Here is a 69,363-nt window from a genome sequence, read left to right as displayed (position 1 = left end):
TGGTTGCACCATTCCTAGCATGCATGTTTCTAGATGAGCTTTAACATCTATATCGAGAATGCATGAAAAATGCGTTTAGCAGGATTTCTCTGGGTGTAATTGTTGATGTCAACAAAAAAATTTAAAGTTTAAAAATGTGTTTTTTCCTGTCAAAAATGGTGGCCAAAGTGACAAAAAAGTACAACTCCTTTAGTTATTTTAAAGTAAATAACTAATAATGCAAATAAGAAAAAAAGCCAATCTGAATATTATACCAGTATTATTTCCCTGAACCACAAAAAAATAAGGAAGATAAAGTAAGTACATTTTGGTTTGTACAACACCTTTCGAGACAAACATTACAAAGTCCCTCAAGGCAAAAGTTAACCAAAAACAAGTCTAAAATGCTTTTGGCCTGTGTGAAACTTAAAAGGTATGGATAACATACGAATCGATAACATATTCATTTTCATGACATACCTTTGAATCTTAAAAAAAAACCAAATGCTGAGTTCTGTAGCTTTTTTCTACATTTGTTAACTTTTCTTCTTTTCTTTTGAAGTTGTGGAACACATTTCATCCACCCGAGCTAGTACGACCTACTTTAGAGAAAACCCTGACGACATTACAGCTGGATTATGTTGACCTCTATATTATAGGAATGCCCATGGCTTTCAAGGTATGCACACATGTGAAAACTTAATAACAAGTTTTTAATTTTTACATTTGAATTTCATGAGGTTTTACTGCACCAAATGAAATACTATACTATACTGAAACACTATAATTTTCTGAAGCCAGGAGATGAATTTTACCCCAACGATGAGAGTGGGAAGTGGCTTTATCATGAAACGGACCTCTGTGCCACATGGGAGGTGAGACTTGGTGGCCTGCTTATTCAAGAAAATTTAGTTTCAGTTATTTCCTAACATATGTGAAGACAACATAACTGCTACAGAACAACAGTATTGGGTACACGCGTCCTTTAACTTATAGTTAAATACAAAAAGATATGTGGTAAAAATCAATGACAGCTTAAACAGTGTCTCAGTTTTACTGTTTCTGTGAGCTTTTAAATTGTTTCAAAGTTCAACGTTGACTATATTGTTTTATTATTGTGCTTTCCTATGTCTCTCACAGGCTTTAGAAGCTTGTAAAGACGCTGGCCTTGTAAAATCTCTTGGGGTTTCAAACTTCAACAAGCGACAACTAGAGCTAATCCTTAACAAGCCGGGGCTGAAACACAAACCTGTGTCAAACCAGGTTAGTGGTACATTATTGAGCAAGCAGTTGTCTGGAAATAAGTTACTAAGTACTTGTTTTCAGAATACTAAGGTCAAAAAGCTTTGCTCTTTGAACTAACTAACTGAAAACGCTCGGTAAGTTTTTAACTGAGATTTAAATGAATAGATGGAATCAGAGGCGCGAATAGCAGCAGGAAGATTGTTCCAGGGGCTAGGGGCTGCCAGGGCAAAAGCACGGTCACCTCTGGTCTTTAGCCAGGATCTAGGCTGCACTAGGAGTAATTGTCTTGATTATCTTAGGGCTTTCCCAGGGGTATATGAACTAAGGAGTTCAGTGAGGTAGCACGGCGCAGTATTGACACAGTTCTTGTGTAATTTGGCACTATTCAGCCTTTTCTTCTTGCTTCTTTTCCTTAAGAGTGGCTTCTTGACAGCCACCCTTCCACAAAGACCATTTATGGTGAGTCTCAACAAACTGTTGATGGGTTAGTTGAAGGATGAGATACACCACTCAGGTCCCATATCAGATCTTTGATACAGTTTTTCTGTTTTCTTAAGGACATAGCTTTTAGATGCTGTTCATCTGCTCTGTTTTTTTTTCTTGTCCAGTTTCCTCACACCATACTGAAATATGCCAAGTTTCCAGCTAAAAGCTCTTTGCTCATCAAATCGTGTTATTCATGGCAGAGATTTAGATAAAAGACATGGGAAGAAATTTTCTTTTACTACAGGATGCTAATAAGTCCCTAAAGAAACTGGTTCTTTCCTAACTTTTCTGTAATGTGTAGACTCAATGAGTCATTCTTTGAATTAGCTGCCTTTTTGTGACACTGATAACACTGATTTCATAGATCAGTGTTAGGTGTTTTAATAATCATGATAAAAGAGTGAAAAAATAGCTAGTGCCCAAAGTAAAACTTTGTCTTCAGAAAGCCTGGAGAACTATTGCTCAGCACCACTTACAAGAAACTGTCCTATTAGAAATATAAATACTCGAGACTTGGGAAATGTACAGTACTATATTTACCGTAAGATCAGCAGATAAATGTGCAAACCATTCTTCATTTTAAAAAGTAGTGTTTCAAGAGTCAATGCTTTTGTTACTTTATTGTGCAGTGGCAATTTATTAAAGTCAGAAGAAAGAATCTGAGGCACAACCAGCTGAAGGCTTTAGTTTCAGTCTTTGAATATTTGCGCATACAGCTAATGAACAATACAACAGAAAGACTCAGATTTTAGACATATGCCCAATATGTTTTAACTAAATCACACACACAGCTGTGTTTTGATAGATATGTGAACATTGTGTGGATAGGACATGGATATGTTGCAGAGGTATAGGAACAAAATGCAGGCAATGTATACCGCCCAGAAATGTGGGGAAAACTTCAAATTTATTTAAAAAGTAAGTTTACTGCCTGAAATATTATCAGTATGAAAGGACTGAACTTTGAATCAATGAAAGCATAACAGAGATAGGAAGTTATTATTTAAGTAACATGAACAATCAAGATGCACTTGGAAGTGTTGGTTCATAACACTCGCAAGGAATAAGCCAAGCTGTCTTCATCAGAAACATGTGTGTATGTATACATATGTGCTCTATTACAGGTTGAATGCCACCCCTATTTCACCCAGCCAAAATTGCTTGAATACTGCCGGCAGAATGGTATCGTCATTGTTGGTTACAGCCCGCTGGGAACATCCAGAGATCCATCTTGGTATGGGTCACACTCATTTTATGAGTAGCTAGTCAAGTTCTCAGCCTCTTGATTGAAATTAAAATATCACTGTTTCAATAAAGGGTAAACCTAAAATGCCCCCCAATGCTGGAAGATGACCTGCTGGTATCGATTGCCAAAAAGTACAACAAGACCACGGCTCAGGTGTGTCTGCGGTTCAATGTACAGAGAGGCGTGGTGGTCATCCCAAAGAGCTTCAGCCCTGCTCGCATAAAGGAAAACTTTGAGGTTTGTTTATAATTTTAGGTATGTAGGTAGCAAAAAGTGCCTTCTGAAAACCAGACGCATGGAATATAATCAGACTTATTTGCCAACTTTCCAGATATTTGATTTCTCTCTCTCTGACGCTGATATGAAGGCAGTTGAAGGGTTGAACAAAAACATCCGCTTTGTGGAGCTTCTCAGGTGAGTATAGTGCAGCTTGTGTGAAGTTTTGCTCCTTGAACAAACGGCTCCAATTAATATTTCTCTTTTCTGGCTCAACAGGTGGTCTGACCATCCAGAGTATCCATTTCATGATGACTTCTAAACACCACAAACAGCAACACATTGTTCGAGAGTGATTAAATTTGGCATCTTCACTTTGCTAAAATAATATTTAATTGCTATTAGCTAATTAAAAAAAAAAAAAAAAAACAACTTAATTTTACAGCACACAATATAATACACTTCCTCGGGTAAAGGGTTTCACTGCTGAGCCGTGCTGTGGGAAGAATAATGAAGGTCTGCTCTCACAGATGTCTTTAGTTTTGTAAAAGTCTTACAGATAAGTTTTGAGTGACAAAACAAACAAACTTGGGATAGTAAATGTTTGCAAACTACAAAATAAAGATAAGGTGTGGCTAAATCAAAACAAGACTGTTAAGTATAGAAAGCTTAAACTCTGGACAGATGGTGTTCTCATCCTGCCAACACTTTCATTGCTCAGACCAAATCTGAATTGCTCAACCTGAATAACAGCTTTTAAAACTGAATTTGAATTAAATTTAGCTCTTGAATGCTTTCAGTTTCACTTCTCACCATTCAGTTTTAGTTCTTAAATTCAGTTTTTGGGGTCATACATCCGGGTCCTTCGAGAAAACTGCACAATAATCCAGCACAAAGTTTGCCGTTTCAGTGATAGTCATATCATACCACTTCAGAGGTGATCCAGTAATACTGCACTAATGAATTACACCAGGGGTGTTGAACTCCAGGCCTCAAGGGCCGGTGTCCTGCAGGTTTCATATATCACCCTGGGTCAACACACCTGAATCAAATGATTAGTTTCTTTACCAGGCTTATGGAGAACTTCAAGATATGTTGAGGGGGTAATTTAACCATTTAAATCAGCTGTGTTGGATCAAGGGCACATCTAAAACCTGCAGGACACCAGCTCTCAAGGTCTGGAGTTCAACACCTGTGAATTAGACTGTTCGCTTTAGCTAAAGTTATTAAGTTAGCTAAGGAGTCAGGATACTATATAAGACAGAAATAAGCCAAAATTACAATGGTTTGGACACTCTTTTGTACGTTTCCCTACTGTAGCGGTCTCTCAAAGCATACAGGACTTTCAGGGGGTACAAGATGATAACTGGAATTCTAATGGGAACAGTCGATCATGTTTGTCAAAGCTGAAACAAAGGCAAACCAAGCTAAATTAGCGTTTTTAGCTAACAGCTATAATAGGCATAACAGGTACTGTTAAGCTCTCATTTGTTTACATGCTTTTTCTTATACAGGTAATACATTTATTACCAACCTGAGAGTTTAGCCACCATGACTGATATGAATGAATGACTGCTGAACACTTAATCTGTGCCCCACTCCAGCTCAAGATTCTGTAGGTTTGCTCAGTAACACTCTGGGTCTGCAGGTAGTTTATGATACATCGTCTGGTACCCCTGGACATATCATCAGTGACGTAACCTGGGTCATAGGAGGTTGTAACTCACTCCAAGTTGAAAAACAGACACAAGGCATTCTTGATTTTTACTGGCATTTATTACACACAGGTGCCACCAACGATGCTGTGAGAACTGTACAAACAACATAAAATAATCAATTTCCACAATAAATTGTTTTCATAGAGAATAAACAATAAAGCACATTATTAAAAAAACAAAAACACTCACAATTTGACCTTTACAAAATGTTAACATATTACACGTGACTACCATAAACTCGACAGTTCTGTCACAAACAAACATTTTTCTACTACGACATATAAAATACAAATTGCATACCTCATTGGCCGCATTAACTTCAGGGGTTAATGAAAACGCATCTTGCAGTGTGCACTCCTTCCCACAGGTGGAAAACAGACTGAACATTGGTTCCATCCTGGAAGCATTTTGTAAAACCGTTAAGTATATTTTTAAACCAACAATGTATACATTAAATCTGATATATTAAAATAAAGTATGTTATGTTCCCCTGAGGGGTCTAGGCTGTGAGGGGGAAGTAACAAAAAGTGTCCGGGTCAGAAAAAGGAGACAAGAAGGCATGAGGGTTAAATTAAAGAGTTTTATTAAAGTAGCTCAACTAAAAGAGACGGACAAGCCGCTATCACCATTTAAGAAAAACAAAACTCAGGCGTTGGTCAATAAAGTAAAACGTAAGCCAAAAAGAGCAGCTCACTAACTGTAACCACTCACATGGCACTCTGGCCCAGAACTCACCTTTCCCTGGGCTTAAATCTCTTTAATTACTGACGAGAGTCAGCTGCACAAAAGGGAAAGGTGGCACCTCAGGCAGAAGAGGTAGTGGGACACGCCCACACAGGCACCTTCATTTATTATAACTTAAACAATAAAATTATTTTAATCTGCATAACTGCTGCTGACGGCAGTCACAGAGGTTTTCGGGCCTTTCAACAATCAGACCCCCTTTCCCAGGTGACCCAGGTAGGGTTGATCAAGCCCCAGCTATTTGAATTGTTACTATTATTATTATTACTGGGGGCTCTGAAATTTAGGGGGGTGGGGAACAACGCATAGGTCAAAAGAGAATGGACTGTATAGAGACCGATTGCGTCCAGAGGCGAAGCGGCGGTACTTGCAGAAAATAGCATGCATTGGAAATGTGGACCCGTATGAAATGCGGCCGCGGAGTAGAAACCCTGAAGACCAACCGCTATTGACGTAGCCTGATATATTTTCGTACCTTGTCTGTGGAGTCAGCACGTACAAGTCGTCATTCAAACAAAGGTAAGTCAGCTTGAGTACTGCGAGTGAAATGCGTTTGATTTCCCTCCGAACATTCAGATTAGTGTAGCATAACTTCATTCATCAGGGGGAAATTAGAGTGAGAACATGTGGAGGCTCTGTTAGAGGGATAACTTAGTGAGTTCATTGTGCTGAAGAATTTAGTTATTCTTTATGGTTAAATAAATTGCAATGATTTATTCATATTGTTCATAAATAATTCTAATTATACATCTTGCTTCCATGTTTGTATCCTGTGTCACTAAAAATACATTTTATTTTAGTTTTATACATTGATTAATGACCTGCAGAATCTCCTTATCATATTAAGTGATTCATAATTGTCACTTTATGCTTTCTCCATCTCAAAAGTGATGACATCCTTGCATTACATACTGTAGGTTCATTTTCTGCAGGCAGATTTAGAATATAACATGCAGCGTTCTATAAATGGATACATAAAAAAATGAAGAATTACATGTATGTGCTAACTTTCTAAACACTTTGTTACATTTATGATAAAGTAGATAATACACATTTATGTCGGCCTTGGCTCATTAGTTCTTGTCTTTAAATTAACTTTGTCCGTGTGTGTTTCAAGTACTGCACTCTCAAAGACTGAATGAACCAGCATTGCAGCCATGGGCCATGATGAGCATCACAGGGAAGGCTGAAGCCGCACACTGCATCTGTATGGCCGGAGTTGCGGAGACCTGCACCCATGTCGCTGCTCTTCTGTTTAATGTAGAAGCAACAGTGCAGATCCGTGGCACAAGGACTGTTACAGATGAACCTGCATACTGGGTTTTGCTGGGTAATATGACCAAGATACAGCCAGAGGTTGGCCATAAGATAGACCTCTCCTATTCAGCTGCCCAAAAAAAGGCTCTTGATCAAAACATAAACAGACCATCCGTATTGAAAGGTAAAAGGAGCCGTCCTCAAAAAAGAAAAATCCCACCTGCTACTGTGGAGGAGTTGTCACTGCTATTGGATACTTTGCTGTAACACAGTAAAGCTGTGGGTTTTGGGAATGACCCAAAATGTTTTATCTAGGGGTCTACATTCATTCCTGTAGTGCACTGCCATGTAAATAATTTGCATTTACTGAATATGTACTGACTGAGTACCACTGTTCAAAAGTTGAATAAAGAAACAAACAAATTTTTGCCTCTTTTTTTTTTTTAAATTAAAACCACTTTGTAGAACATCACATCAGTTACAATGTAGAATCCATGTCATTTATAGTTTACAAATGACAAAATGTTTACACAGAATCATGACAGTGTTTACATGATATCACCCACTACTAACATTACTTTAATTACTGTATCTTTTGAAAAAATACCACTATTTATACAGCACAAGACTTAAGAATATTTAACAGGAGCCAGTTTTATTTTTCCCTGGTTTTACTACCACACTGTTCACCAAACGCAGCAAACCTTCATCATCCAGAAGGGTCACCTCTTCACCCTCACATGGAAGATGTAATCTGATTGGCATGGTGGTATGTTTGAAGCAGGTCCCTTGTGTAGCGCTGGAACCCGGTCACGATGTGTTTCATCCATTTCATAGGCTGGTTTGCTGCAATAATACCAAATAATTAGCAACTCTATAAATAGAAGGTAGTTCTATTATTATTATTAAACACAATGTCCCGCAGAAGAGCTCGGATTAACTCAGACAGTGTCAGGAGACATGCCGTAGCAAATTATGTGAGGCCATTCCAGGACGAAATGCAAAACAGTTTTACACAGCTGCAGCAGGAGTTGAGTAATCTAGAATATGTCATTTATCATGTTGCAGATATCAACATTGATCACACAGGTGTAACAGTACATAATTATGGAAGTGATCACATCCATGAGCTAATGGACCTCACAATACATAATTATGGAAGTGGTAACGTTAATGTCATTAACGATTATAGGAATATTTCACACTTCAACAACCTTCGTTTCAATTTAGGTTTCGATTACAAACGAAAACGCAAAAAAACCCCAAAACTGCCAAGCGCAGAATTCCAATCGACAAAGGCCGCCGTGCCACCATGCAGGCTGTAGATAACAAAGAAAAATACAGATCTTTGGTGGAAAACTGTATGGCAGAACTCGTTAAGCAAGCTGTAAAAAAATCAGGCAAAGTCATCAGTCTGGAAAGAGTTTCAGACATCTACAACCAGCATACCAACAACATCTGGGCTAAAATCAAGGATGATATTGATAAAATCCCCTTAGAGAAGTTCAAAAACTTCCATGAGGTGATTTTCAAAGCCATGTGTAAAGAGTTTAAAAATGCAGGATTAGCTTTGCTAGCCTTGGAATTAAATCAGCCAGCAATTGAAAATATGATTGCTGAAATTTTCATAAAGGAGGCAGCCAAACTATCGAAGAAACCAAGTTGCATACATCAGTTTTTCTCATCTATAGGCCGACTGTTTTGTTTCACCAGGAAACAAAACAAAGCTGATGTAATGTAAAAGAAATCGTGATATGAAACATTTCTGGAAAACGAATTGGAAACTTCAAATTGGTTAGTTTTAAATGATATACTTAAGAAAACCCTTAGAACGGCCGCGGCCCCTCACTGAGCTTGGTTCTGCCGGAGGTTTCTCCCTCTTAAAAGGGAGTTTTTCCTCCCCACTGTCACCTATGCTTGCTCACAGGGTCTAAGTGTCACAGAAATGGCTTATGTATAAAGAAGTTTAATAGATGGTTCCAGCAGTTAAAATGTTCTTGCTTGTACGTTTCTGTGGTCAATATTGTAAGGGTGTGTTTATCTGGACGATCTGATTTCCTCGTGTCAGCATTGTTCCCACATCATCATAATTAATGTTGTTCCAGGTTCAACATTGCAAGTGACCAATCACCTTCTTGTGACGTCATTCCTTTGCGACTTCGAAATACCCGCCTTCGAGTATTTCGAAATACAAGTGAAGAAGCGAAAAACCGCTGCCTGTCCGCCGAATTTGAAGTCAATTTAGGATACTTTCCTTTAATAAACGGTAAGCATTATACATATGTTCCTCACTTGGCTTGCTGTTTGTTTGCTAGCGATAGGCTACTTGACGACAGCATTAGCTAACCAGTGTTCTCTAGACCAGCGTTCCCCAACTTTTTGGGTGTTTCGTGGCCTGGGGGTTGGGTCAGGCAAAATTGCAGTAGCTTCCCTGATCATTTTACAAACATAAGTGAAGAGAATCTGGACTAAAAGGCCTAGACTTATGGTTGTGTGCTGAATCTATGAATCAAACTATCACCTGGAAACATAATTAACTGGTCCATAGCTGTGAAACTGGACATGAGTTCTTGATTCTATGGAGATTAACAGTAATCCAGAAATTTACAAATTTGTCCCAGGGACATCGCGTAGATGTTGTCCCTGGGACATCGCGTAAATGTTGTCCCTGAGACATCGCGTAAATGTTGTCCCTGGGACATCGCGTAAATGTTGTCCCTGAGACATCGCGTAAATGTTGTCCCTGGAACATCATGTAGAAGTTGCCCTGGGACATCGTGTAGATGTTGTCCCTGAGACATCGCGTAAATGTTGTCCCTGAGACATCGCGTAAATGTTGTCCCTGGGACATCGCGTAAATGTTGTCCCTGGGACATCGCGTAAATGTTGTCCCTGAGACATCGCGTAAATGTTGTCCCTGAGACATCGCGTAAATGTTGTCCCTGGGACATCGCGTAAATGTTGTCCCTGGGACATCGCGTAAATGTTGTCCCTGGAACATCATGTAGAAGTTGCCCTGGGACATCGCGTAGATGTTGTCCCTGGGACATCGCGTAAATGTTGTCCCTGAGACATCGCGTAAATGTTGTCCCTGAGACATCGCGTAAATGTTGTCCCTGGGACATCGCGTAAATGTTGTCCCTGGGACATCGCGTAAATGTTGTCCCTGGAACATCATGTAGAAGTTGCCCTGGGACATCGTGTAGATGTTGTCCCTGGGACATCATGTTAAAGTTGCCAGAGACATACCATATGAAAGTTTAGCTTCTTTTAGCCCCTGTTTGTTTTATATTATTTTATATATATATATTTTTTAATATTATATTTAATATTTACATTGTATTGCAAAAAACCCCACAACAAGTTAAAATGAATTAATGAATATTGACTAATTAAACCTTCGTTATTTTTCCACCAGAAATGGACGACATAATTAGAAGAAGTGTTCTGAATGACGAAAAAAAAAGAACTGGAAAAGACACACAACTTTGTGTGCATGTGTCACAATGCCAGGAGGACCCATTCAGTGTTGTGTTAGAAAAATTGAACTCATTAACCCTTCATGGACATTATAAATGTTTAAATGTTGCCTCAGGTAAAGACAGGAAAAGAGACTATTACAAATTCAACTGCATCAGAGCTGGGAAAAAAAGTCGAAACAGCTACAGAGCAGTGGGCTGTAAGGCCTATGTTTCATTTAAAGTACTCAAATGTTGGAAAGACCACACAGTCATCGTGCAGCGTACATATGATAAGCATGATGGGCATGATCCTTCGGACCCAAAAGACGCACATTTCAACAATATTTCCAGTGATTTGAGGAGGAAGATTGAGGAACTGCTTTCCCTTGGAACTAAGCCAGCCATCATACTAACCGAATGTCATAAATGGGCCAAAGAACATGGACACAGAGATCTTCACAACAGAGAGCATTTTGTCACACCACGTGACATTGACAGTGTTAGAACCTGCATGATGAGGAAGAAGCACTTTAACTGTGGAGACAGTCAAAGTGTACATACCTTACTTAATGGAAAACATCAAGAACATGTTCTCTTCTATCAACCATACACATCTGACCAAGAACTAATGATTGTTTTGCAGACACCTGTAATGAAATCAAACATGGAGAACTATGCAAAACAGTTAGTATTTGTTGACACCACGCACTGCGTTAACCAGTATTCATTTCCCTTATTCACACTTGTTGTAAGAGATGATCATGGGCATGGAGTCCCTGTGGCCTATGCTATTGTCAGCAACGAAAGTCAGAAAACCCTGGAAACTGTTCTTGGAATAGTTTGTGAGCATTTCCCAACTTCCCCGAGGTAAATAATACATTGACAGCTATTAATTTTGAAATAATTCCTTTTCAAAAAAGTTATAACATGCCAGAATCTAATGCTATAGCTGCAGCATGGGCTGCAAAAAACTTTCCTTTCCAGTTGTTAAAGTTATTCCTATAGGCTGTATGCAGTATTTTATATATCTACTTGTGAGTTGAAATGTTTAATTTGGCATTGAAGTGGTGCTTTGAGATAGCAAAAACATTTTCATACTGTTTAATCTCATTTAGTGTTTTCTTTTTTTCTGTAGAGCATTTATGGTTGACAAAGACTTTGCGGAAATAAATGCTTTGCAGAAGGTTTTTCCAGAGTCAGCTATCCTTCTATGCTGGTACCATGTCTTGCAGGTAAACCACATTGTTTTCTTTTCACGTTGTCTAAGATGCACCTGAAACACATTTTTACAACAGGGTCCTGTTGTTATGAATTGCCTCATTGTGATATTCACCTACTCAGGTTAATGAATATAAAGGGATAAAATGTTGAGTGACTATGTCCATCCATTTAAGACCACAGTGCACTCATCTTCTGGTGGCTGCTTCCCAAAGCTCTTTTTGACATTTAAAAATATGTTTGCCTGGTTGATTTCTGTAATGCACAGGTCCTCTTGTCCAGTGAGTGACAAAGTTATTTTTGGACGTCAGCTTTCTTTTATGCTTTTTGTACAGCTGCTCCTCTGTCTCTCTCTCCAGATTAACTTTTTTTCTCTTACATTCACAGGCTGTTAATCGATGGCTTTCAAAATCAGAGTCCGGGGTCCATGGGCTTTCTAACACCCAAAAGAGAAATGAAATCATTTCTTTCTTTTGTAAGCTGAAAGCTTGCACATCTGTAAGTGTAATTTGTCTATTTCACATTTTGATTTCTTGATTACACTAAGAGCATAATAACTTTCAGTTGCTAAAAAAAAGTTACAGAGAGATACAAAATAGATTTTTGAAACAATTTCTAAAACTGGCTTCTTATCTTGCTTATCAAAACAAGTACTTAAGCTGTGCAGAACATCATTGTGTCACCCACTGTGCAGTAGAACTTGTGAGTGGGATTCTTTCACAGACAGATGCTGAAACCAAATATGCTTATAGGTTTAGTGTTCCTTCTTAGCCATTGTAAGGGAAGAAATAATTGCTTCTTAATACAAAAACACGACATATTATTAATAACTTAAAATTCTTAATGTTATTCAATAAAAGGAAAAGGGCTTCAATACATAATATTAAAGATTTCAATAGGTCTGTTAAATGGATTGAAATATATTCTGTTGCATCCAATTCTCTTAGGAGGACGACTTTAAAGCCACATCAGCAGAGTTCTGCCAGACATTTAAGCAATACCCTTTGGTGTGCCAGTATTTTCAGAAGCACTGGGAAGGCATTGGCCACATGTGGTGTGACTACGGCCGTCGCTTCAGTCACGCTCGTTCTGAAACAAACAATGTGATTGAAAGGTATGATTTATTATTTTGACCTCATTCAATTGTATTGCTGAAAAAAAGATATTATGCTTTAATCCAAGAGGCTAAACTGAGTAGGTTCGTCATGTCATTGCCAGAACAGGTTTTAGGCAAATCCTTTAAATTCTAGCAGCGTTTTTTATGTTATCACAACAAAAAACAGAGTAGGTGGATTTGCCTAAATCAGCTAAACCGGCACAGAGCATTCCTTTATAAAAGACGTGTGCAATAGGTATTCCAATTTTTAAAAAAATAATACAGTCTTGATTAAAACTTTAAATTCCTTCAATTACAGTTACTAATCATTTCAAATAACTGTTTTTCAGATTTTTCCACCGCCTGAAATACCAGTTTTTATCTGGCTACAAGAATAGGCGTCTGGATGATCTGATTGAAGTGCTCCTAGGGAAGGCCGACGACTACTTGTCAGTCATAAAAACCCTGCAAGATGTGGGCCGCATGAAAAACAGGTTTGCTGACACCTTGTCTCAAGTTTCAGACTCTGCTTCAAGACTGATGGAAAGTGGTTGGGCTCTTAAAATTACAGTCAAGAACAGCCATGGAGTTAATGCATATCAAGTCCCATCTGAGTCAAGAGAAGACATGGTGTATGATGTCTGCCCTGTTGAGTCCTACTGCAACTGTACATATGGCTTACGAGGACTTCTTTGCAAGCATCTAGTGTTACTTGCAAAATTAGCAGAGGCTGACAATGACATCTATCCAAACATGGAAACAGACATTTCTACCTTGGCAAGAATTGCAGTGAAAGAAAGGCATTACTTTGTACACTGTGAGGACTTGAAAGTGATAAAAATGCCAAGTTTGTTTGGAAATCTGTGTTTTTTTGCATCGGCTGAAACACTTCAGTGCACTTGTTGTACGTTCTCTCACTATAACACATGTGCTTGCCTGAAGGTGGCTTGTAGCCATTTTAAACAAATGAAAAACTCTCTGAAAAGTCCTCTATCAACTTTGAATGACACTCCTGTAGTTGAAAGCAAAGACAAAAAATGCACAGAAGATGCAGTTGGAAAACTAAATGCTGTTTTAGACACAGTTAAACAGTGGGCATTCATTCCAGAGGGTATTACTCCAATGATAGATGAACTGCATACAAATGTCTTAAAAACAAAACAAGTAGGCAAAAGTATATGCCAGTACGAAATAAAGACGACAGATAATGCACGCAAAATTAGGCCATTGTATTCTAGCAAGAAACGTTCGGCCAGCATCGACATTCCAACAGTCTGTGAAAATGAATGTGAACAGTCGATAACCACTGAAAGAGAGACATCCTCTGGAGAAAATGAAAACCTTTTGGAATACAAAACAAAAAAGAGAAGAGTTAAAGCTAAGTATATGCACAAGTAGACTTTTGTGTGACATTTCAAAGGGACTGCATCCATTACTTCTGTTTATTGAAACCTAAAGCTGAATAGCTGTCTTAACTTTCTGCCAAGGAACAGTTGAAAAGAAATTGTTTGGTCTCTCAAGCAGTTGTTATTTATGTGTGTTATTCATTACTTTGGCTTGGTTGCTGTTTTTGATACAAATTCATCTGTGCCCATTGTAATATTTTCATATGTTACTATTTTTATATTGCTATGCATTATAAATAAAGGATTACTTATTACTATTAAAGGTCTGCATTTGTAATTGTTGGTATTATTTATAAAATATGCGCTCTTAAGTTTTTTGCTCCATAAAACGATACCTGTCACTTTTTGGACATAGAGTATCAGCTGTTGAGAATCCTGGCTCATACAAAATAGAAGTAAAAGGTTTCAACATCCAGCCTTTTTATGATTAAATACAAAGTGTAATAACAGAGTTATTGGGGTGTGATTTTGTTAATAGTTAGTCTTAAGTATAAGTTTAATAGTAATGAGTAAGAAAATATAGCCAGAATAATGGAATGAGACTAACACCTGACCTCACACTGAGATTTGGTATGAAGTGGCATGTTTGTGCTAATGCTGACATTGGGGCTCAGAGTTCCTCTGTGTGTATATATTTGTGAACGTTAACTTGGCTAATGTCCAAGGGTTTGACTGCTTTCCTGTTGGATTGTATCACAAAGAACAGGGATAAGAGCACCAGTGGCCGTGCACACCCTCATCTCTCTCCTTCACCCGATCATTAGTGTTGGAAACCGGCATTAGCTCAGAGTAGATTAGACTTCAGTATAGTGCAAGTGATTTGATTTTATGATTATTTGATTCAGTTTTTTCTGTGTTCAAGCTCAATTACTTTAATAAAATATGTTGAATTCAAACAAATAAATAAACAAATAAACTGTGGACATTACCCTTTTAAACCTTTCTGAAACAAGACAGGTAAAAACCAGTGTATAAAAGTTTACATAGGTATAAATAGCTCTAACACTTTACTCCAGCCTGGCGTCCACACATGTGGACATCACATTTTGGGTTATTTAGACCAAAATACTAAATCTTGATCAACAAGTGCCTGATATACAGTTATGAGGACATTATACTGCAACTGTTCTATCGAAATTTCAAATTAATGTCCTCATATGTGGCTCTCATTTTTCTCAGAAACAAAAATTAGGTAAAAAAAAAAACAAAACCTGGTAATTCTTTCTTTTTACATTCATCGGGTTCCAATCGGCCCAAATATCAAAGAGAAATTAAAAATGCATGCCATGGAAGATTTCGGGTCTTAGGGGGTTAAAATGACCAGACCCCTCCGGCCTGTTTTCCAGGCCACTAAATTAAACCCAGTCAATTACCAATTGAACAGAATAAAAACCTACGAGGTCCACTAATAGTCCAAAAGTCCAAATCTTTAATAGAAAAGACAGGCAGAACTCAAACAAACAATAATCCAAACGAGGAGCATATATACACACTGGAAAGTAAATAATTATAAGTTATTAAATCAGACTAATTAAATACAGTAAAACTAATAAGGGAAGACGAACACACGGGAAATAAAAATAACAGTGTAAACATACCAAAACTCAAAATAAAACAGGAAAGCTACTACAAACCGAGTGTGACACAATTACATTCATATTGAAACATATGTGATAATTTTCTTTCTTTGTAGCATTTTTAAGATATGTGTTAGAACAGTCATTATGCTGTTTGGATTAGGAACCAATCATTTTTGCCAAATAGTTAACACAAACTTAGAACAACAATGAACAATTTTCAAGATTCTGATTTACAGAACAAACAAAAGTCACAAAAGGTTTCATTATTTAAGAAACAAGATCAAGTTTTTCACACAGGAATGAAATGACAGAATCCAGTGCAGCGGGGCCAAAGGTGTGTGTCAGCAAACTGAAGGTTGAGGAATCAGTCAGCTCATGTTTAAGATTGTGTTGGATTTTGAGAAGAGTCTGTCTGTTATTAGAAAGTAAGATTAACAATGTTACACCAATAACCCAAATACGGGGAAATGACAAATAATACCAAAAAAGATACAACTTTCATATTGTTTTACTAACTTACTTTGTCATATCAGCACTTGAATGGTCGATGCCTTTACAGACCATGTCTGTTGTGACATCGCAGGCCAATCTTCCGGCAAACCCGAGGGCTAGCTCCCCAGCCTCCTCTTCACTCAGAACACTAAACACTGTTACTTTAGTTTTGGCCTTCTTAGGCCTGTCAAGAATCATTGCGGGCAGTTTGGCTTTACGGCCCTAAAAAAGAAAAAGTGCAAACACCAAAAGAGCAGAGAGAGACACACACACGCGCACAAAGTTAAATGCTTTTGTTTACATGGTGTAATTGTGTATATGTTGCAGCAAATGCACAATTTCCAGCCACATTGTCACTTCATTGATACGAGTAACCCGGATTTATTTCAGGTGACATCAAAATCACGAAATGTATACCTACCCCAATCAAACCTCTGAAAACATGAACTGACATGTTCTCTGCGTTGATTCTGCGCTTGATCTCGTCTTCTGTTATTGTGTAGGTTTTCTTTTTTGAGCTTGGTACAGATAAGCGACCATGCACTCTGTAAACTGTACTAGTTCCTTCTGAATCAGTTTGAAATTCTGTATCTGCATCGATCCTGTCAACATCATCAGCAGCAGCATTATCTGTACTCAGACTTGTGCCGTATACTTCTGTTTCTTTTTCTTTGTCTTCAGTCTGTGTACCTTCATCTCTGACTGTCAGTCTTCCTATCTCACTGTTACTTGTCGATTTGCTGCAGATGTTCTCTCCCTTAGGAACTTTTCCTTTGTCATTCGCTGCCTGATGCTTTCCCTGATGACATTCTTCACTGGCTACTTCTATTGCTCCTCCTGTATAGCCACCCACTATGCTGCACAACTCCTTTCCCTCTGCTGTGCTGCACTGTGCTGTTACATAAAGAAGAATGATATAAACAGCACTATATCAATTTAATTGTGAAGAGAAATCCCCACAATACGACACAGTTATGTCTAAAATAGTTTTGTGTAAAAACTGGATCTTGAAACGTCCACTTTAATTACACAGTCCTGGTGTGCAAAGGCAAAATTACGAAAAAAAAATTCACTTTAAACATTTTTGGACATTGTTTAGTTATATTGTGACTTACTCTCACAGAAGATACAGATGCCACAAACAGACTTTGAACAACGCATGTGCTTGTATGCACCACATTTCTGGCACTGCACCTGTGAATTAAAAAAAAAGAAAAAAGAAGAAGAAATAAACAAACAAAAAACAAATGAACAAAGTCCATTAAATAAACAATCTATATGGCTAAGGACATGTCATAGTGTACCCGGTCTTTGGCTGCAATCACACACCAGCACTGACTGCACTTCCTAGTTCGATCTGCAAAATATAATTTGTTTAAGTACAAGTTACATTTTCCAATGTTAGAGAAAAAGAAGGCAGCTAATTTTATCTTTACCTATTGAGGAAAATAAGTAGTGGCAAAGTCGGGACCTGAGCTTTGTGATTTCAGTGTTGTACTCCTCCACTTGTGTTTTACCGTCAATGAGAGATTGGGCACACTAATAATTGACGAAGAAAAAAAAAAAAAAAAAAAAAGAACAAAAAGAATTAGATTAACAAAGAAATGTTTGTTTGTTTTTAACCCCCCCCGAGAAAAAAAAAAAAACAGAGCAACCAAAGCAAAGCATTACTGCTGAAATGGTTCAATCTACAAAAAAAATTGAGATTTTACCATCCTGCCTCTAAGGCTTTAAAAACTGAATAGGCAAAAATGTAAACATTACTTATATAGGTTAAAGCTATAGTTTTCAGTACCATTATGACATGCACTCCACATGAGTTCCCATCCTGTTGATGTGGGTGGCTCACATGTGACAAGGTCCACTCTCCAGCGCAGCCTCTTGCTGAAGCAAATGAGCTGAGAGATCGCAGTTATTACAAATAAAAAGCATATAGAGAAATCAATAACCACGTTCGGTAATGATTTCAATTAAATTAAATATGTTATGTTAAATATGTTAATTAATTACCTCCAGTTTTTCAACACCGCACTTTTTCTGACCTCCGACTCGCCAAATGAATTCATATAGACTATGGTCCTCTTGGGTATGTCACAAAACTGTTTTGTAAAAAGATGGATATGGTATTTAGTATTTAGTATTTAGTATTTAGTATTTAGTATTTATTTATTTATTTATTGTCATTGTCAAGAACAATGAAATTGCGTTTGGGGCTTCCATACAACCCAAAAAAAAGAAGAAAATAATAAATACCCCTTAAAACCCAAGTGTACATATTTAACCCAGTGTGACTCCAATGCAATAAGACAATCCTTAGCAATAATGTTCGTAGAAATTCAGACAAAGACCTGAGAAACATGACAAAATACAACAATGCAACCCATTCAATATTATTGTACTGTGAGATATGATATCAGATATGATAGTTATCTATTTAAGAAAGAGGGGGGGGGGGGGGCAGGAGGGGGAAGAGAATAAAGATATGATGCACCAATGCAGACCAGTTCATTGCTATTAAGAAGTTGGATATGGTTATTGTCCGTGAGAGGGGGGCAGAGAGTTCAGGAGCCTCACAGCCTGTGGATACAGGCTGTTGGCCAGTCTGGATGTTCTGGCCTGTATAGACCTGTACCTTCTCCCTGAGGGCAGCAGATGGAAAAGGTGGCGCGCAGGGTGATGTTGGTCCCGCAGGATACTGTGCACCCTCCTCAGACAGCGAGTGGGGAAGATATTACTGATCTCTGGCAGACTTGTTCCAATAATTCTGCCAGCTTCTTTCACCACCCGCTGGAGTGCTTGCTGATCGGCCTTGGTGCAGCTGGGGAACCACACTAGAAATCCATACGTCAGAACGCTGCTGATGGCACAGTTGTAGAAGTTCAACATCAGAGATCTGGGAATGTGTGCGCTCCGCAGTCTCCTCAGGTAGTAGAGGCGCTGTTGGGCCTTCCGTACAACTGAGGTGATATGGTTGCCCCAGGACAGGTAGGCTTGGGCCTTGAGAATTCCTAATGAGGGACACTGAAAAGTATCATGCACTAGAGAGAGTGCAAAATCTGTGCAACTTACAAACAAGGTCCAGTGGCTGCCGTTTTCCAGACAGGCTCCAATCAATTTCTCATACATCTGAAAGATGTTTTTCTGGAAATAAAAATAATGTGACAAGTATGTTTTTCTGTCAAGAATGACACTGCAAAACTGCAAAAGCTTGTCAGGTGAGACTTGTAATTAATTCTGCAGATACACAAACATATAGAAAGTGTCATTTTTGGTTTACATTAATTAATTTCTATAGTGTGTACAAAACAAATCAAGACCACAGACTCAACACGCACCACTAAATTTTTGGTGTTCTTTATCAGTTGGCCAAGACAGAAATGTTTTAATCTGTGTGCATTGCTTTTGAACAAGTCTTTACACAGAAAAGGTTTCAGAAAGGTATTTTTCAGGTTCTTCTGACAAGGCTTCAATTTTGGAAAATGCTGTTTGTTTATAGTGGCAACTTATAAACCCTTTGTGATAAGAACATAGTTACCACAGTCCAAGTCATACCTTCAAAAAGTATGCACTTTGTGCTCTTGTGGACCCATCCAAAATTTTTCCAGTGATTTGGCTTGGTATTGGATAAATGTGAGGGAAATTCTATAAAAATAACATAAATACACCTATGTTTTCAAATACATTACAAAAAACGTAAACATGCTATGTCATTATGATCAAACAAGCTTTTCAACATACCTCACACTGCAAATAGATTAGGCCATCTATTACCTTATAAAACAAATAAATAAATACATATAAATAAAAACAGAACTAAGGAACACGATTCATTAAGTAAATTGTACAATAAAGTGTATTTAAAGCAGAATTTAACATTAGTTTTATGACAACATAAAAGGATTTTTATGTCAAGAGGTACCTCATCTGAAATGTTAGTCTGGTCAAACAGGGATTTCAAACTTGAAATACCAATAGAGTTTGGTCCAGCTACTCCCACAAGGTAATCTGTGAGAAAGCATATGCTGTAGTCAACAGATATCATTTTCTTTTTGCATGCTGCAACCATCATCCATTTCAGTCTTCTAGGAGCTTTGTCTGGTTGTAGTTCTTTTTTCTCCTCCTCTCCCCTCATCTATTAATTAAATTGTTTTCTGACCTTCCTAACTGTTTCCGACCTGTCTTCCCAATGTGATGTTTAAGCAATATATGTATGGTCAGAAGGGGGTGAAATTTTCATTGCAGTTGTACGTGTAACATTGCATGTGATAATAAAAGGCTTGATTGGTTGATTATTCAACATGAGTTGACATTTACCTGACATTGTGAAGGAGTCACAGTTTCTGTAAGGGTGTAAGAACATAACATGTGGATTTGTTACACTTCTTTTTCACAAGTTAATAACAATCAATAATTTTCATTCCATTATTTACAAGCTATCACACGATGTCCCTGGGACAACATTTACACGATGTCCCAGGGACAACATCTACACAATGTCCCAGGGACAACATTTACGCGATGTCCCTGGGACAACATTTACGCGATGTACCAGGACAAATTTGTAAATTTCTGGATTACTGTTAATCTCCATAGAATCAAGAACTCATGTCCAGTTTCACAGCTATGGACCAGTTAATTATGTTTCCAGGTGATAGTTTGATTCATAGATTCAGCACACAACCATAAGTCTAGGCCTTTTAGTCCAGATTCTCTTCACTTATGTTTGTAAAATGATCAGGGAAGCTACTGCAATTTTGCCTGACCCAATCCCCGGGCCACGAAACACCCAAAAAGTTGGGGAACACTGGTTAGCTAATGCTGTCGTCAAGTAGCCTATCGCTAGCAAACAAACAGCAAGCCAAGTGAGGAACATATGTATAATGCTTACCGTTTATTAAAGGAAAGTATCCTAAATTGACTTCAAATTCGGCGGACAGGCGAATTGACTTCAAATTCGGCGGACAGGCGGCGGTTTTTCGCTTCTTCACTTGTATTTCGAAATAATCGAAGGCGGGTATTTCGAAGTCGCAAAGGAATGACGTCACAAGAAGGTGATTGGTCACTTGCAATGTTGAACCTGGAACAACATTAATTATGATGATGTGGGAACAATGCTGACACGAGGAAATCAGATCGTCCGTGTTTATCTTGTCACAAAGAACAAGTTTTGTTACACCGCTATTATCGCGAGGTTTGGGCGTGATAGTATAGGCTGTGAGCCCACGTTTAATAATCAGGCTAAGGAGTTCAGCGAGCTATCTGCAAAGGCCTGGTTAGTCTACCAGCGGTACAAGGTATTTGTCATTTGCCATAACTGTATTGTAATATTGTGAAAATATGTAATGTATGGTGTTCTAATTATTTTATGTTTTAATTTAGAATGCACAAGACTGTAAAGCTATTCTTCTAGGACCTCCGAAGTGGCAGGCGGCCACGAGGTAATTTTTGTTGTTAAAGCACAAGTGTTACTTTTGATAGACTGAAGCGCTTAAAGCCTTTGTGTTTTATGTTTGTAGTTTTCACGGCGTTCAATAAGTGCAGCGAAGCGCCCGTCTTGAAGAAGCCGTGCCAGTATGGCAAGCCATTAGTGCCAAAATTCGCCACTTTCCTAACCCGTTTGGTTAAGAAATGGCGTAAAAACGCCGTTTAATTATTCAAAACGCCGAAAAAAACGGCGTTCTGTTCCGACAAACGCCGCTTTTTCCGCCACTCGGATGGCGCCCTGAACGCACCATCCGAGTGACGTAAAAAGCGGCGTTTGTCGGAACAGAACGCCATTTTTTTCGGCGTTTTGAATAATTAAACGGCGTTTTTTACGCCATTTCTTAACCAAACGGGTTAGGAAAGTGGCGAATTTTGGCACTAATGGCTTGCCATATGCCTGTGTTGTCATTTCGGAGTTACAGTGAAAACGCGCCCTAGCCAGTGCCGGTGAGAAGCTAATTACGAAGACGGCAGCTGCAGAGAGTGACGGTGAAGTGGAGCGACACAAGAGGGCGCCATTGCATAAGCTCACCGTTCTCAAGCAGCCAGGCACAGCGGCAATAACGTTGTACAACTGGAGTAAGGTGGAAATTAATAAAAGACAGCATTAAAGGTAGAATAATAGTGGTTTAAGTCAAGGTTAAAGAGCCACAATAAGTTTCTATAACACATTTGTCAAAGTTTATTTAATTTCTACTGTACTTCAAGGTGATGCTTTGTAGTTTGGTGAATAGTTCTGTGTGCTTCCTTAAGGTCAAAGTTTGAGTGAAGTTTACAAGGTCCTTTAAGAAAAGGAGCACTTAAAGTATACAGTATTTGAAATCTGAACACAGTGCGCTCAATGACATTTAACTAGACTCCCGAGATGGTTGACAAAGATCTCGAAGAGCACCATGCTGTACCACTTACCGAAGTGGAAGAAAATGATGATGAACAAATTACAGAACTACAGACTGTTCGTAAAAGTGAAAGAGTAAGAACACTAACAGAAAAGGGTAAAGAGCTTCAAGAGAAGAAACTCAAAGGCCTCCAACACAGATATGCTGTTGTTTTTGAAAAATGGAGATATGAAGCAAGATTGAGTAAAGTAATATTAAGGAATGAAGTTTCCGAGAGTGAATTGAATGTGCTCATCAACAATGTAAATGTTGCCTGCAAAGATGTACAAACCATTTATGAACAAATACGGCAAATACAAACTCCCGATGCAGATGAAAGACGCAAAGTGGATGCATGTACATCACTTTCCTCGTTCATTGTCAGAAGAGCTGAAAAACACTTACAAGGAGACCTTGCAGATGGTGATGAAGAGCCATGGCCAGATGTTGGATCATGCTTAGGATCTGAAAGTACTAAATCAAGGTCAAAATCACAAAGGTCGAAAAGTGGTTCAAGCCAGTCATACTCACAAACAATTAAAAGAATAGAAGCAGAGGCTGAGGCAGCTGCGTGTCAGGAAATATTAGCAGTAATGGAGGATCAAGAAAGGGAAGCAGCTGAACTAAAAAAGTTGGAACTTGAAAACTTGGAAAGGCAACAAACAATGGAGGAGCAGCGCAGAAAGATTGAACGCTTGGAAGAGGTTAAAAAATTTAATGCTGCAAGAGCTAAAGTAAAGGTTTATGCAGAAGCTGAAAGTATTTCAGAAAGTCGTAGTTTAGTGCGCAGTATCAAAACTGAGAGCGAAACCTCAGCAATCCCTGCTCCACCACAAGTTCCCTCTCAAGCTCCAAATACAACCCAAGCCCATAATGCCACAAGCCCTGCATTTGTTCCACATACTCTCACAGTCATAAACCAAGCCCAACAAAACCCTGGTGTGCAACCTAAGAGCACCACAGACCAAGCAGTAAACGCATCAAGTCCGCCATTTATCCCTAAAGCAACACAAGCTGCCGCTTCAGCAACTCATCCACAGCCAAACTTGGATCTAGTCGGCATACTAGCAGACGCAATAAGTGCTAATCGTCTTCCAACTCCGGAACCTGCACTGTTCACTGGTGACCCTTTAAAGTTCAAGGACTGGCAGTTGTCATTTGAGACCTTGATTGAAAGAAAAAACATTCCAAAGAACGAAAGACTCTATTATCTCAGGAAGTACCTTGGTGGACCCGCAAAGAGAGTGGTTGAAGGATTTCTCCTAGTGGGCACAGATGAAGCGTATGATGCAGCTTGGGAAGTGCTGGAAAGGCGCTTTGGAGATCTGTTCACTATAGGAAAATGCTTCAGAGACAAACTTCACAGTTGGCCTAAAATAAGCTCCAAGGATGGAAGTGAGTTGAGAGAGTTTGCCGACTTCCTTAGAAGTTGTGAAGCTGCGATGCCACACATAAAGACATTAGAGGTTCTCAATGACTGTATGGAAATTCAGAAACTCTTGCTGAAACTTCCAGACTGGTTGACAACAAGATGGAATCGCGCAGCGATGAAAATAAGAAAAACCCTTAATGGAGAGTATCCATCATTTCACATGTTTACAGACTTTGTATCCACTGAAGCAGACCTAGCATGTGACCCCATAGCTTCAATGCAAGCACTCAAGGGTTTGGAAATCAGTAAACCCAAACACTCACGCAGCCAAGTCGTTCAAGCTAAAACATTAACCACAACTTCAAGTCACTTAACCAACTCAAGTCACATAAATCCCATGATCTGCCTTTACTGCAAAAGAAATGGTCACACACTGGATAAATGCTTCAAATTCATGGAAAAATCAGTCCAGGATCGTATCAAGTTTGTACAAGCAGAAAGGCTGTGTTTTGGATGTATAAAGGGGGGGACATCATTCTAAGAAGTGTGATAAAAGGAATACGTGTGAGAAATGCCAGAAGAAGCATCCCACGTGTCTGCATGATGACAAGTTTGTAGAGCGTAAAAGGATAATGCCTGCAACGAATGACAACTCTCAAGACAAGGACGAAGGAGATGAACCAGCAACCGCAATCTCTAATAGAGTAACTCAAGTAACTTCGAGCACACTGACATCCTCCATTCTACCTGTCTGGGTTTCGTCAAAAAATCACCCAGACAGAGAAGTTCTAGTGTATGCCCTCCTCGATTCTCAGAGCGATACATCCTTTATCTTGGATGAAGTAGCCCAGGATCTCGACACAGATAAGAGTAAGGCTCATCTAAGACTATCGACCATGTCCGCCAAGTCGACAGTCATACCATGTGAGAAACTGGTAAATCTTCAAGTTAGAGGCTACAAGCAGGAAAAGAGAATTACATTGCCACCGGTCTATACAAGAGAATTCATCCCTGTGAACAGATCACACATCCCGACGTCTGAAACTGCTTTGAATTGGCCTCACCTCAAAAGGCTGGCAGATAGGTTACCTCCAATGCTTGAATGCGAAGTTGGTCTGCTTCTCGGCTATAACTGTCAGCAAGCCCTTCTTCCACGGGAAGTCATTGCAGGTGAGGAGAATCAGCCTTACGCACAGCTAACTGATCTCGGCTGGAGCATAGTTGGTTGTACGTCTCAAGTTCAAAATCACAATGATGATATTGGCATAAGCCACAGAATCATTGTTCGAGAAGTTACTCCTGCAGTACAACAAGCAGTTGAACTCAGGCAAGAAGTGCATTTTGTATGCAGAACTCAAGTGAAGGAAGTGGGTCCGGCTGATGTAATAAAGGTTTTGGGATCTGATTTCTCTGAGCATGCAACAGATGACAATCCAGTCTCTCAGGAAGACATTTTGTTCATGTCAAAGGTGACTAAAGGCATAAGGCAAAAGGAAAACGGTCACTATGAACTCCCATTGCCACTCAAAACCGACGACCCGAATCTTCCAAACAACAAACAATGTGCTGAGCATAGACTGTCGTCGTTGGAACGTCGGCTCAGAAGAGATAAGAAATACTATGAGGATTACGTCAAGTTCATGGACGACATCATAGCCCGTGGAGACGCAGAGAAGGTCCCAGAGCAAGAACTGGATAAGGAGGCAGGATGGTATATACCACACCATGGGGTATACCACCCCCACAAACCTGAGAAGATACGTGTGGTTTTTGATTGTTCGGCCCGTTTCCGGGGGACATCTCTTAACGATCACCTTCTGACTGGACCAGATCTTACCAACGCACTGATTGGAGTGTTATGTCGATTCAGAAAGGGCCCCATCGCCATCATGTGTGATGTGGAGAGGATGTTCCACCAATTCCACGTCATCAAGGAGCATCAAGACTATTTGAGGTTTCTTTGGTGGGACAAAGGCGATTTAAACTCTGAGCCTTCAGTGTACAGGATGAGAGTGCATCTTTTCGGAGCAGCTTCATCTCCCGGATGCTGCAATTTCGGACTCAAACATATTGCTTCTCAAGGTAGAAACAGATTCAGCGAAGAGACTATTGAGTTCATCCAAAGAGGATTTTACGTCGATGACGGACTCGCTAGTGTGAGATCAACAGTCGAAGCCATACAGTTGGTAAACGAGTCAAGGGCACTTTGTAAAACAGGCAACCTACATCTGCATAAGTTTGTGTCAAACGACAAAGAAGTGCTTGCAGCTATTCCCCAAGAGGAACAAGCTAAAGCCAAAGACCAGGACATGGCTCTTGGAGAACTCCACATTGAACGTGCACTTGGAGTGCAATGGTGCATAGAGGCAGATGAATTCCAATTCAGAGTCCAAGTTAAAGACAACCCATTGACAAGGAGAGGGGTGCTCTCGATTGTTGCTTCAGTCTTTGACCCCCTTGGGTTCGTTGCCCCATTCATATTAATTGGAAAGCAAATACTCCAAACGTTGTGCAAGGACAAAGTTAATTGGGACAAGGATCTCCCACATCACATTCTACCACAATGGGAAGCATGGTTGAGAGACCTGCCCAAGTTGGCAGCTCTGAAGATCCCACGAAGCTACTCGCAAGATGCGGACATTGTGCAGTACGAATTGCACAGTTTCTCGGATGCAAGCCTCAGTGGTTATGGCGCATGTTCATATCTCAGAGCAAAAGGTAGAGAAGGACAGGTCAGTTGTGCACTCTTGGAGATATATCTTTTATAAATGCACCATAGGGGGCTTGGGGTGAAACAGCATTTCGGTACACTGTAAACTGTGTATACTCATGTATTGACAATAAAGCTCTTGAATCTTCTGAATCAATACTAGGCAGATGGGATGTACCACTATGAGGGTGGAGTGGAATAGTCCCATTGATAATACCCTTTAATTTCCCTCTCACCTTTTGGCTTTCAACACTGTGTCACCTGAAGAACTGGGGGTAGATAAATTCAGCGTAATCCCATTGTCACTGCCAGCTTTCACCAGTATCTGAAAGCTTAATCCAACATATAATATAGCATATAGTATAGCATTTTAGTCTCATTCATGATGATCAGATAGCGTGTTCACTTCCATTTGTAAATGTTTGTCTTGGTGTCCGGTTGTTCATGTTTTCATGAGCAACAGTTGAGGCACTTTGCATTTGGGAGGAGTTTCTGGCCGAGTAGAGAGCAGAGGAGCCAGCCTCCTAGACAGTATTCAAAAGTTCGAGTGAGTGCACAGTGTCAGACATCAAGATCTTTGTAACAAACATTTTTGTTAAACATGGAATTGACAGCAGAAAGTCACTCCATTCCCCTATCTGATGGAAACAGCATACCCTTGATAGGACTGGGAACTTATGCAGATCCCCACGAGGTAAGATTCATGATTTAATTGTATATTGTATATCGTTGTGCATGTGTCACGAAGCAAAAACTAAATGAATAAATAAAAAATAGTGGTAGGATTTTTTGTTTGTTTGTTTTTCGCTGTGACTTTTGAGTGCTTATTATATTATTATTATGGTTGTTGTTATTTTATTTTATACTATATATTCCTTCCAGTACTACTTCTTCTTCTTCTTTTTTTTTTTTTGACAGACTCCTAAAGGAACTGCATATGAATCTGTCAAAATTGCGATCGAGACGGGCTACAGACATATTGACGGAGCATTGATCTATTGCAATGAACACGAAGTGGGGCAAGCAATAAGGGACAAAATAGCAGATGGAACTGTGAAAAGAGAGGACATCTTCTATTGTGGAAAGGTTTGCAAAGCATACTTGTTCGTGTGAGCCTCTCCTGTGCACCTTGACTGTTGAACTTTTTTTTTCTTTCTGTTTTTCTGTACACACATTCTGTACTTAAGTAGAAGTACATCTATTACTGTTCAAAACTACTCCAGTAAAAGATGAAGTACTGATTCAACTTCTTTACTCAAGTAAAAGTAAAAAAGTACAGGCTGTTTAGTAGCTGTTTGGAGGACATTTCTATTTCTGTGCAAAGCTAACTTAACCTTCGGCTATGTTAACACAATGATAAAATAATATTAGCAGATGGGAATACAAACTTCAGCCTAAGTTTTTTCCAATCTAAGTATACTCAGCTTGAATCTGAAGAAAAAGAAGTAAAATAAAAAATATATATATCAGTCAATAGATCTAAGAATCATCAGCTAAAATTCATATGAATCTCTGCTACACTTGATGTAGAACTCATGCAAACTCATGAAACCACAGTCACTGTGCACCGGTCACACACTCTTCTTTACTTTAAACCCATCACAGTACACCAAACTAATCTCCAGAGTATTTTCATGTAGTCTTTAAATAGCCTCAGTTTGATTTGCATGTATCATAATATGCAAAAACACAATGTTGGCTCATAGTGACAAAAATCCGTTAAAGCAAATCCGTTAAGGCAAAAGTAACGAGCCTGTTTTACTACTGAAGTGCAGTATAGAAAATTTTATAAAATTTTAACAAATATTTGTGCTTTGTTACTTCCCACCTCAAGAGTTCAGTGATGCATGAAGATCATCAAGACTTTTAGAAATCGAACAACAAGTTCCATTAATAACAAATCCACAAAATCCTCATGTAGGTTATTCAGGGTGAAGCAGGTTGTTTTTCATCTAATTCATTGAAACAAATCCAGCACTATGACGGCATGCACAGGTTTTGGTTGCACCATTCCTAGCATGCATGTTTCTAGATGAGCTTTAACATCTATATCGAGAATGCATGAAAAATGCGTTTAGCAGGATTTCTCTGGGTGTAATTGTTGATGCCAACAAAAAATTTAAAGTTTAAAAATGTGTTTTTTCCTGTCAAAAATGGTGGCCAAAGTGACAAAAAAGTACAACTCCTTTAGTTATTTCAAATCAAATCAAATCAAATCACTTTTATTGTCACATCATATGTGCAGATACATTGGTACAGCACATGTGAGTGAAATTCTTGTGTGCGAGCTTCACAAGCAACAGAGTTGTGCAAAATACAATAATGTAAACAAGCAAAATACAAGAATGGCTACATCTGAAACTAATAAATATATGTACAATATATAATAGTATATGCATTTCTGGATGTGTATACTAAATATTTTTCTACGTGTGTGTGTGTGTGTGTGTACACATATTTTACAAATTAAATAGAGTAAACAATAAATAAAATATATAAAAATATACAGAGTTGAGACATGTGCAAAACAGTGGCGTTACTGTACAGTATGGAGTGCATAATGTTAAAGTTCCAGTAGTGAAGCTGAGGTGTCTATGAAGTGTTCAGCAGTCTGATGGCCTGATGGAAAAAGCTGTCTCTCAGTCTGCTGGTACGGGACCGGATGCTGCAGAACCTCCTTCCTGATGGAAGCAGTCTGAACAGTTTATGGCTGGGGTGACTGGAGTCCTTGATGATCCTCCCCGCTTTCCTCAGGCACCGCTTCCTGTAGATGTCTTGGAGGGAGGGAAGCTCACCTCCAATTATCCGTTCAGAGCACCGCACTACTCGCTGGAGAGCTTTGCAGTTGTAGGCGGTGCTGTTGCCATACCAGGTGGTGATGCATCCAGTGAGGATGCTCTCAATGGCACAGTGATAGAAGGTCCTGAGGATGCGGGGGCTCATGCCGAATCTTTTCAGTCTCCTGAGAAAGAAGAGGCGCTGCTGCGCCTTCTTCACTGTTTTGTTTGTGTGTACTGACCACGTAAGATCCTCAGCCAGATGTACACCAAGGAACCGGAAGCTGCTCACTCTCTCCACAGCAGCGCCGTTGATGGTGATGGGGGTATGTACTTCTCTGCACCTCCGGAAGTCCACTATCAACTCCTTTGTCTTTGCGACGTTGAGGGTGAGATGGTTGTCTTGACACCAGTGGGTCAGGGCGCTGACCTCCTCCCTGTAAGCTGTCTCATCACCGTTGGTGATAAGACCCACCACTGTAGTGTTGTCCGCAAACTTCACAATGATGTTGGAGTTGTTAGTGGCCGTGCAGTCGTAGGTGTAGAGTGAGTACAGGAGAGGGCTCAGTACACACCCCTGTGGAGCACCAGTGTTCAGTGTGACGGGGGATGAGGTGATGCTGCCCAGTCTGACCACTTGGCGTCTGTCAGACAGGAAGCTAAGGATCCAGCTGCAGAGGGAGCTGCTCAGTCCTAGATCCTGCAGTTTCCTGTCCAGCTTCGAGGGAACGATGGTATTGAATGCTGAGCTGTAATCTACAAACAGCATTCTCACATACGTGTCTCTCTTCTCCAGGTGTGACAGGGCAGTATGTAGTGTCAGGGCTATGGCATCATCAGTGGACCTGTTGTGGCGGTATGCGAACTGTAAATAACTAATAATGCAAATAAGAAAAAAAGCCAATCTGAATATTATACCAATATTATTTCCCTGAACCACAAAAAAATAAGGAAGATAAAGTAAGTACAGTTTGGTTTGTACAACACCTTTCGAGACAAACATTACAAAGTCCCTCAAGGCAAAAGTTAACCAAAAACTAGTCTAAAATGCTTTTTGCTTGTGAGAAACTTAAAAGGTATGGATAACATACAAATCGATAACATATTCATTTTCATGACTTACCTTTGAATCTTAAAAAAAAAAAACCAAATGCTGAGTTCTGTAGCTTTTTTCTACATTTGTTAACTTTTCTTCTTTTCTTTTGAAGTTGTGGAACACATTTCATCCACCCGAGCTAGTACGACCTACTTTAGAGAAAACCCTGACGACATTACAGCTGGATTATGTTGACCTCTATATTATAGAAATGCCCATGGCTTTCAAGGTATGCACACATGTGAAAACTTAATAACAAGTTTTTAATTTTTACGTTTGAATTTCATGAGGTTTTACTGCACCAAATGAAATACTATACTATACTGAAACACTATAATTTTCTGAAGCCAGGAGATGAATTTTACCCCAAAGATGAGAGTGGGAAGTGGCTTTATCATGAAACGGACCTCTGTGCCACATGGGAGGTGAGACTTGGTGGCCTGCTTATTCAAGAAAATTTAGTTTCAGTGATTTCCTAACATATGTGAAGACAACATAACTGCTACAGAACAACAGTATTGGGTACACGCGTCCTTTAACTTATAGTTAAATACAAAAAGATATGTGGTAAAAATCAATGACAGCTTAAACAGTGTCTCAGTTTTACTGTTTCTGTGAGCTTTTAAATTGTTTCAAAGTTCAACGTTGACTATATTGTTTTATTATTGTGCTTTCCTATGTCTCTCACAGGCTTTAGAAGCTTGTAAAGACGCTGGCCTTGTAAAATCTCTTGGGGTTTCAAACTTCAACAAGCGACAACTAGAGCTAATCCTTAACAAGCCGGGGCTGAAACACAAACCTGTGTCAAACCAGGTTAGTGGTACATTATTGAGCAAGCAGTTGTCTGGAAATAAGTTACTAAGTACTTGTTTTCAGAATACTAAGGTCAAAAAGCTTTGCTCTTTGAACTAACTAACTGAAAACGCTCGGTAAGTTTTTAACTGAGATTTAAATGAATAGATGGAATCAGAGGCGCGAATAGCAGCAGGAAGATTGTTCCAGGGGCTAGGGGCTGCCAGGGCAAAAGCACCGTCACCTCTGGTCTTTAGCCAGGATCTAGGCTGCACTAGGAGTAATTGTCTTGATTATCTTAGGGCTTTCCCAGGGGTATATGAACTAAGGAGTTCAGTGAGGTAGCACGGCGCAGTATTGACACAGTTCTTGTGTAATTTGGCACTATTCAGCCTTTTCTTCTTGCTTCTTTTCCTTAAGAGTGGCTTCTTGACAGCCACCCTTCCACAAAGACCATTTATGGTGAGTCTCAACAAACTGTTGATGGGTTAGTTGAAGGATGAGATACACCACTCAGGTCCCATATCAGATCTTTGATACAGTTTTTCTGTTTTCTTAAGGACATAGCTTTTAGATGCTGTTCATCTGCTCTGTTTTTTTTTCTTGTCCAGTTTCCTCACACCATACTGAAATATGCCAAGTTTCCAGCTAAAAGCTCTTTGCTCATCAAATCGTGTTATTCATGGCAGAGATTTAGATAAAAGACATGGGAAGAAATTTTCTTTTACTACAGGATGCTAATAAGTCCCTAAAGAAACTGGTTCTTTCCTAACTTTTCTGTAATGTGTAGACTCAATGAGTCATTCTTTGAATTAGCTGCCTTTTTGTGACACTGATAACACTGATTTCATAGATCAGTGTTAGGTGTTTTAATAATCATGATAAAAGAGTGAAAAAATAGCTAGTGCCCAAAGTAAAACTTTGTCTTCAGAAAGCCTGGAGAACTATTGCTCAGCACCACTTACAAGAAACTGTCCTATTAGAAATATAAATACTCGAGACTTGGGAAATGTACAGTACTATATTTACCGTAAGATCAGCAGATAAATGTGCAAACCATTCTTCATTTTAAAAAGTAGTGTTTCAAGAGTCAATGCTTTTGTTACTTTATTGTGCAGCGGCAATTTATTAAAGTCAGAAGAAAGAATCTGAGGCACAACCAGCTGAAGGCTTTAGTTTCAGTCTTTGAATATTTGCGCATACAGCTAATGAACAATACAACAGAAAGACTCAGATTTTAGACATATGCCCAATATGTTTTAACTAAATCACACACACAGCTGTGTTTTGATAGATATGTGAACATTGTGTGGATAGGACATGGATATGTTGCAGAGGTATAGGAACAAAATGCAGGCAATGTATACCGCCCAGAAATGTGGGGAAAACTTCAAATTTATTTAAAAAGTAAGTTTACTGCCTGAAATATTATCAGTATGAAAGGACTGAACTTTGAATCAATGAAAGCATAACAGAGATAGGAAGTTATTATTTAAGTAACATGAACAATCAAGATGCACTTGGAAGTGTTGGTTCATAACACTCGCAAGGAATAAGCCAAGCTGTCTTCATCAGAAACATGTGTGTATGTATACATATGTGCTCTATTACAGGTTGAATGCCACCCCTATTTCACCCAGCCAAAATTGCTTGAATACTGCCGGCAGAATGGTATCGTCATTGTTGGTTACAGCCCGCTGGGAACATCCAGAGATCCATCTTGGTATGGGTCACACTCATTTTATGAGTAGCTAGTCAAGTTCTCAGCCTCTTGATTGAAATTAAAATATCACTGTTTCAATAAAGGGTAAACCTAAAATGCCCCCCAATGCTGGAAGATGACCTGCTGGTATCGATTGCCAAAAAGTACAACAAGACCACGGCTCAGGTGTGTCTGCGGTTCAATGTACAGAGAGGCGTGGTGGTCATCCCAAAGAGCTTCAGCCCTGCTCGCATAAAGGAAAACTTTGAGGTTTGTTTATAATTTTAGGTATGTAGGTAGCAAAAAGTGCCTTCTGAAAACCAGACGCATGGAATATAATCAGACTTATTTGCCAACTTTCCAGATATTTGATTTCTCTCTCTCTGACGCTGATATGAAGGCAGTTGAAGGGTTGAACAAAAACATCCGCTTTGTGGAGCTTCTCAGGTGAGTATAGTGCAGCTTGTGTGAAGTTTTGCTCCTTGAACAAACGGCTCCAATTAATATTTCTCTTTTCTGGCTCAACAGGTGGTCTGACCATCCAGAGTATCCATTTCATGATGACTTCTAAACACCACAAACAGCAACACATTGTTCGAGAGTGATTAAATTTGGCATCTTCACTTTGCTAAAATAATATTTAATTGCTATTAGCTAATTAAAAAAAAAAAAAAAAACAACTTAATTTTACAGCACACAATATAATACACTTCCTCGGGTAAAGGGTTTCACTGCTGAGCCGTGCTGTGGGAAGAATAATGAAGGTCTGCTCTCACAGATGTCTTTAGTTTTGTAAAAGTCTTACAGATAAGTTTTGAGTGACAAAACAAACAAACTTGGGATAGTAAATGTTTGCAAACTACAAAATAAAGATAAGGTGTGGCTAAATCAAAACAAGACTGTTAAGTATAGAAAGCTTAAACTCTGGACAGATGGTGTTCTCATCCTGCCAACACTTTCATTGCTCAGACCAAATCTGAATTGCTCAACCTGAATAACAGCTTTTAAAACTGAATTTGAATTAAATTTAGCTCTTGAATGCTTTCAGTTTCACTTCTCACCATTCAGTTTTAGTTCTTAAATTCAGTTTTTGGGGTCATACATCCGGGTCCTTCGAGAAAACTGCACAATAATCCAGCACAAAGTTTGCCGTTTCAGTGATAGTCATATCATACCACTTCAGAGGTGATCCAGTAATACTGCACTAATGAATTACACCAGGGGTGTTGAACTCCAGGCCTCAAGGGCCGGTGTCCTGCAGGTTTCATATATCACCCTGGGTCAACACACCTGAATCAAATGATTAGTTTCTTTACCAGGCTTATGGAGAACTTCAAGATATGTTGAGGGGGTAATTTAACCATTTAAATCAGCTGTGTTGGATCAAGGGCACATCTAAAACCTGCAGGACACCAGCTCTCAAGGTCTGGAGTTCAACACCTGTGAATTAGACTGTTCGCTTTAGCTAAAGTTATTAAGTTAGCTAAGGAGTCAGGATACTATATAAGACAGAAATAAGCCAAAATTACAATGGTTTGGACACTCTTTTGTATGTTTCCCTACTGTAGCGGTCTCTCAAAGCATACAGGACTTTCAGGGGGTACAAGATGATAACTGTGGAATTCTAATGGGAACAGTCGATCATTAGGGTTGCCAACTCCCTGAAAAATAAATAAGGGACGCCTCGTGGCCAGGGCCGGGCAAAGTGTGGTAGCTCTTTTTTTTTGTGTGTGAAATTTTTTTTTAACCATTTGACTTGAATTTGATTTAAGCAGATGCATATTCTTTGTGATATGACCATATGGGAAACAAATGATAATTTAGCCATTTATTTTTAGCTCAAAATAACATTAACACAGTAAAACAGGTCTCTTTCTTAAACAGAAGCCTGTCATGCTTAACTTTTGAGAATATAAGTAAATCTTTCTTTAAAAGAACTCTGTCCTGCTTAACTTAAAATTATATAAATTAATAGAAAACAATAGAACAAAATCATTCTTGTAACAGTGCACATTTAGTGCATTTAGTACAATTGGCTTCAGTTGAGGTATTATTTCAGCTTTTCTAATGCTAATCAGCTGCTCCTGTTTGTAAACACACTTGTTCCCATGATTACGCATCATAACTCATCATCATTATTCATCTATGTATTACTTTTATGTATTAGTCATCTATTTGTTGTAATCATCTATCCTTGCAGTTGTTTATTACACAAAATAAATTATATTATCACACTTCTGGCCACATAGCGCTGATATTCACTGCACATGCCCATATTAACCTTAACCAGAGGGTTTAAAAAACAAACAAACCAATGTTTACATACCATATCTGCTTCTGCCGTGGCCTGGTGGACAAGAAATTGGTTAAGGGTTCCCCGAGCTTTCACGCCCTTCATGTTCTCCATGTGCCCACCATTGTGTGTGCATGCCTATGGAAAAAGTGCGCCGGCACACAGTGCAGTGCGCTTTATAGATGTTATCGTGCACTTTTCCAGCCAGGTGTTTTCCTTTTCCCATTCCTCCCTGTACTTTTGCAGCCTATTTTTCTTTCTCTGAGGGGAACAAACATTGCTGCTCTAATGCTGGGCTTACACTGTGCGATTTTTGGCCCATTTTGAGCCGATTTTTGAGTCATGCGACCGATTTGGTGATCGGCCCAATTTTGGCCTTCATCGTGCATCGTGTAGTATACGTGGGGTAACGAGAAGCGATTAACACCTCGAGCAGCTCCCGATCATCAATCGCTCGTGAGGGCGTCACCGCAGCTGCTCACACTGCTCACGCGCAAACACGTAACCGTCGGCGAAAAAGACGGTGCAGCTTGGCTGTGCAGCGTGTGATCTGGACACAGGCGATGGAGGCACAACTTGTAGAACTTTGGAAAGCTCATCCGAGCCTTTTCGATGTGGCATCACAAAATTATCACGACCACAACAACCGTGAAAATAGTTGGATTTACATTGCTGCTCAATCACAGCTGCCTGATTAATGTTTTTCATTAGAAATTTAGCAAAGTTGAAGGTGGTGGTGTGCGTGTCTGTGTGAGTGAAAGACAGAGAGGGAGAGCGAGCGACAGATTTTCTGTTATAACCTTCATTTTATGGAGGCACAGTGTGAGCACTCAGGTCGCATCAGAGCATCTTATTTTTCTACTACGACATAAAATACAAAGTGCATACCTCATTGGCCGCATTAACTTGCAGGGGTTAATGAAAACGCATCTTGCAGTGTGCACTCCTTCCCACAGGTGGAAAACAGACTGAACATTGGTTCCATCCTGGAAGCATTTTGTAAAAAAGTTAAATGTGTAGTTTTAAACCAACAATGTATACATTAAATCTGATATTAAAATAAAGTATGTTACGTTCCCCTGAGGGGTCTAGGCGGTGAGGGGAAGTAACAAAAAGTGTCCGGGTCAGAAAAAGGAGACAAGAAGGCATGAGGGTTAAATTAAAGAGTTTTATTAAAGTAGCTCAACTAAAAGAGACGGACAAGCCGCTATCACCATTTAAGAAAAACAAAACTCAGGCGTTGGTCAATAAAGTAAAACGTAAGCCAAAAAGAGCAGCTCACTAACTGTAACCACTCACATGGCACTCTGGCCCAGAACTCACCTTTCCCTGGGCTTAAATCTCTTTAATTACTGACGAGAGTCAGCTGCACAAAAGGGAAAGGTGGCACCTCAGGCAGAAGAGGTAGTGGGACACGCCCACACAGGCACCTTCAGGAGGAGGCCCTGCTAGGGCCGTAACAAGTATTTATTATAACTTAAACAATAAAATTATCTTAATCTGCATAACTGCTGCTGATGGCAGTCACAGAGGTTTTCGGGCCTTTCAACAATCAGACCCCCTTTCCCAGGTGACCCAGGTAGGGTTGATCAAGCCCCAGCTATTTGAATTGTTACTATTATTATTATTACTGGGGGCTCTGAAATTTAGGGGGGTGGGGAACAACGCATAGGTCAAAAGAGAATGGACTGTATAGAGACCGATTGCGTCCAGAGGCGAAGCGGCGGTACTTGCAGAAAATAGCATGCATTGGAAATGTGGACCCGTATGAAATACGGAGGTGGAGTAGAAACCCTGAAGACCAACCGCTATTGATGTAGCCTGATATATTTTCGTACCTTGTCTGTGGAGTCAGCACGTACAAGTCGTCATTCAAACAAAGGTAAGTCAGCTTGAGTACTGCGAGTGAAATGCGTTTGATTTCCCTCCGAACATTCAGATTAGTGCAGCATAACTTCATTCATCAGGGGGAAATTAGAGTGAGAACATGTGGAGGCTCTGTTAGAGGGATAACTTAGTGAGTTCATTGTCCTGAAGAATTTAGTTATTCTTTATGGTTAAAGTGATCACATCCATGAGCTAATGGACCTCACAATACATAATTATGGAAGTGGTAACGTTAATGTCATTAACGATTATAGGAATATTTCACACTTCAACAACCTTCGTTTCAATTTAGGTTTCGATTACAAACGAAAACGCAAAAAACCCCAAAAACTGCCAAGCGCAGAATTCCAATCGACAAAGGCCGCCGTGCCACCATGCAGGCTGTAGATAACAAAGAAAAATACAGATCTTTGGTGGAAAACTGTATGGCAGAACTCGTTAAGCAAGCTGTAAAAAAATCAGAATCAGAATCAGAAAGGGGTTTATTGCCAAATGTTGAGCAGGTTTACAACATTAGGAAATTGCTGCGGTGCTTCAGTGCAAACATAGTGTCATAAATAGCACTTAAATAGACATGAAAAAATAAAAGTAGGGATAAGAATTAAAAGTGCTACGTAGAAAGATATGTGCATAAGCTATACATGAGATATATACATGAGAATAAGAATTAAGAGTGCTACGTTGAAAGATATATACATACACAACACGCTGCAGTCTCTGTTTGTCCCTGATAGTCCCTGATAGTGGCTCCAGCGTACCACACGGTGATGGAGGAGGTGAGGATGGACTCGATGATTGCAGTGTAGAACTGCTCCGAGCATTCAAATCAGGCAAAGTCATCAGCCTGGAAAGAGTTTCAGACATCTACAACCAGCATACCAACAACATCTGGGCTAAAATCAAGGATGAAATTGATAAAATCCCCTTAGAGAAGTTCAAAAACTTCCAAGAGGTGATTTTCAAAGCCATGTGTAAAGAGTTTAAAAATGCAGGATTAGTTTTGCTAGCCTTGGAATTAAATCAGCCAGCAATCGAAAATATGATTGCTGAAATTTTCATAAAGGAGGCAGCCAAACTATCGAAGAAACCAAGTTGCATACATCAGTTTTTCTCATCTATAGGCCGACTGTTTTGTTTCACCAGGAAACAAAACAAAGCTGATGTAATGTAAAAGAAATCGTGATATGAAACATTTCTGGAAAACGAATTGGAAACTTTAAATTGGTTAGTTTTAAATGATATACTTAAGAAAACCCTTAGAACGGCCGCGGCCCCTCACTGAGCCTGGTTCTGCTGGAGGTTTCTCCCTCTTAAAAGGGAGTTTTTCCTCCCCACTGTCACCTATGCTTGCTCAGAGGGGTTCCTCTGTTGGGTTTTCTTTTTAATAACTTAAAAAAAAAAAAAAAAGTTAACATCAATAAAAGTTTTTTAAATTTTACACTCTGATTTCTGTTTGTTTTCATTGTCTACAAGTTTAATAAATACATGTTATTTGTTATTCAGTTCAAAGTGTGGGTAGAAAATGCTGTGCTGTCATGTGACCTTTTCTCTCATGTGTGCCGTTTTCTTGTTTTGTATATATTTCTCCTGTTTGTTATTTATCATTTATTGGAAATCAAATGTGTGATTAACTTTTTCATAAAATTAGTTTAACCCTCTCTGGCGTTGATTTTAGTTTTTCTCAGAAAGAACTTGTTTTCTATATGAATTAATAAGTTATCATTTTAGCAAACATCAAGTTGATGTCCATAGATGTACACACACTCACGCCATCATTTACATACACACACAACTTGTTGCTGCCTTTCATAGTGTGTAACTTGAAGGCCCTGAGTACTTTCTCCCACACTGAAAACACTGGATTGATAAAATTATTTGAACATTACCTAATACGACTGATTCAGGACAGACAATGAGTTATTTTAAACGTTTCTAGCAGTCCTTCACAAACAGGGAACAGTCTGTCTATTCTCTCCATCTGTCAGCTGCTGCTGGCTCTTCCTCCTCCTCTTCCTCACACACTGCTGAGTTTCTCCTGGTGGATCATTAGGGGTGCAAAGCCTCACAGATTATGTGCAGCAGTGGGTCCCTCAGTATGTCCTCACTCTGGACACTTGCAGTTGTCACACATGGAAGTGTCCCCCCCCCAAAAAAATAAATAAATAAAGAATGTGAATAAAGAGAAGCTGTGTGGTTGAATAAAACTCGTGCATCAGCCTGTTGCCTTCATCCTGCGGCAGTGCATTAAAAGCATCATTAGTGGGAGCGAAGAAGGTGAACACCACCTGCTGGTTCAGAAGCTCAGTCATACCTGCTCTCTGGATGGCATTGACCAGCATGCTGAAAACAGCAATAAATGATGTTAGATCAAATGGCAACTACACAACAACACACTAACACCTCTGTTTGCTTTCAGTCATTATGCTACACCAAACTTACAGCTTCATGATAATCTAGGCTAAGAGATAACTCACTTTTTAAAAACTACAAAAAAAATGTTTCCCTGATCCTAGTTGGTGCAGTTGCTGCTCTGTGCCTCTGAGGTGCACTGTAGAGTCATTAAAGCTGCCAATAGTTGACAGGGAGTGTTTTTGCTGTACTTTTCCATCAGAGAAACATGATTCAGATGGTAAAGATCCTCACATGAAGCGGTCATCGGCCTTCAAGACATCCATGACGTTTCCCCATTGGTGGAGTGAAGACTTTATCCACTGTGAACTTTGTCATGTGCAATGATACGGGTGTTCTCGATGCACAGGTTCTACAAAAAGAAAAAAAATAGTGTTTAAATACATTAAAATGGACTTTGGTATCAGAAAAGATGAGTTCTAGTTTTTATTATTATACAGTTTAGATACTACTGCTAGCATGTCAGAGTGTTTCTGAAATATTTGTTGATCTGATATTTGTTGTGGAAACCTGTGAACCTTCACATTGACTATATTGAGGTTGACCACGTTGATTTTGAAGGTATCCTTCTATTTATTATTATATTGTTTACCTTAAAAAACTGACCAACCAAAGCTTCTTCTCCATAATGTTTGTTGACCTGCAGAGGAAACCTGACCACAGGCCTGAGGGGAATCACAGACGAGTAAGAACTTTTTATGCCAATGTCTCTAAGTGCTACAGTGCTACTAGATTATTGTGTTGGTCTTTTCTTTACCATGTAAAGTTTTAAAAACAAACTTTAAAACATACTTCACATTAAAATGTAATAATTAATGGTTTAATGACAAAGTAGATATTTTTCGATGCGCTTTGAATTTGTTATGTGAAGCTGTGTGGAAAGCAAGATGGGACCCAAATGTATGACTCATAGAGTAATTTGAAACACCTTTTGCCCTCTTACCAGCATATTAAGATCATTTTTCTTTCAATGTTGTTTCAGTGTTTCCCACAGAGGTTTACTGTAACACAGTAACATTTAGACTACATTGTTTTTACAATGTTATATACTTTTACTTATAACATATACATACCATTCCTCAATTGTTTGACCTGCCTTTCTCTCCCCCCACCTCTACATACAGCATAATGCCCCCCACCCAACACACACACACCACTGCAATCACCAGTTAGCCCACTCCCCACATGCACACAGTGCAGCACACTGCCTCCACACCTGCCAACTGCATCACCAGTAAGCCCCTTCCCCACATATACAACACAATGCCCCCCTGAAAAAAGGCAGACAGACGACACTTTTTAATTGTTGGTCAAGACTAACTGCTTGTAAAAAAGAAAAAAAGTCCTGACTAAACAGAGGTAAATACCTATGTTGTTAAGTTAGCTGATGATTTTTTGCCTGGAGTTGGTTAGTTAGTTGTTCGATTGCCAGTCTAGCCTCCTGTGAGGAAAAGCCAGAAGCTGCCAGTGATGTAGCCTACTGTCAGTTTCACAGATTTGAAACTTAAGTAGCTGTTTGCTACAATACAGTCACACATTTTGGCATTGTTTACCTACCTGTCATCCCTCCTGCTTAACTCATTGACAGCAAGCTGGTGACTGGGCCATACTGTGCAGAGGGTTTGGCATGTGTGTTGAGAAAACCGCTAACTATAAAGCTAGCCATAAATCCTGGTTTTAAAGCCAGGACCTGATGCTATGAGGGGACAATACAGCCCACTGCAGCAACTGTGCCAGCCTAAGTAGTTCATCCTTCTTAAAATAAAAACACAATAAAATATTGTATTAAGTCAAATACAGTCACCTCAGCCACTGTTACCAACAGATAAAATCAAACTCTAATTCTAAAACTTAGATTTTTACGTAGCTTTTGGTTCAGAAGATGACGTAACACTCCGTATGCTATGTAAAGTGCATCCCACTGCAGCTGTTATTTATTTAGTAGTTTAGAATTGACATGGATCATGTTATGTTATAATATTTGGATTCTTATGTACTTGAGACAGCCTTCACTTCTTTATATTTTACTTCTGAGGAGCCAGAGTTTCTTGTAATTTAATTTAAAGTGGCCTTGAACAATAGTTCTCCAGGCTTTCAAAGTTTTCCTCTGACATGGGCTGTTTTTCACACACATACAATCCACTTCTTAAACCTGACCATTTTCAGGGGAACACAGAAAAGGACCATCAGATTTTGATCCACCATGCAATAGAATCTGGAATGCAGCCAAATGATAACGGTTTTATTTTTCAACATGACAGTGATTCCAAACACTGTGCCAATATAGTATAATTAGATAGAAAAACACACACTGTAACCACAGAGCCCGCACCTCAACATTATTGAAACAGAACAAAAGCCAGCCAACATCCGAAGCTTTGGAATGTTCTTCTAGAAGCCCGGAGAACTACTCCTGAGCACTATTTAAAGAGATTAGAAGAAAGATTGCATAAGAGAGTTCAGCCTGTGTAGAAGTATAATGGTGGTCGAACCAAATATCAACTTACAAGCTCATAAGAATTATACAAACTCTGTTTTTGCCATGCATACTTTTATAAACTCGTGCAACTTATTCACTTAGCACAATATAAAGTCATGAGGGGTGGCTCAGGATTTACACAGTTACTGTATTCTAGTAAATTATGCTGTATTAGAAATTAATCTGTCTCGGCCTATGTAAACTAGTGGCAGATATGTTCAACTTCAGCAACAAAGTGTCTAACACAATAAAGAGACATACTCATTTACAGACATTTGGATTGTTGGAATCAACTAAGTGCACAATTACAAATAATCATTCTTTATCTTTTGCTGAGCTTTTATATACCCAGTTTACCCACGGCTTGAAACAAGCTGCCTTCCAACCAAATTTCTTCTGACACGTTGCATGTATAAACAAAATATGTGATCAACAGGCGTATGGGGCTGCTGTGCTGACAGCCTGAGTGTGTGCCACATTAAGGAGATCCCCTCTTACCGACATCTGCTCGAAGATACATTACTGACACCGCCAACCGCATTCGTACTGCTGATTTTTCCAGCACCTTTGCTTAAACGCAGAACTGTGACAGCAATCAATCCAGCAGATTTTTACAACTAATATGAATTTATTAGCGCTTGTTACCAAATATATTTTCTTCACGCAAGCATCAAAGTTAGATGAAAAAACAGCAATGAATTCAAAAGTAGTGAAACTTTTTCCGAGTGTCCATGAAAGCACCATAAGAGCTCTTCCCTTTCCTTGCTAGTTGTAGCTAGCACGTTTGCTAATCCGACTACAATAGGTATAGACGACGTTTAAATATACGGAAAGCTGCCTCCGGTAAAACAAAGCAAAGAGAGTATTGCTTTTGTATATGCGATTTCATTTAACCTGCTTAAACCACGGAGGACCGTTCTTCTCAGCCGACTGTGCCAGCTAACGTCAATGTTAGCTGCGCAACGGGAAGCGGTAGCTAAGCTTCTTTTAGCTTACGAAATTAGCTGTGTGCTAGTTCTCCGTCGCCTCAAATGCTTCAATGAATGGGGGCTGATGTGCGGAGAGAAGGAAACAGTCAACAGTGTACGCTTGGTAATAGGCTTATCCGTGTTGTTTTCAAGCTTGACTGGTGCCACCAGAGTAGGAGGACGAAGAGGCTGGAGTTTATTTTGGAGGACATCGACGAGTTCACTAGCGTGATTACGTTAGCTAGTGAACATTACAGCTAACCTTAGATAAGTTTGTTGGAAATGCATCCTCACGAAAAAAAAGCATGCACTGCCCAGGTAGTGCAGAAGCGATGCTAGCTTGTTTAACATAATAGACGGAGTGTTTTTGTGTGTTGGGTATTGTAAAACTTCTTCTCCAAATCGTCTGCGGCCAAGTCTTCACCGCAGTTTTTTTTTCCTCCTGAAGCTTTGGTTTGAGAGGAGCAATGGTGGTGTTTTTGGACTGACACTGCCCTCCGTCCCAGGTAGGGGGAGGATTTGGTGGTGATACCCCGGCCTGGTTTGGCCCTCTGTTTACGGATACAGGAGTGACATGCATCATTGACTCGGTTCTTGTTGTATTTTTTGCCTTCACTTTTCACATCACATTAGGTTTCGCCCCTGGGATGCTCCTGTCACTGACGTGATTTGTTATTTGGGGACATTAGAAGAATCACGATGGACACTAAAGAAGAAGAAGGAAGAAACAATTGCAGCTAACACAATTATGGACTCCTGAGGCTCAACTTTGCGCACTTTTATCCCTGATATATTTTTTTAAAGACTGTCACTGGATGGACGCCGATATGTCTGCGTTTGCGGAGTTCGTGCCCCCTCCTGAATGCCCGGTGTTTGAGCCGAGTTGGGAGGATTTCTCGGATCCTTTGGGATTCATCAACAAGATCCGACCTATTGCAGAGAAGACGGGCATCTGCAAAATCCGACCCCCTCAGGTATTTTTTTTTTTTTTATAAAACTAAAGGTCTGCAGAGGTTTTTGGTTTGTTGTCTCTTTGTGATCCTGAGCTGGCTTACTTTGGGCCTGCGTGGATTTTACGAAACGCAGCGACGCTACTAGTTGCCATTAGTCTAAATAGAGGTCAAACGAGGCTCAGTTTCTTTTCAGTTTTTAATTAAACATTTTTGGCACTGCTTTCCGTTTGTTGTTCAGAAAAATTGTGGGCGAAAGTGCGAAGAAAATGTAGCTGTTTTCCTCACTCCCACCTGGTGTTTTGGTTTTAAAGTGGTGGCTAGCTAAGTTAAAGTGGAACGATGGTAGACATTGGGCCTAATGGCGTCTACATGCATACATGCAACAGATACATTTAGATTTTGATTTTTACTTTAAACTAGTCACGTGTTGTCACAATGATTTCCTCATTGCTCAGGTTGTTTTGGTGAATGTAATATTTCTTTTCTGTTGTCAATCAGGACTGGCAGCCTCCGTTTGCCTGTGATGTACGCAACTTCCGGTTCACTCCTCGAGTGCAAAGGCTGAATGAACTTGAGGTGAGTTTGCCACAAATGAATGAATAAATAAAATAACTCCAGTCATTGTTTATAATGAGACTGAAGCCATTATTGTTACTGCTTTGGCTGTGTGTATGATAGATAATTAAGATTCAAGATCCTTTATTTGTCACATGCATAGTTATGAGTACAACACGCAGTGGAACGTGTCCTGACACACTCCTTGACTGTGCAAAAAGAGAGAACATTATGTACATTAAGTGAATTATACAAAAGACCACATTATATGCAGTAAGTAAGTGAATTATGTACATTAAGTGAATAAAATAAAATAAAACAATCTTGAAATGTTTAAATTGAAAATCTAAAAATGTACATTGTGCAGTGGGTGTTAAAGTGTCTAGTGCTGTAGTAAAGGCGAGAAGAATCAGGTTGGGATGTGTTGAGAATAAGTCCTCTCTCAGTCACTTATGAATGCTGTGGGTGGGGAGTGGGGCGGCATGTTCTGGTTTAAGACACAGATGGCCTGGGGATAGAAGCTTATCTTGAATTTCTCTGTTCTTGCCCGGATGGTGCGGAACCTTCTGCCTGATGGAACAGTTGGTTGGGACGGGTCCTTCAATATCTGAGCTTCTCTAGGTGTAGATGTCCTGTAGGGAGGGGAGAGCAGTCTTGCAGCAGCGTTCTGCTGTATGGATCAGTCTCTGAAGAGCTTTTTGATCCTTAACACAGCTGTTCCTATACAAGGATGCAGTGTTCTGTTTGAGGATGCTGTCCACAGCGCCTGCATAGAAAGTCCTGAGGATCACTGGGGAGACCCCGAACTTCCTCAGTTGTCAGAGGTGGTACAGGCACTATGTAGCCTTTTTGGACTGGACCTGAATGGGGGCAGACCATGTCGGGTCTGAGGAGATGTGGACACCAAGAAAGAAAAGTCTCACTCAGGGGGGAAAAATACACTGCAGTTTTTATTTTGACTAGGAAAAGGTTATTAAAACAAAACAAAAAGCTGCATTATTATTTTTTTCAGTTTAGTTTTAATTGTGTCCAACGTTTGATGTCATGGATGCCCTTAAAGTCAAATTTTGGATATGTGTTGTTTCAGTTCAGGGCACCAAGACAGCTGCAATGTTGTTTTATATATATTAGAAATGCGCAGATTATCATTATCAGACTGCATTACCTATTTTTTACTGATCTCAAACAGTATTTATGTATGGAAGTTGTCAAAATAGATCTGGTGTCTGGACATACTGTTGTTGTTTTTTTTTTTTTTGTGTGTGTGTGTGTGTGTTGTTTTTTTTCCCCCCAATGCAAATTTCTTGGTTTTCCTGGCACCAAAATGTGGAAACAAAATGAATACCAGCCTCTGATTTTTCTAATCTGTCTTTTTACTCTTTCTCTGCTGCTTTTCCAGGCGCTCACTCGCGTAAAGCTCAACTTTCTGGATCAAATTGCAAAGTTTTGGGAGCTGCAGGGATCTAAGATTCGATTCCCTCATGTGGAGAGGAAACTGTTGGACCTCTACCAGCTCAGCAAGGTGGAACCAGTCAGCATGGATGTTTTGTTTTTTCTGTTTGTTTGTTTGTTTGTTTTTGTTTTGTGTTCAGATTTTTGTTTTTTAACCTAAAAATAGATTTATTTTTTTTTAGTGAACTTTTGTAAATAAGGACCTAGGGCTGCTCAATTAATCGAATTTTAATCACGATTACGATCTGGGCTTTCAACGATCATTAAAAATGACTGAGCCGATTATTAGCACCTCCCTCAAGCTTTACTCTCGCGCTGCTCCGTGTGGCAAATCGAGCGCACCTCTCTGCATTTCGAACACGTGTCACAACAATTAAGAGGACCCAAGGGAAGCTCGGAAAGCTAAGCAGAAGTTATTTGGAGAGGAGAGTGACTGCCGTTGGTTGAAAAGAGAGGTAAAAAAACCCCAAACTTCAGTGGTGTGGAAACATTATGGGTTCGCGGAGACAGACATGGATCAAGTAGACACAGTGTGTAAACTTTGCTATGGTGGAGTAGCTGCACCATAGAGCAACACTGCAAAGTTCACTAAACATAGATGTTTACATTTTTCATTTATTTCTTATATTGCAAACATTTGCACTGTTATCAGTATTTGCACACTATTTTCTATTATTTTTTAAAGTCATTATTCAATACATTGTTACTGTTAACCCTTTAAAGCCGGTCAGAGCAGCACGCTCCGTTTTGTGTAACTATTTTTAAATCCCTGTAGAACCTGAATCATGTAAGCTAGCGCAATAATTTTTTTTGCATATGAAACTTACATCTTATGACATCAGCTTGTCCTCGGTCACAGTTTCCTTCCACATAAAGCTTTGCAAAAAATTGCATAAAAAGCGCTTGCAGGAACAAAAACATAATATTCCAGAAACACGCTTTGCCAATCTGATCAGCTGTTCGTAACACTTCCCACATTGAAACAGACGTCAGCGCGAACTGTCGCATGTCCGCCATTTCCTGTCCGACACCGGACGTGACGCCATATTCGCGTAAAATGTAGTTTTTTACTTGTAGGCCTTAAAAGCCTATACTGGTGTTTTTATAAGTCATGTTTGACTTTTCTGAATAGTTTCTGGGATGCTTAGAACTCGAATTGCACAGCTGGAAATAGTTTATTTTGATGCACCTGCTGTTTTCTTTGCAAATTTGCATCATAGGATTGTTCTTTCGTTTTTCCTGCAGTATATAAAAATTGCTGTATCTCCAAAATAAAACTATGAAGACACTCAAAATAAATTTCCTGTTGTTGTAAACTATTTTTTGCAACTTTTTTGTATTTAAAGTTTTGAGGGATAAACCTCTTAAATTTCTCCAAGTAGAAATATATGTAAAAAAAAAAAAAAAAACGATTTTCAATTTTTTTGTAGCTTATTGCACTTTTTTGCAATTAATGTAGTTACTATGGACTTAATGCATACATATTATTAAAATATGGGCTATAACAGTTGTATTGATGTATAGCAACTTGAAATGCTCCCACAAATGGCACTACAGCATGTAAAAAAATAATATAAGCTCTGGCGGACTTGGTTCTATGGTAGGTCTTAAAGGGTTAAATAAATATCGTCAAATAATCGAGATCTCAATTTCAGTGAAAATAATCGTGATTATCATTTTTGCCATAATCGAGCAGCCCTATAAGGACCCTTCGGCAGCACAAAAAAAAAGTTGTTTGTTTTTTGTTTTGTTTTTTTACCTTATGATGTTAAAACCTATTTTGGATGATTAGATAGATTAAGTGGTAAGAGCTAAAAAAAAAATGTTTTCCTTGTGTGCATTAAAGATTGTGTCATCCGAGGGCGGCTTTGAGACGGTGTGTAAAGAAAAATTATGGTCCAAGGTGGCCAGCCGAATGGGCTACCCTGCTGGAAAAGGCACCGGGTCTCTTCTACGTTCTCACTATGAGAGGATCCTTTACCCCTATGAGCTCTTCCAGACTGGAGCCACACTAACTGTGAGTGGTGCTGAATGCTGTTTAACTGCATTTTATATCATAATTGGGAGGAAAACAACAGCTAATATGTTTTAGACCATCATAAGTAGATTCTGAGGTTTCTTGTCTAAATTGCATGTATATGTTTGTACTTAGGGAAGTTTCTCCCAAAACACTTCATACTGTATATAAATGTCCTGTTACTAATAGCTTGTAATAACCTTTGGGCCAAATAACATCCTGGTTTTCTTCGGTAACCTATTCAGTGATCATTTTGCCTCCGATTAGGGCCTCCAAAGGTTGTATGATGAGGGAAATGATGGGGATGAGGTAGATGAGGGAGTTGGCGAGGAGGCTGTAGAGGAAGAGGAGCACGATGAGGAGGATGAGAAGGATAAAGATGGAGAAGGTGATGGATTGCAAACCAAAGAGCGGCTACTGCCAGAGAGACGATCCAGGCGCCTGAAATCAGAGGTAAAGTGAAGCTGCTCAGACATTAACTCAGAGTTGAGTTTGTAACCCACGCTGACCTAAAATTAAAAATGCCATGAGCACTAATGCGTTTCATTGAGTGTAACATTTGATAACATTGTTGCAAATGGGTCATGAAGTTATCATTTGTAGCAGAACAATTAGTCCCCCAAAATAAAAGTTTAAAAAAGTGCTTGACACGTTAACTTTTGGCATTCCCTCTGCACATCCAGATTCCTAACTGTGTCAGGAATGACCGAGGATGTCTTAACATTTAGCAGGATCACTTTGTTTCACAGTCTAATGCTGTTATTGTTGTTGTTCTCTAGCGGGAAAACAAGGAGCCAAAAACCCTTAAAATTTTTGGAGCGAGTCCCAAGATGGTCGGCTTGGAGATCGTATCAGCTGGTAAACAAAAATTTTGATTGACTTGTGTAGGCTTTGTTTTTATGTTTTGTTTTTAAACACAAAAACCAAGAGCCACTCCTCTTACTGTAGTTTTCCAATTCACTTAGATGATGGATTCAACAAGAAGCAGCGGCACCTCAAAGCCCAGGCCTTCGCCATCAAGATGAGACCACGCAAGGAGACCCTGGAGGTCAACTTTGTGAGTGTGATTTCATCATTTCATTGTGTTGAGTGTCAAAATTAACCATGTTATTCAATACCACAACAATTTTTGCATCTTGTTTTGTTTTCCCTTTAAAAAAAAATAAAAAATAAAATGTGGCGCTAACCCTCAGATCGACCTTTATCTCTGCCTTGTGTGTGGACGAGGGGACGAAGAGGACCGGCTCCTGCTGTGTGATGGCTGTGACGACAGCTACCACACCTTCTGCTTGATCCCACCTCTGCAGGACGTACCCAAAGGAGACTGGCGGTGCCCTAAGTGTGTTGCTGAGGTAGGCGCTGAATGTGCTTTTATTCTCCCTGAGCCATCTGTGGTATACCACAAATGTTTCTCATGTCAAAGATTGGTGCTCTTACAGTTACTATAGTACTCATCATACTGAGTATACGGGTGAAGACTGAAAGAAATATATAGAACAGAGAGACAAAAGTCTGTTTCTAGCAACCGACCTAAAGTTTAATTACTCAAATGGGCGTGGCTTCAAAAGCAGTAACTCTAATGAATTGTTCATGCTCCTACACAGGAATGCAGTAAGCCTAGGGAGGCATTTGGCTTCGAGCAAGCTGTGAGGGAGTACAGCCTGCAAAGCTTCGGAGAGATGGCCGACCACTTCAAGTCTGACTACTTCAACATGCCTGTTCATGTATGTGAAATCTACTCAGTAGAGCTAGAATGAGTAAACGGATGCTGCTCTCAAGCCTTTCAGCGAAGACCTAAAACAGGATATGTCATAAGATCCATCTTACACTCCTCAGATGGTCCCCACAGAGTTGGTGGAGAAGGAGTTCTGGCGTCTGGTCAGCAGCATTGAGGAGGATGTCATTGTAGAGTATGGAGCAGACATCAGCTCCAAGGATGTCGGCAGCGGATTCCCTGTCAGGGACGGAAAGAGGAGGCTGATGGGAGATGAGGAGGTGAGAAGATGGTTACACAGTATAAATATTGTAACGTGGTGATGTGTTGCCTTGACAAAAGTTGAAAAGTAACACGTAGAGACAGTATTGTTTAAGTAAACTAAATCTAATAGTAATATTATTACTTAATAATATCTAATAAAAGTAATATTTTTCTGCTCTTTTTCTCTCCCCCCCCCCCCCCCCCCCCCCCCCCAAAAAAAAAAAAATGCCATCACTGATGGGGAGGCACATTTGTCAGCTCATTTTCTCATATATTCTGCTAAAGATTTTTAATTGCACACACATCATCTTATTTTGTATTTTATTGAGTGGTTCCATCTAGCAAACTCCAGCCTCCAGTCTATTTATTTAATACTTTCAAATTTGCTCTGAATAGAAGCACTCTTTTCCTTTCCTGTTAGGATTATGCAAACTCAGGCTGGAACTTGAACAACATGCCAGTGCTGGAGCAATCTGTGCTCACCCACATCAACGTGGACATCTCAGGCATGAAGGTACCCTGGCTCTACGTGGGCATGTGTTTCTCCTCCTTCTGCTGGCACATCGAAGACCACTGGAGCTACTCCATCAATTTTCTTCACTGGCAAGTTTATGAAGTATAGTTTTGGAAGCAGCAGATAAGTAGTAGTGTTGATGAAAACAAAATTCTGCATGTCAGTGGTAATCCTTTGCTTCAGTAGGGCTTTTATAGTTGATCTTATGTTTATGTCTGCCCTGTGGAGTTATGGTACAATAGAAGCCCTAAATATTAAAAGAACATTCTGATGTCTTCCTTCTGTTCTTCAGGGGAGAACCCAAGACTTGGTATGGAGTCCCGGCCTCTGCAGCAGAGAAATTAGAGGCTGTCATGAAAAAGTTAGCTCCAGAGCTTTTTGACTCCCAGCCTGACCTCCTTCATCAGCTTGTCACCATCATGAATCCCAACGTCCTCATGGAGCATGGTGTCCCTGTATGTAGCCCGTACTCTGGGTTGGAATTTGATCTGGTTAAATATTCATGTGGAGATATTCATGTTTATTTATTACATATATATTCCTCTCCTCAGGTGTACAGGACCAATCAGTGTGCCGGGGAGTTTGTGGTTACCTTTCCCCGGGCCTACCACAGCGGCTTCAACCAGGGCTACAACTTTGCAGAGGCTGTTAATTTCTGCACAGCTGATTGGGTGAGGGAGCAAAAATACAAACTCCTCTTTTATTTTAAATATTGAATTTTTTATGTATATTATTTTGCCAAAACTTTGCTCGTTTTTCGCCCATTCTTCAGTTGCCAATGGGCCGCCAGTGTGTCGCCCATTACCGGCGTCTCCACCGGTACTGCGTTTTCTCCCACGAGGAGCTGCTTTGCAAGATGACTGCAGATCCCGAGAGCCTCGACGTGGAGCTGGCTGCTGCCGTCTATAAAGAAATGCAAGAGATGATGGATGAAGAAACAAAACTCAGACAGGCTGTCCAGGAAATGGTGAATGTTTTTCTTTTTTGTTTTGTGGATGTTATACATGTAATGCAACCCATTCTGATTATTTGAGCATTGCTTTCCTCATTGCCAACAGGGGGTACTGTCGTCCGAGCTGGAGGTTTTTGAACTCGTTCCGGACGATGAGCGTCAGTGCTACAAGTGTAAGACCACCTGTTTCCTGTCTGCGCTGACCTGTTCCTGCAGCCCAGACCGACTGGTTTGTCTCCACCACGCGAAAGATCTCTGTGACTGTCCTCTTGGCGACAAGTGTCTTAGGTGGGATTTTTTTCCTTTTTTTAATTCATGGCGTAAACTTTAATCATGTTAAGAGTTGCACAAGCTAGTGTTGGTAGTAAATTCTTAAAACAAATTTTCATGTGCAGTTTTTGTCCAATCCATTCCAGGTATCGCTATGATCTGGAGGAGTTCCCCTCCATGCTGTATGGCGTGAAGACTCGGGCTCAGTCTTATGATACCTGGGCAAAGAGGGTCACAGAAGCCTTGGCTGCAGACCAGAAAAACAAAAAAGGTCTCTGTTTTATTGCATTATAAACTACAAGCATTTTGTTCCCTAAATTTAGCTATTTATGTCTTTATTATATCTAAATCCTTTCTCATCTTTGTTTTCTCCTGCTCTTTCTTTCTGTCACTCCCTCACAGATCTCATTGAACTCAAAGTTTTGCTCGAGGACGCAGAGGACAGAAAGTATCCTGAGAACGCTTTGTTCCGTCGCCTGAGGGAGATGGTCAAAGAGGCAGAGACGTGCTCCTCTGTAGCCCAGCTGCTGCTCAGCCGCAAGCAGAGGCACAGGTCAGGACAATGATTTGTGCTGATTTACCGCTCGCAAGTTACTGGGCCTGATATCAGTTTTTTAAAAAGTCTTTTCAGTATTAATTTTGTAGGTGGTTTTGTTCAAAGAGGAACTAAATCTTTGGGGTTTTTTCTCCCCTCTTTTTCTGTGTGCATCTCCAGTAGCCGCCTGCGTTCTGAGAGCAATCGCAATCGGACCAAATTGACTGTGGATGAGCTGAAAGCGTTCGTAGAGCAGCTGTACAGGCTACCCTGCATCATCAGCCAGGCGCGACAAGTCAAAGTTAGTTCCATGTGTCGATACATAGATCCCAATTATAATTGTTTTTTTGTTTTGTTTTGGGGTTTTTTAAATTTAGTTTTAGCCTCTCTTGTGTAATTTTCTCTGCTCCCCCAGCTCATTCAACCAATACTCTTAAACCACTCCCTGACATTTCCTACTTTTCCTTTACCTCTAAATGTGTCTGTCACTGCCCGTATTGCCAGGAGTTACTGGAGAATGTGGAGGACTTTCATGAACGGGCCCAGGTGGCGCTGTCAGATGAGATGCCAGATTCCTCCAAGCTGCAGGCGCTCTTGGATCTGGGCAGTGGCCTGGATGTGGAGCTGCCAGAGCTGCCCAGACTCAAACAGGAGCTCCAGCAGGCCCGGTGGCTTGATGAGGTGAGCCCACATCAGGCGATATTAGTTGTTGTCCTTGCAAAAACACAAGGTTTTCCACTTTTGTTACCAAGCGGAAATGAAAAGGAGTCAACTTAAGACTAACATCGTATTGCTCTCCGTTTCTGTAGAATGTTATCATATTGTTAGAACTATTTAGATTTCTAAGTAGTTATGTGCCAGTGTAAAGGAAGCAAAATCTTTGCAGTGACAGATATGAGTCAAAATCATAAACATCAAAAGATTGAGCAAAACAGAGACTGAGAACATCATCAAATTTCAGGTGCGTGCCACCCTTGCTGAGCCCCACCGCGTCACTTTGGAGCTCATGAAGAGGCTGATCGACTCTGGGGTGGGTTTGGCACCGCACCATGCCGTGGAGAAGGCCATGGCTGAACTCCAAGAAATCCTTACCGTGTCAGAGAGATGGGAGGATAAAGCTCGCGCCTGCCTGCAGGCCAGGTAAGGTTTCACATGTGAATGGAGATCTAAATTGCCCATAAAAGTCTACCTTTTAAAATCAGACGGTTCACACATTTGTTTGTGCTCTTATAATCTTAGACCTCGTCACAGCATGGCAACGCTTGAGAGCATTGTGCTGGAAGCTCGGAACATCCCAGCGTATCTACCAAATATTTTGGCTCTCCGAGAGGCCCTGCTAAAGGCCAAGGAGTGGACCTCCAAGGTGGAGGCCATCCAAAACGGCAGCAGCTATGCTTACCTGGATCAGCTGGAGAGCCTGCTGGCCAGGGGCCGCTCCATCCCTGTGCGGCTCGATCCGCTAGCTCAGGTGGAGTCTCAGGTAGCTGCAGCTCGAGCCTGGAGGGAGAGGACTGCTCGCACGTTCCTCAAGAAGAACTCCACGTACACACTGCTCCAGGTGGGCTGTCATGGAAACATTTGATGTTACTTGTGGCTGAGATGCAGAAATATTTAAATGTCTTTAATTTAAAGTCTGTATGATAATTATAACAAATATCTCTTAGGTCCTCAGTCCTCGTGTGGACATTGGCGTATACGGCAACAGCAAGAGCAAGCGAAAGCGTGTTAAGGAGCTCATGGAAAAGGAGAGGGGCGGCTTTGACCCAGACACCCTGAGTGATCTGGAGGAGAACCACGAGGAGGTGCGGGACCCTTCTACTGTTGTAGCAGCTTTCAAAGCCAAAGAGCAGAAAGAAGTGGAGTCCATTCACTCACTCCGAGCTGCAAATTTAGCTAAGATGGCCATGGCAGATCGCATCGAGGAGGTCAAGTTCTGTTTGTGTCGAAAGACTGCCAGCGGCTTCATGTTGCAGTGCGAACTTTGTAAAGACTGGTTCCACGGAGCTTGCGTCCCTCTGCCTAAGACTGGATCTCAGAAGAAGATTGGTGTGAATTGGCAGAGCAATAGTAAAGACTCCAAATTCTTGTGTCCGCTGTGCCAGCGATCACGGAGGCCGAGATTAGAGACCATTCTGTCATTGTTAGTTTCACTGCAGAAGCTGCCAGTGCGTCTGCCAGAAGGAGAAGCATTGCAGTGTTTGACTGAGAGGGCAATGAGCTGGCAGGTACGCATATAAATTACAATGCCTAACTGGTAGCATCCGAGCTTCTCAGTGTTTTTTCTTTTGGTCTCTGCTTATTACCTGCGCTTATGTTGGTTAAACTTTCTTAACAGGACCGAGCACGCCAAGCTCTGGCCACAGAGGAGTTGTCCTCGGCCCTGGCGAAGCTGTCTGTGCTGAGTCAGCGTATGGTCGAGCAAGCTGCGAGGGAGAAAACGGAGAAGATCATCAACGCTGAGCTGCAGAAAGCCGCTGCCAATCCTGACTTACAGGTACTTTGATCATTAATAATTTTGCATGGTTAGAAATTCTCTTTGAGATACAGATTGATGCTTTGGATGTAAATGTGCACTTCACCAGCAGAGGGCAGGAATGTGTAAAAAGATAAAAAGGCCAGTGGATTGGCTTAGCAGTCTGAAAGTTCACATTTCAGACTGGTGAGCTGAAACCTGAAATTAAATCTACCCTCTAGGGAAATTATCAGGCAAAACCGTTTTTATTCAACAACAAGCTGAAGAATCATTGCTGTTTTGCTTTTATTTCTTTGATAAGTTCAGTAGATAAAAGCTTTCCTGTGAGAAGAAATTTTAAAGAGTACGTGTGTGTGTTTGTGTGTGTTTCCCAGGGTCATATCCAAACTTTCCAGCAGTCTGGTTTCAGCAGAGCCACGTCACCGCGTCCCTCTGTGGACTACGACGACGAGGAAACTGATTCAGACGAAGACATCAGGGAGACTTACGGATATGATATGAAGGTATGGGAGGCATCAGTGGTGTGATTTAAATTGGGGTGTCATAGGACTTTATTTTGACTTCTTGTGTTGTTGTTGTATGACTGTTTGGCTCCAGGACCCTGGTGAGGTGAAGCCCTACCTGTTCTGTGATGAGGAGATTCCCGTGAAGTCAGAGGAGGTGGTCAGTCACATGTGGCTGGCTGCCACGCCTTCCTTCTGTGTCGAGCACGCTTACTCCTCAGCCTCCAAGTCCTGTGTTCAAAGTGAGGCCGCATTTATTTAATACAATCCCTTTGCTTTGAGTCTGTTTACCCATTGTTCCTTCTTGGCATTTATTTGCATAATAAACAATTACATTAACTACTCCTTGGGAGATTCCCATTTCATACTCAAAATATTTACATTTCAGATCTGGGTACACCCAGAAAGCAGCCCAGGAAGACCCCGCTGGTACCTCGGAGCCTTGAGCCACCTGTTCTTGAGCTGTCCCCGCAGGCTAAAGCCCAGCTGGAGGACCTGATGATGCTTGGAGACCTGCTGGAGGTGTCCCTGGATGAGACCCAGCACATCTGGAGAATCCTGCAGGCCACTCACCCACCCTCTGAGGAGAGATTCCTGCAGGTCATGGAGGTAGGAAGTTCAGCCATTATGCAACCTGATTGCACAGCTGGATAGAGACTTAATGCTGAGATTAATCATTTTTGTTTGTTCTGATGGTGTAATTACACACAATGTATGCAGTAAATGCAGAATAAGAAATGGCAGTGATCGCTCTCATTTGCTCTTTTCCCCCCCCTCCCCCTTCCTTTCTTTCCAGCCTGACGACTCTCTGATTGAAAAGCCTCTGAAGATCAAGCTCAAAGATTCCGAGAAGAAACGGAAACGCAAATTGGAAAGAGCCGAGCACCACCACATGCTGATGGCTGCTGCGGCTGCCAGTGGAACTTCGGCGATGGGAGATATCCGACCGCCCAAGTCCAAAGACTTAAAGAGGGTGGGTCTGGAGCTCGGCCTTGGGGGTAAACCCAAAAAGAAAAAACTTAAAATCAACCTGGAAAAGAATCGGGAAATGAAGCAACTGGCCAAACGGTTGGCCAAAGAGGAGAAGGAGAGAAAGAGGAAAGAGAAAGCGGCCGCAAAGGCAGAGGCCATCAGGGAGGGGATGGAGAAGAGGAAGGAGAAGAAGATTCTTGACATTCCCTCGAAGTATGATTGGTCGGGGGCAGAGGACTCCAATGATGAGAATGCAGTGTGTGCAGCCAAAAACTGCCAGAGGCCGTGTAAAGATAAGGTGAGCACACCTGTCATTATCCATAAAAAACGAACTAACATTTCAATTCAGTTTCATTTATACAGTGCCAAATAACAACAACAACAACAATCGCCTCAAGGCACTTGCGGCCGATTTTCACCTTTGCAGATCCAGATGTGTGTTGAAAGGGGTACAAGGGGGAAATCATAGATGTTTGATGGACACAATCTTAACATTAAGATTGTGTCCATCAAACTTAATGATGTCAGTGCGCCCCAGGGTGGCTGTGACTACAATGTAGCTTGCCATTCACACACTGGTGATGGCAGTGTGTGAATGTGTGTGTGAATGGGTGGATGACTGGTTGTGTGAAGCGCTTTGGGGTCTTTAGGGACTAGTAAAAGCGCTATACAAATACAGGCCATTTACCATTTTTACCATTATATAATATGTTGAAAAATTGTTGAATATTCTTAATCTTATTTGTGTCATTACTTTATTGTGATCCATCGTGGTCTCAGAGGTTATTCCCTGCTCACCTGGTTTAAATGTGGACTCAAACCTGGGGAGCAAGGAAACTAAACTGATCTCACATGATTCAAGGTAGTAGACCACATCTACGTCCTTGAAATAGGACTGAAATATAGTTTATTATGAAGAAATTTATGTCTACAAATATATTTTGTTAGTACTTGGTTGGATGCACCTCAGCTCTCAATATTGTTGAATCTTGGCATAGATTCAACAAGGTGCTGGAAACATTCTTCAGAGATTTTGGTCCATATTGATCTGACAGCATCAAAGAGTGGCTGCAGATTTGTCAGCTGTACATCCATGGTGTATATCTCCCGTTCCACCATGCACTAAATGGGTTCTAGAGGACTGAGATCTGGTGACTGGTGGAGTCCTTGTCATGTTCAAGATTCTAGTTTGCGATGATTTGAGCGTTGTGACGTAATCCTGCTGGAAGTAGCCATCTACAAAGCTATGTACAAAGTGTGTATACGGTGGTCATTAAGTGGCATGGTCAGGACATGGTTTTATTTACTGTTGCCTTCCTTTCAGCTTGAAGTAGTCTGCCCATTCTCCTCTAACTTCTGGCATCGACAAAGCATTTTCTCCCAGTGAACTTCTGCTCACTAGATATTCACCCTAGAGATGGTTGTGTGGGGTAAATCCCAGATCAGTAGTCTCTGAAGTACTCAGCCTAGCCCATCAACAACCATGTCACATTCAAAGTCACCTAAATCACCTTTTCCTCCTTGTTCTAATGCTCAAGTTGAACTGCATCAGGTCATGTTGACGTTGTCTACACGCCTAAATGCAGTTGATTTGCTCCCATATGATTAGCTGTACAGCAAGCACGAGCAGAGCTTTCAAAGTCTTGATGTGGATTTTGTCAGGGCTCTGTATCTACTGATGTTCTGCACTGTGAAATTCCCTTAAGCCCATATTGACTGCACGAAATCAAACATACTGCAGTGTTAAACTGTAGGCCTCCATGATTGTGTCGTGATGTTCACATGGTGTCAGACGGAACATCAGTCTGCATACAGAGCCGCTCGACAGTTTGATGATTCCATCTGAGGAGACTGGGAAATACTGTGGTGTCGTTCACTGAATGTGTGTTTGTTTTATTAAACCAGAGTGGATAACAAACATTTCTCACAATGAACATCGGGTACCTTTTTATTGAATAGTAACAGCTGGTAACCGCACTGGAACACCTCAAAGAGAGTTAGACATAACATATTAACAAGGCCACCTGATGTCGTCTTGATCAGAAACGCTACTGCAGACTGCACAAAGTTAACCAGTGGCTAGTCTTCTTCTCTCTTGAGTCTGCGCTGCCAATCAAATCTAAGGAATCATTAGCCCTACAGTTCTGTCCTTTAATTCACCGATGATTTATCCAGGGCATGCTCGTGACTGTAGCCCAAAACGATGGCATAGTGCTGTGTTAGTCGCTACTTTGAAAGGAAGGTAACCTTTAAAAGAAAATGATAATAATTTACTTCAAATTTTTTAGCTTCACGTTACAGCAAAAACCACTTTTTTCTAGCTGCGCTGGTAAATACATTTGTTTTTGTTTTGTTATTTCTAATGTTTTGAAAATCAACAATTGAAGTGTGTCCAAGATGATCTACTCTGTTGTAGTCATGTATTCCAGTAAATAACATCAAACATTAGTTGAACAGTGACTGACTTGTAGCTGTGAAACAGACTTCTTTAATTGCTAATGCAGTATTTTCATTAAAATTCTTGAATTAAAGCTGCAGCTTCTTTTCAAATTTGTTGTTGTGGTGAAAAAAGCAAGTTTGTTTCACTGTCCACACTGACGTGATTGAGTGCTGTTAAATATTATCTTTGAATTTAGTGTCTTGCTTGACAAAGTCATTGTCTCACTCACTCACATTTCTGAATTCATCACGTGAGTTTTTTGTTCTTTTCTCTCCTATTTCCCAGGTCGACTGGGTTCAGTGTGATGGCGGCTGTGACGAGTGGTTCCACCAGGTCTGTGTGGGTGTGTCATGCGAGATGGCCGAGAATGAGGACTACATCTGCATGGACTGCTCCCGGAAGGCCGCCGGTGGAGGAATGACCGTCGAGGAGGTGTCGGAGGAGAGCGTCGTTGTGCTGACAACGTCAATGTGCGGCAGCAGCGTGCAGAGTGTGCCATCGTCATCGGTGATTGCCTCCTGGTCATCGGCTTCTCACTTAAACCCAGCGACATCACATCAGCAACAGCAGGATTCTCACCAGGGCAGTTAGCACTTAAAAAAACATGGGCCAATGACAGAGAACTTCACAATATGCCCAGTATCCAGGCTAGTTTTTTAAACCTCAAGACAAGTTAACAGTTCCTGTAACTGTTGGGAGTGTCAAGCACAAGAAAAACACTCCTGTTTCTGAGTGCTGAGATCTGCAAACAGACTTTACATGTGTCAGCCACAACATTAAAAACCAAAGGCGAGTAAAGTGAATGACCTCGATCATCTCGTTGCAGTGCGTCACTCAGCCGGGAAGCCATTGGTATCGGTATTCATGTGGGTGATACTGTTAACATCCACCCAAATGTGGCTAATTTGCTCCTGTATGACAGAGGTCCTGTTCACAAAAGGCTCGTCATTACACTCGAGGTGTTGAAATGGCCTCCCCACATGTCAGTCCATCCACAGGATGCACCAGAATAAGCCCGATCGCTGCATCTGCTGCAATATCTTGGCGCCCGCAACCGGAAGACACCCTCTGAGGTCCTGTGACCTTGCTTCAAAGGGCCAGACCTGTTTTGATGTCACAAAGGGGACTCACAAAATATTAGGCAGATGGATTTAATGTTGTGGCCTCTCTGTATAATCCCCCTACAGCAGTTTAGGTCTAGAAAAACCTGCCGTCTTCATCCTGGTCCTCAGTTCAGCAGTAACAAGGCATTAATAACTTACCTGCAGTCAAACACTCACTTATTCCAGCTGTTGTATTCAGTGGCAAACAGACAAATTTGTTCCCAGCTCCAGGACATTAGTTCCCCTTCTGTCCCTCTTGCCAGGCCCTTGAGACAGTAACATCTCAATAAGTAGGTCTTGACTAGGAAAAACAAATGGTTGTATTGTAGTGGAATTATTTATAATGTACATAGCTTTTAAGGCAGTTAAACCAATGGATTGTGGCTTTTTGTTTTGTTTTGTTTTGTTTCTCACCTTTAATAAATTCTTCCTAGTCAAATAAGTACAAATTGCAATGTTGTTGTTTTTTTTCTCTCCATGTGACGAAGCACACAAACGACAACCATCTCCTCTTCTAAACTTCTTGTTTGTGAAGGCGGGGGGGAGTGACCTCAAGATGTGTCACTGAGTGGTTGATTGATTTCTTTTCAAACTGGTTTAAACCTCACATCAGCTATGTGACATTCATTTTCAAAGCAGGGCCTCGATTATCACGGTGAAAAATTAACTGGTCAAGCTTATACGTATCACTACCTGTACGCAGGTCTGTTGGGCGAGTAGAGGATTATGGCAAGGGTGGGGGTTGTGCTGATGTCCACTCCTGACTCAGACAGGTCAGATCCAGTGTGAACTGACCCCGTCTGCTTTTGGCAACCGTCTGAGTGAGGCACCTCTATCAGACAGACAGAAAGAAAGGGCAACCATGGTGGGCTGCAGGATACTCAAAGAATTACATAACTTTTGTTTTGTTATGCAGCCACATCTTCCACCACCTGCTGTATGTTGTGTCTTCAGACTCATCCACTGAGAAGACTTTTTGACCAAAATGCTAAACATAGATGAAAGGAGAAACAATGGTCTATCTGCTATATAGCAAAACATGTATTTCTTTCAGACCTTAGCACCGTATTTGTGGAAAACCTTCCATCAACTAGTTTAACTTTTAGAATGCATCTGTTGATGTAAACAAACATGTATGTTTGTTTCTTTAGACCTATGTAGCCAAAGTGCATTGCAACAAGAACATGAGTTATGGCTGACAGGTCAAATGTCATCCCCCTGGACTATTACATTGCATCTTATTTTAACAGTACAGACATGGTGGATGTTGTACTTTGCTTGGAAGGGACCCCATGCAGGGAAAGAGTGGAGGCTGGCCTTGGTTTAGCATTACAAAACCCCACCTCTCTGTCCAGCCACGTTAAATAGTCAAACCTTGGCCCCAGTCAAACTGAAACCTACAGATTCAGCTTCAAGCTCGTCACAAGAGTGACACCACAATGAAAGGTAAGTGCACATATATTTGAACTTGGTGCGCTCTACAGCTGGAACAGTTTGGTGTGCAGACACATCTGCTTCCAATTCAGGCGATATGGGTGTCAACCATCGAGTTTCCATGGCCTACTGCAATCCTCGTGTACATCTGTTGTACAGGAGACTCTGTCAACGCCGGCCTCGCCAATTATACCAGCCATGCCAGTGACTTGCCACCCTCTGAAGTGAAGATGGAGGAGAGGGGTCAGTGGAGCAATAAGCTGGAGTTCGTTCTGTCAGTCGCCGGCTCCATCATCGGCCTGGGCAACATGTGGCGGTTCCCTTATCTGTGCTACAAGAACGGGGGAGGTGAGTGGGAAGATGAGCTAAGTAGAGAAGATAAAGAGTGCTCCTCTGCAGTTTTCCATCAACTAATTCATGCATGTCACTAATTTGTACAAAAGGTATGTTAAGCAAACACCTGAAGATCTTAGTATTATTCTGAAATTGATCAGATTCTGAAATTGATCTCTGTTCACTAATGGACTTAATGAGAGACAAAACTTGTTATCGCGAGTTGCAGACTTCATTCAAAGGCAAAATTCATCCTTAAATTGATTTGATGATAGAAGTAAAAACGGGTGCATTCAAAGTTTCTGAAAATCTGTTTGGAAAAACAGCTCTTCCTTCATTGGCTGCATGTTATGCTTGTTTGACTGCTAAATTAGATACCCATTTCTCTCTCTCTCTCTCGCCCTCCATGGGGTGGCGGGGTCAGAGTTTGGGAATGAGCGGGGTCAGACAGCTGTTGTTGCTCCTCGCTCACAGCAGCTGTTTCTGCAGAGAGGCAGAAAACTTGAACAAGCCACATGCCCTCGGCCTCTCTGCGGGCTTTCATGGTTTTATGTGGTCTCCTTTCCTTTTTATTTTTTTGTACTTTATTCCAAATCAGATTCAATATTAAAGGTGCAGACAGTAGAAATACATTGCATTTGAACAGAGTATACCTTCAGTATAAACTCTAACCCTTAATCATTTGCTCTTTTTCAACTCAGGTGCATTCCTCATCCCTTACCTGATCTTCCTGTTTACTTGTGGTGTTCCCGTCTTCCTCCTGGAGGTAGCACTGGGCCAGTACACCAGTGAGGGAGGCATTACCTGCTGGAGAAAGATCAGTCCTTTGTTTGAAGGTAAGGAGGATTCAGGTAAATTTGGTTTTATCTGTATAGTGCCGTATCAGAATAGGAATCTCCTGAAGGCACGTTGTATTGTAAAGTAAAGAACTGCCAGTGTTAGCGAGAGACAACCCCCACTGATTCACAAACCTTCTATAAGAAAGCACTTGGTGATTGTGGGGAAGAAGAACTTCCTTTCAGTAGAACCAGGTTCAGGGAGGAGCATAAGAAGAGAAAAGAGACGTACATTCTTAGATTTTGACACAGAAGAGAGTAATCTGGAAAAAATAGCTTCATAGGGACTGAAAATGAAAATTGTCAGCGAATCACAGGAAGTCCCCCAGCAGCCTGAGCCTACAACGGCATACCTAATAGATGTTTGAGGGTCACCTGATCCAGCCCTAAGTATAATATAAGCTTCATCAAAGAAAGTTTTAAGCCTAATCTGAAAAGTAGAGAGGGTGTCTGCTTCCTGAACCCTGAGACTCTGTCTCCCATTCTATATTTAGAAACTCTACAAATCACAAGTAAGCCTTCAGTCCAAACCAGCATGCTTTACTGGGATAATATGGGACTATGAGGTCTTTATGATATGATGGTGTCTGATCTTTCATGACTTTGTACGTGAAAAAGAAGGATTATAAATTCAGTCTCAAATTTAAGCGGGCGATCTCTCTTCCTCATCTCCATTATTATTCTGTTTTGGAAGACCAACATCAGCCCTAAGCATACATATTTTTTCATATTCAGAATATACTAATTATAAAGGTGAATATTGTTACGTATATGTAAATATTATTTGTGCAGGTCTTGGCTATGGCACCCAAGTGATAGTGACTCTGCTGAACTTCTATTACATCATCGTTCTGGCTTGGGGGATTTTTTATCTGTCTTTCTCCTTCTCTTGGGACCTACCTTGGTCTTCCTGCAACAATACGTGGAATACAGGTAACACAACAAAGCTTCGTGAATGTTTCCTCTTAGAATGTATTTTTCCCCTTCTTATAGTGCAATGGTAAATAATTTCTATGTGGTTTTTCCCCTACAGAAAACTGTGTGGAGTTTCAGAGGAGAAACACCTCAACTGACCAAATGATCAACCCAAACACCACCTCTCCTGTCATTGAGTTCTGGGAGTGAGTTGTGGCACCCTCGATAAAAAGCAGATAGTGACTTAATGATTTAGATGGTTTGTCACTGGTGTGTTTTTTTCCCCCGTTTCAATAGGAGGAGAGCACTAAGGATTTCCCCAGGTATTGACCAAATGGGCTCGCTGAATGGGGACCTGGCCCTGTGTCTGTTCATCGCCTGGGTCATGTGCTACTTCTGCATCTGGAAGGGGGTGAAATCCACAGGAAAGGTGGGTGAGAGGGGGACTCAGAGGCAGCTCTGGGGTACGTGATGGATGTCATGTGGTGATTATTTTGGCATGTTTCCTGTTTGCACATATGCGTGTGTCGATATAGGTGGTCTACTTCACTGCGACCTTCCCCTACGTGATGCTGATTGTGCTGTTGATCAGAGGACTCACCCTTCCTGGCGCTGGAATCGGCATCCAGTTCTACCTTTACCCTGATTTGGGGCGACTGGCAGATCCACAGGTATGAAGATCATTTGCACAAAACTCACTTAGGCCAGTCACAAAATTTTCAAAGAGTGACGTGAACCAAGAGCAGGTACCCCATGGTTCTCGGTTGGGGGGGAACTTGTTTCTGCTGGGTCCATCTGCTCTCCATGAAAGAGACAGGGACCGCGGGGATTAAATGCAAGGTCAAGACACCACTGGGACTGTAAACACAAGATCTACCAGGACTGAGCTGAAAGCAGACACAAAATCAGGCTTTCCCCCCTTTTTATGGAACAAGACCTTTTAAAGTGGCTTTTTAAGTGACCAAAAGAATCTTTAACTAAAATGTATGGGAGAAGTAGGATTTCTACAAGAATCTAGCTGATTTTGGGGCAAATAAGCAAACTTTTTAATTGTGTTTTTTCAGATTTACAGACCAAGTCCAAAAATAACTCCCTAAATAAATGCCCAATGGTGTTTCAAAACAGTTGCACGGCAAGTGTTGGTTGTTGAAATAGTGCAATATCATCTCAGTTTGCTATTTATGGAAGCATGGTTAATAAATGTTCAGCTAGAGCAAATCCAGTAACAGACATTTCACTTTTGCCCACCTGCTTTAGTCAGTGATGGCTGAATGTCTATGGAAAGATGTAGCACATCAATCCTCCTGGTCACACAGCACTGCATTTGAAATCTCTATATCTCTATATTCATATCTCTCCTGTGTTAGGTGTGGATGGATGCTGGCACTCAGATCTTCTTCTCCTATGCCATCTGTCTGGGGTCGCTGACTGCTCTGGGCAGTTACAATAAATATAATAATAACTGCTATAGGTATGTATGCAATGCAGTATCCATGTGCTTATTCAATTACACGCTTACATAGATTAAAGTCATTTCTCAAGATTATTTAAGCCAATAAGTTGCTCATTTTTGACATTTGTTTGTTTTTAGATTTTTTTAGTGCGAGTTGCCCAGTTTTAAATTAAAAGTTAAAATTACATACTTTTGTTGCACTCAAACCAACCAGCCAACCAAAGCATTTGAAAAACTGTGTGAGCCGTTTCACATACAGACTAATTACTTTCTACCGTATACATTTGCCAAACAAAACATTGTACAACTAGCAAACATTACCACTCCATTGAAGTTGGTGCACACTTCCGTCTGCAGTGAAAAAAGTAAGTTCCCATGTGAAACTGATAAATAACTTTCCATGTTATGTGGCATTTTTAAAATCACGTTTTATGTAGGTGGCTAGAAAACAGCCACATACACAACATGCCAAATAGCTCTTTCAAACTATATATGACAATTTAAGATTTGTACATGTATATGTTCAACATCTCCTCCCTCATTCACACATCATCCTTTTCCTCCTCTGCAGTCAATGCTCTAACAAATAAAAACATGTATAAAATGTATATTTATTCTTGATATTTCCTCAATTACTTATTGTCAGCAGCTTAAACATGTGACCCTGATATCTCCAGACAGCTGACAACGAGCCAGCTAAACAGCAAAAACAGCTAGTTGTAAGCTAACATCATGCCAGCTAATGCTAGACTCCAGCGTCCTCAAAATCGCACTTTCCCTCTGATAAACACTTTGATTAAAGTTTCACATAGTATTTTTAAATTTTATTTTCTATGTTATACAATGTTAGATTCACTTCAAAGGTTTTACTCATGCTGGCTAACAGAGGCTAACAGCAACTCACAGCGGCAAAAACAGCAGCGCTTACTAACGGAAAAGTTCAAAATATCGCCAGCAACTCACCTCACTGTCACTGTCATCGGACAGAAGGGCGCATGGCTGGCTCAAATCATATCACATTCCTTGCACAAAGTTTTACAGCCCCGGACCCTGCCACCAGAATAGATAAGGCAAGTATCATAGCAGACCTCATCAAAAGATTGATATAATAATAAAATAATAAAAATTTTGAGTGAATTTTCCCTTTAAATAGTCTGAAGTTTCTTTTTAAGATTATATTCGAAGTAATTCTTAATATTTAGAAGAAGAAGCAGCTGGGGGTCGCCAAGGTGGGTAGACTCAATTAAAATCACTAACTCAAGCATCATCATCATCATCACCTCTTACTTTATAATTGCCTTTCCGAATCTGATGCTTAACTCCGCAGTAAAAGGACACTTAACATATTGTTGCAGAGACTGCCTGGCGCTGTGCTTTCTGAACAGTGGCACCAGCTTCATGGCAGGCTTTGCGATTTTCTCCATCCTGGGTTTCATGGCTTATGAGCAAAATGTTCCCATTTCAGAAGTGGCAGAATCTGGTGAGGCCTGATATCAAGCAAAATAGCAGTAATCCCATAGTGACACTAATTTGTTTTGATACTTAGGTTGGTTTGTGGTTGTTCAATTTAAGTTGTTTGTTTTGTCTCTGCACAGGCCCTGGCCTGGCATTCATAGCTTACCCTCGTGCTGTGTCCATGATGCCCTTGTCTCCCTTGTGGGCGGCCCTCTTCTTCATCATGATTGTTTTTCTAGGGCTGGACAGTCAGGTACAAAGCTATGCACCATTTTCAGATAACACGCTCCGCCACTTGGATGTTTTTTCTTTTTCATGATTGCTTTAGTGATGATCGCATTCCTATTAATGACTTTTCCCCTCTCCTACATCAGTTTGTGTGCGTGGAGAGCCTTGTGACGGCCATCGTCGACATGTACCCAGCCGTGTTCCGTCGAAAGTACCGCCGGGAGCTCTTCCTGTTAGGCGTGGTCCTGGTCTCCTTCCTCATGGGCCTCGTCATGCTTATGGAGGTAGGTGTCACACTCTGGGACTATAAACACACAGATTCACACAGCCAAAGATCAACAAGTACAGAAGTAAAATTGGCCTGTAGTGTGTAGTAAATGATTTCATACGAGTGTCTTTAAATTATTCTTTTTTTTTTTTTAAAGCTGTGGTGTCATCCCTTGTTTCCTAACAGGAATGAATGCCTTTAGCAGCAGTTTGCTTGATCATGTGATGTTAAAGCTGTTGTCTCTCAACACATACTCTTAACAAATTGGGCAGTTGCTGGGGTGGAGGGATTGCGGCTGGTGGTGGGATGCTTTGTTCTGATTAAATAAACTCTTACTAGAATCCAACGTAGTTGACGTGGTTTCACCTCTGCACAGCTGGAAGCATGAATGCTCTGTAGAGGTGTCAACAAGTCCTCAGTTTGTAAGTACAAGCGCGTCAATGGTTTTGTGCGACCCTTCTCAGGTAAGTGACAAGCATTGTTATGCAATGCTCCCAATTTTAGGATGAGGGCTGAAATAGTCAACTTTTGGGCTTCAAGGTTTCAGGGTCTTTGTATAATAACAGCACTATACTATATAACAGTATTTTACTGTACAGTTTTCAAGCTACCATTCATTTTTAGATAAAGGAGACCTATTATGCTCATTTCCAGGTCTCTGTTTTTATTTTTGGATCTTATTAGAATAGTTTTGCAATAAGCCATCCTAACCTTAAACCCTTTAAACCAGCTTTCTTCTGATTGGCTGCCCCTTGTAAAAAGACAAAAACAAAGGGGTTCTGCAGGTGTGTGCAGCAAAAGCTATGTGTCTAAGATTACCATATTAGGGATATCTCCTTTCAGTGACATCATACGGAGCCAAGAGTATAAAAAACTGTCTAAAACTGTAACTGTAAGCTATATTTGTATGAGTATACCTCTTTGGTTTGTATCTGTTTAGGGGGGCATGTATGTCTTTCAGCTCTTTGATTACTACGCAGCCAGCGGCATGTGTCTTCTCTTCATGTCCATCTTTGAGACAGTTTGCATTGCGTGGGTTTACGGTAAGCAAACAGAACTGCATGTAAGATTACAGCACAAGCTTTGACGAGTAATTCTGAGTGTTCACCCAAGTTACTGGCAGAAACCCAGCTGGGAGTTTTACACTGTGTCACGATGAGATGTGTCTAAATCGTGTTTTTCCAGGCGCTGATCGCTTTTATGATAACATTGAGGATATGATTGGTTACCGGCCAGGACCGTATATCAAGTGCTGTTGGTTGTTCTTCTCCCCTGCCACGTGCATTGTGAGTCTCAGTAAAGTAGATAAACTTCCAAAAATGACAATAAATGTTCTATTAGTGAAAAAAAAAGAGGAAATAAAGCAGGTTGATCCTCACTAGTTGCCGTACCCTGTTACCTTGTCTCTGCAGGGCACCTTTGCATTCTCCCTCATTAAATACACTCCTCTGAAGTACAACAATGAGTATGTGTACCCGTGGTGGGGATATGTGATTGGCTGGCTGCTTGCTCTCTCCTCCATGGTCTGCATTCCACTTTGGATGGTGTATAAGATCAGCACCACCCAGGGGACACTCAGAGAGGTATGCTGGTCATCCTGTCAGAGGAAAACATTTGTGCCCAACTGACGTGTTCCTGATTTTAATCTTTGTTTGCTCGTTCACAGCGCATCCAGTTGCTCATCAGACCATCTGACGACTTACCTAAAACCAAGAGGGAGCAGGAGAGGTTACTGGCTATCTTTGCTCCAGAGGTAGACACCACCAAGACTACAAATGGCTACTTCCCCGTCTCTGAGGCGGACTCCAACTTGTGAGGCTTCAGTGGTCTGTGGGATCCACTTACTTTAAAACATAACATACACGGTGGACTCAGGCGAAAGTAGTGGGTTGACGATTTTTGAGTGATAAATTAAGGCAGAAGAAATTAAAAAAGTATCCTGACATTTGAATTAAGAATTTTCAGAGTGGAAAGGAGTGTTTTTCAGGGACAAAAGTAATTTAGACAAACTTGTTCTTGAGTCTGTGAATCCATCGGTAAAGTTTATAAGTAACCCAATAAAAGCAAAGTCACGGGAGGAACAGGTGAATCATTGGATGTTCACACCTAACACTTAGAGAGCAACTTGTTAATGCTCCTTTATGTATCTGACAACACTGCATGGCTGTTTTGTCATATTTGTATCATATTGTTATGTTGTGATAAATAACTGCAGAGGTTTTCCTTTTGTATTTAGGGAAAATTAGATTATGCTTAACAGTAGACATAATAGGATGCAGAATAAATACATGGAAATGCAGAATACTGATATGGACTAATATGGCATATTAACTGTAGTTTCATTTTTTGTACTGTAACGTATAATGACTGTACAAAGAAACATTACTGTTGTAAATGCGGATTAAAAAATCTTTGTATGTTGTCCTGAACCATTTTGCCTTTGCTCTCCGAAGGGGAACTTCCTAAGTCTGAAAAAATAATCCAAATTCGGGGACTTGGATGTTAAGCATGGCAGCTTTAAAGGGAAGGGGGGGGGGGGGAAGTCGCATAGAGCCTTTTTCACAGCAGCCATTGTTCTTTTCTGCTTAGGCACAGACCTTTAACTAATGTGATCAGTAACGCCTGTGTTTACCTGCTATTTAAATGGAAACTCTGGTGGATTAAACACACTATTATGTTACTCAGGTTTACACCTATGGCACCTCATTCCTTGTGTACACTGGCTTGTAATAC

The 69,363-nt window shown here is 40.5% G+C and overlaps 6 protein-coding genes across 10 annotated transcripts in view; 5 read left to right on the top strand and 1 right to left on the bottom strand.

Annotated features, from left to right (window-relative positions):
• Window positions 1–3,821, top strand: part of LOC308399983 (aldo-keto reductase family 1 member D1-like) — a 5,953-nt gene extending 2,132 nt beyond the window's left edge. Inside the window, exons 3-9 of one of the 2 annotated variants that reach the window (XM_080887441.1) lie at window positions 542–658; window positions 777–854; window positions 1,120–1,242; window positions 2,835–2,944; window positions 3,028–3,193; window positions 3,288–3,370; window positions 3,452–3,821. In XM_080887441.1, coding sequence (XP_080743567.1) covers window positions 542–658; window positions 777–854; window positions 1,120–1,242; window positions 2,835–2,944; window positions 3,028–3,193; window positions 3,288–3,370; window positions 3,452–3,494 — 720 coding nt within the window. In that variant the 3' untranslated portion in view covers window positions 3,495–3,821. The remainder of the gene's footprint in view (window positions 1–541; window positions 659–776; window positions 855–1,119; window positions 1,243–2,834; window positions 2,945–3,027; window positions 3,194–3,287; window positions 3,371–3,451) is intronic. The other variant, XM_080887442.1, reaches the window with a different exon arrangement.
• A 5,285-nt stretch (window positions 3,822–9,106) lies between these two features.
• LOC308399801 (uncharacterized protein) lies at window positions 9,107–16,846 on the top strand (the record flags this gene model as incomplete). The annotated part of the gene is made up of 6 exons (XM_080887233.1): window positions 9,107–9,157; window positions 11,488–11,584; window positions 11,958–12,068; window positions 12,518–12,684; window positions 13,017–13,719; window positions 16,826–16,846. Exons 2-6 carry the CDS (start codon window positions 11,495–11,497, stop codon window positions 16,844–16,846), a joined length of 1,092 nt encoding a protein of 363 aa, XP_080743359.1. The 5' UTR covers window positions 9,107–9,157; window positions 11,488–11,494.
• LOC308400403 (uncharacterized protein) lies at window positions 15,480–21,204 on the bottom strand. The gene is made up of 12 exons (XM_080888070.1): window positions 21,033–21,204; window positions 20,459–20,484; window positions 20,064–20,149; window positions 19,883–19,915; window positions 19,697–19,786; window positions 19,214–19,285; window positions 18,155–18,243; window positions 17,940–18,042; window positions 17,581–17,683; window positions 17,449–17,501; window positions 16,173–17,338; window positions 15,480–16,064 (listed from the first exon to the last, which is right to left on the bottom strand). The coding sequence occupies exons 2-11, from the start codon at window positions 20,463–20,465 to the stop codon at window positions 17,240–17,242; spliced, it is 735 nt and encodes a 244-aa protein (XP_080744196.1). The 5' UTR covers window positions 20,466–20,484; window positions 21,033–21,204; the 3' UTR covers window positions 15,480–16,064; window positions 16,173–17,239.
• Window positions 21,205–27,099: 5,895 nt separating this feature from the next.
• Window positions 27,100–34,301, top strand: LOC308399984 (aldo-keto reductase family 1 member D1-like). The gene is made up of 9 exons (XM_080887443.1): window positions 27,100–27,282; window positions 27,507–27,674; window positions 30,574–30,690; window positions 30,809–30,886; window positions 31,152–31,274; window positions 32,867–32,976; window positions 33,060–33,225; window positions 33,320–33,402; window positions 33,484–34,301. Exons 1-9 carry the CDS (start codon window positions 27,190–27,192, stop codon window positions 33,524–33,526), a joined length of 981 nt encoding a protein of 326 aa, XP_080743569.1. The 5' UTR covers window positions 27,100–27,189; the 3' UTR covers window positions 33,527–34,301.
• An 8,338-nt stretch (window positions 34,302–42,639) lies between these two features.
• kdm5a (lysine demethylase 5A) lies at window positions 42,640–60,160 on the top strand. Of its 3 annotated transcripts, XM_080887887.1 has the most exons (29): window positions 42,643–43,497; window positions 43,625–43,965; window positions 44,443–44,520; window positions 45,899–46,021; window positions 47,798–47,968; window positions 48,236–48,421; window positions 48,748–48,826; window positions 48,934–49,025; window positions 49,162–49,320; window positions 49,573–49,692; window positions 49,805–49,963; window positions 50,368–50,549; window positions 50,753–50,915; window positions 51,012–51,131; window positions 51,233–51,427; window positions 51,519–51,700; window positions 51,829–51,953; window positions 52,085–52,235; window positions 52,398–52,518; window positions 52,722–52,898; window positions 53,179–53,357; window positions 53,457–53,775; window positions 53,882–54,442; window positions 54,553–54,711; window positions 55,065–55,193; window positions 55,288–55,435; window positions 55,582–55,802; window positions 55,990–56,463; window positions 58,891–60,159. In XM_080887887.1, exons 2-29 carry the CDS (start codon window positions 43,807–43,809, stop codon window positions 59,194–59,196), a joined length of 5,238 nt encoding a protein of 1,745 aa, XP_080744013.1. In that variant the 5' UTR covers window positions 42,643–43,497; window positions 43,625–43,806; the 3' UTR covers window positions 59,197–60,159. The 3 variants fall into 3 exon arrangements, with proteins under 3 accessions (XP_080744014.1, XP_080744013.1, XP_080744012.1); XM_080887888.1 differs by having other exon boundaries at window positions 42,640–43,965; window positions 52,401–52,518; window positions 58,891–60,160; XM_080887886.1 differs by having other exon boundaries at window positions 42,643–43,965.
• Window positions 60,161–61,006: 846 nt separating this feature from the next.
• Window positions 61,007–69,147, top strand: LOC308400277 (sodium- and chloride-dependent GABA transporter 2-like). Of its 2 annotated transcripts, XM_080887889.1 has the most exons (15): window positions 61,007–61,154; window positions 61,302–61,490; window positions 62,177–62,311; window positions 63,104–63,244; window positions 63,345–63,432; window positions 63,524–63,656; window positions 63,763–63,897; window positions 64,594–64,697; window positions 66,035–66,159; window positions 66,275–66,387; window positions 66,509–66,646; window positions 67,571–67,673; window positions 67,816–67,916; window positions 68,043–68,213; window positions 68,297–69,145. In XM_080887889.1, exons 1-15 carry the CDS (start codon window positions 61,148–61,150, stop codon window positions 68,444–68,446), a joined length of 1,833 nt encoding a protein of 610 aa, XP_080744015.1. In that variant the 5' UTR covers window positions 61,007–61,147; the 3' UTR covers window positions 68,447–69,145. The 2 variants fall into 2 exon arrangements, with proteins under 2 accessions (XP_080744015.1, XP_080744016.1); XM_080887890.1 differs by lacking the exons at window positions 61,007–61,154; window positions 61,302–61,490 and adding an exon at window positions 61,956–62,087 and having other exon boundaries at window positions 68,297–69,147.
• Window positions 69,148–69,363: the final 216 nt, after the last annotated feature.

The sequence above is a fragment of the Rhamphochromis sp. 'chilingali' genome, assembly GCF_963969265.1.
Source record: "Rhamphochromis sp. 'chilingali' genome assembly, chromosome: 7".
Taxonomy (NCBI): domain Eukaryota; kingdom Metazoa; phylum Chordata; class Actinopteri; order Cichliformes; family Cichlidae; genus Rhamphochromis; species Rhamphochromis sp. 'chilingali'.
Note: the sequence above shows the minus strand (reverse complement) of the source record. Positions and strands in the feature narration are given on the sequence as shown.

What these genes read in the sequence shown, in the direction of transcription:
- LOC308400403 (XM_080888070.1), bottom strand. An exon ending in CTACTTATTTTCCTCAATAG is followed by an intron (nt 17,502 to 17,580) that starts GTAAAGATAAAA and finishes TATATTTTGCAG; the next exon opens with ATCGAACTAGGAAGTGCAGT. An exon ending in TGATTGCAGCCAAAGACCGG is followed by an intron (nt 17,339 to 17,448) that starts GTACACTATGAC and finishes TTTAATTCACAG; the next exon opens with GTGCAGTGCCAGAAATGTGG.
- LOC308399984 (XM_080887443.1), top strand. Translation starts at nt 27,190, where the DNA reads ATGGAATTGACAGCAGAAAGTCACTCCATTCCCCTATCTGATGGAAAC. An exon ending in CTTATGCAGATCCCCACGAG is followed by an intron (nt 27,283 to 27,506) that starts GTAAGATTCATG and finishes TTTTTTTGACAG; the next exon opens with ACTCCTAAAGGAACTGCATA. An exon ending in CGCTTTGTGGAGCTTCTCAG is followed by an intron (nt 33,403 to 33,483) that starts GTGAGTATAGTG and finishes CTGGCTCAACAG; the next exon opens with GTGGTCTGACCATCCAGAGT.
- kdm5a (XM_080887887.1), top strand. Translation starts at nt 43,807, where the DNA reads ATGGACGCCGATATGTCTGCGTTTGCGGAGTTCGTGCCCCCTCCTGAA. An exon ending in AGACCCTGGAGGTCAACTTT is followed by an intron (nt 49,026 to 49,161) that starts GTGAGTGTGATT and finishes GCTAACCCTCAG; the next exon opens with ATCGACCTTTATCTCTGCCT. An exon ending in CCACGTACACACTGCTCCAG is followed by an intron (nt 53,776 to 53,881) that starts GTGGGCTGTCAT and finishes AATATCTCTTAG; the next exon opens with GTCCTCAGTCCTCGTGTGGA.
- LOC308400277 (XM_080887889.1), top strand. An exon ending in GATCAGTCCTTTGTTTGAAG is followed by an intron (nt 62,312 to 63,103) that starts GTAAGGAGGATT and finishes TTATTTGTGCAG; the next exon opens with GTCTTGGCTATGGCACCCAA. An exon ending in TTCTAGGGCTGGACAGTCAG is followed by an intron (nt 66,388 to 66,508) that starts GTACAAAGCTAT and finishes CTCCTACATCAG; the next exon opens with TTTGTGTGCGTGGAGAGCCT.